We start from the raw sequence: 72,089 nt of genomic DNA on the forward strand, positions 1-72,089 counted from the left end.
GTGGCAGAGCTAAGGTGATGTGATTTTTCAAAAATGGTGGAAAAGTCTTTGTGAAATTGCAAAGAAAATGAAGCAGTATCTTTCTTTGAATTGTGCATAGTTGAATGACAATAAAAATAAATATATATTAAACTTTGAAAAAATATTTTGCATGATCGTATTAAATGACATTAGGCTCTAGGTTCATGTAATTATAAACAGTTTTTTTTTTCACTTTTGTAAGTGCCCAAGGGAGCATTCCAAAATCATGCAAGTTGTGGGACAATGCTTTGTCATTTGGGAATGGCCTACATATTACAAAATTTTAACATATATGCCCTGTGCTTGGCACAATAATGGTCCTCCAGAGATATCCATATCCTGATGCTCAGAACCTCTGAATATGTTACCATATGTGACAGAAGAGACTTTGCAGATATGATTGAATTAGGGATCTTGAGCTGGTGAAATTATCCTGGATTATCAGAGTGAGCCCAGTGCAATCACAAGGGTCCTTATAAGAGGGAGGCAGAAGGGTTAGAGTCAGAGGAGATGTGATGGAAGGAGAGGTCAGAATGATGCAGGGCCATGAGGCAGGGAATGTGGGCAGCCTGTAGAACATGGCAAAGACATAGAAATGGATTCTTCTGTAGAGCCTCCAGAAGGAAGGCAGGCCTTCCTACCTATTCAAGACTTCTGATCTCCAGGACAGTAAGATAATACATTTGTGCTCTTTTAAGCCACTAGGTTTATGGTTATTTTTTACAACAGCAGTAGGAGACTAATACATGTTTCAACCACTAAATGTCAGTATAGCCTTCCAGTCAACATGACAACACAAAGGAAATCACATATTTCTAAAGTGTGCACTGTGGAGATACACTGCTCTGGTCTTTGCCTTCTTGTAAATCCCTACTGCTGCTGCCTCAGGTCACCCTGATCAGCTCCCATCTGGGCTAATGTAGATTTCTAGCATTTCCCGCTTCTTCACATCTTCATACTTGTAATCCAGCCTCCCTACTCTGGATTAACAGTATATTTTCTCTCAAATCGAAATCTGATTCTGTTACTCCTTTGCCTAAGCATTCTCATGGCCTCCAAAATATCTATGGGATAAAGTTCAAGCATGATAATTTCTTTGACAAACTCTCCATGATCTGGTTCTTGATTATCTTTCCAGATATCCCCCTTATCACACTTTTAACCCTTCTCACATCCTGTAGCCCAATCTGTCATCCCCAGAACACGGGAGAGTATTTTCTAGTCTCTGTCTCTTTGCTTATTAAGCTTTTCCTACTGTCTGAAATGCCTTGCTCCCTTCTCCTCAACCCCATTCCCTTAAAAAAAAAATATTTTCTCCCCCTGTTTTCAAGACTCAGATTGTTTTCAAGATTTTAGCTCAATGAAACTTTGTTATTCCTCCAGTTAGAACTGATCATGTTTTTTAGGAGCCCATTTCAGCCTGTATATACTTCTGTTATAAAATATACACCATCACCCTGACTTGTTTGCACTTCTTGTTCCTATTTCTAGACCATGAGTGCCTAAGCAGCAGGAATGGTATTTTACTAGTCTTTGTGTTCCAAGCAACTAATAAATTATCTCAGAGGGTAGTAGTGCCTAATAAAGATTTGATGAATGAATTAAATTAATCACTGCTCATCTGAGCCCATATGATGACATTTGATTGAGAACTGATATTTAAATTATTATCAAGTTAAGGTTTCTTTTCTTCAAAGCACCACCTAACATACCCTTGTAGAATCAAATTGAGCCATTTAAGTTATGTCGTCTTCATAGGGACAGTGAACCTATTCTTTAACAAGTTTCTTGATGAGTACTTTGTGAAAATGCAAAAAAAATAATATTCTCGTGTCAAAATGAATTATATAGATCACCTTCTATTACTCCACTGGACTTAACACAGAAGAAAATTTCGTTAGTCTATATAAGATGTATTATGGTGTTCCCAAAGCCATGATAATTTTTATTATCCCATAAAGGTCTAATAAAGTATTCATGGGGTTAATTGTACACTGTTGGAAACCTGTCATCTTTACCACGTTTAATGATACTTTTTAAATCATCATGCATAATTTGTGAATTAAAAAATATATTTTTAGGTGTCAAAGCAATAAGAAAACATTTATGTCAAGTGAGTAACTATGTAAACCTTTACATTTGTCATTCATACAATTACAGAATATTTAATGGACTGGAAACATTCTTTAGAGCTCTCTTCATAAATAGGCATGGTGGTAAATTTCTAATGGTGTCTGTATTCTTTTTTTTTAAGATCTGTTATTTATTTTATTTTATATTTTTATTTTTTTAACATCTTTATTGGAGTATAATTGCTTTACAATGGTGTGTTAGTTTCTGCTGTACAACAAGGTGAATCAGCTATATGTATACATATATCCCCATATCCCCTCCCTCTTGCGTCTCCCTCCCACCCTCCCTATCCCACCCCTCTAGGTGGTCACAAAGCACCGAGCTGATCTCCCTGTGCTATGCAGCTGCTTCCCACTAGCTAGCTATTTTACATTTGGTAGTGTATATATGTCAATGCCACTCTCTCACTTTGTCCCAGCTTACCCTTCCCTCTCCCCATATCCTCAAGTCCATTCTCTAGTAGGTCTGTGTCTTTATTCCTGTCTTACCCCTAGGTTCTTCATGACATTTTTTTTCTTAAATTCCATATATATGTGTTAGCATACGGTATTTGTCTTTCTCTTTCTGACTTACTTCACTCTGTATGACAGACTCTAGGTCCATCCACCTCACTACAAATAACGCAATTTTGTTTCTTTTTATGGCTGAGTAATATTCCATTGTGTATATGTGACACATCTTCTTTATCCATTCATCTGTCGATGGACACTTAGGTTGCTTCCATGTCCTGGCTATTGAAAATAGTGCAGCAATAAACACTGCGGTACATGACTCTTTTTGAATTATGGTTTTCTCAGGGTATATGCCCAGTCTTGGGCTTGCTGGGTCATAAGGTAGTTCTAATTTTAATTTTTTAAGGAACCTCCATACTGTTCTCCATAGTGGCTGTATCAATTTACATTCCCACCAACAGTGCAAGAGGGTTCCCTTTTCTCCACACCCTCTCCAGCATTTACTGTTTGTACATTTTTTGATGATGGCCATTCTCACCGGTATGAGGTAATACCTCATTGTAGTTTTGATTTTCATTTCTCTAATCATTAGTGATGTTGAGTATCCTTTTATGTGTTTGTTGGCAATCTGTATATCTTCTTTGGAGAAATGTCTTTTTAGGTCTTCTGCCCATTTTTGGATTGGGTTGCTTGATTTTTTTTGATATTGAGCTGCATGAGCTGCTTGTATATTTTGGAGATTAATCCTTTGTCACTTGCTTCATTTGTAAATATTTTCTCCATTCTGAGGGTTGTCTTTTCGTCCTCTTTATAGTCCCCTTGGCTGTGCAAAAGCTTTTAAGTTTCATTAGGTCCCATTTGTTTATTTTTGTTTTTATTTCCATTTCTCTAGGAGGTGGGTCAAAAAGGATATTGCTGTGATTTATGTCAAAGGGTGTTCTTCCTAAATTTTCCTCTAAGAGTTTTATAGTGTCTGGCTTTACATTAATCCATTTTGAGTTTATTTTTGGGTATGGTGTTACGAAGTGTTCTAATTTCATTCTTTTACATGTAGCTGTCCAGTTTTCCCAGCACCACTTATTGAAGAGACTGTCTTTTCTCCATTTTATATTCTTGCCTCCTTATCAAAGATAAGGTGACCATACATGTGTGGGTTCATCTCTGTGCTTTCTATCCAGTTTCACTCATCTATATTTGTTTTTGAGCCAGCACCACACTGTCTTGATTACTGTACCTTTGTAGTATAGTCTGAAGTCAAGGAGCCTGATTCCTCCAGCTCTGGTTTTCTTTCTCAAGATTGCTTTGGCTATTTGGGGTCTTTGTGTTTCCATACAAATTGTGAAATTTTTTGTTCTAGTTCTGTGAAAAATGCCATTGGTAGTTTGATAGGGATTACATTGAATATGTAGATTGCTTGGGGTAGTATAGTCATTTTCACAGTGTTGATTCTTCCAATCCAAATACATGGTATATCTCTCCATCTGTTTGTATCATCTTTAATTTCTTTCATCAGTGTCTTATAGTTTTCTGCATACAGGTCTTTCGTCTCCTTAGGTAGCTTTATTCCTAGGTATTTTATTCTTTTTGTTGCAGTGGTAAATGGGATTGTTTCCTTAATGTCTCTTTCAGATTTTTCATCATTAGTGTATAGGAATGCAACAGATTTCTGTGCATTAATTTTGTTTCTTGCTACTTTACTAAATTCATTGATTATCTCTAGTAGTTTTCTGGTAGCATCTTTGGGATTTGTATGTATAATAGTATCATGCCATCTGCAAACAGTGACAGTTTTACTTCTTCTTTTCCAATTTGGATTCCTTTTATTTCTTTTTCTTCTCTGATTGCTGTGGCTAAAACTTCCAAAGCTATGTTGAATAACAGTGATGAGAGTCGGCAAGCTTGTCTTGTTCTGGATCTTAGTGGAAATGGTTTCAGATTTTCACCGTTGAAATGATGTTGGCTGTGGGTTTGTCACATATGGACGTTATTATGTTGCGGTAATTTCCCTTTATGCCTACTTACTGGAGGGTTTTTATCACAAATGGGTGTTGAATTTTGTCGAAAGCTTTTTCTGCATCTATTGAGATGATCATATGGTTTTTGTCCTTCAGTTTGTTAATATGGTTTATCACATTGATTAATTTGTGTATATTGAAGAGTCATTACATTCCTGGGATAAACCCCACTTGATCATGGTGTATGATCCCTTTAATGTGCTGTTAGATTCGGTTTGCTAGTATTTTGTTGAGGGTTTTTGCATCTATATTCATCAGTTATACTGGCCTGTAGTTTTCTTTTTTTATGACATCTTTGGTTTTGGTATCAGGGTGATGGTGGCCTCTAGAATGAGTTTGGAATTGTTCCTCCCTCTGCTATATTTTCGAAGAGTTTGAGAAGGATATGTGTTACCTCTTCTCTAAATGTTTGATAGAATTCGCCTGTGAAGCCATCTGGTCCTGGGCTTTTGTTTGTTGGAAGATTTTTAATCACAGTCTCAATTTCAGTGCTTGTGATTGGTCTGTTCATATTTTCTATTTCGTCCTGGTTCAGTCTTGGAAGGTTGAACTTTTCTAAGATTTGTCCATTTCTTCCAGGTTGTCCATTTTATTGGCATATAGTTGCTTGTAGTAATCTCTCATGTTCCTTCGTATTTCTGCAGTGTCAGTTGTTACTTCTCCCTTTTCATTTCTATTGATTTGAGTCTTCCCCCTGTTTTTCTTGTTGAGTCTGTCTAATGCTGTATCAATTTTGTTTATCTTCTCAAAGAACCAGCTTTTAGTTTTATTGATCTCTGCTATGGTTTCCTTCCTTTCTTTTTCATTTATTTCTGATCTGATCTTTATGATTTCTTTCCTTCTGCTAACTCTGGGGATTTTTTGTTCTTCTTTCTCTAATTGTTTTGGGTGTAAGGTTAGGTTGTTCCTTTGAGATTCTTCTTGCTTCTTGAGATAGGATTGTATTGCTATAAACTTCCCTCTTAGAACTGCTTTTGCTGCATCCCATAGGTTTTGGGTCATCGTGTTTTCATTGTCATTTGTTTCTAGGTATAATTTGATTTCCTCTTTGATTTGTTCAGTGATCTCATGGTTATTTAGTAGTGTGTTGCTTAGCCTCCATGCATTTGTATTTTTTACAGATTTTTTCCTGTAATTGATAGCTAGTCTCATAGCGTTGTGGTCTGAAAAGATACTTTATATGATTTCAGTATTCTTAAATTTACCAAGACTCGATTTGTGACCCAAGATATGAGCTATCCTGGAGAATGTTCCATGAGCACTTGAGAAGAAAGTGTATTCTGTTGTTTTTGCATGGAATGCCCTATAAATATCAGTTAAGTCCATCTTGTTTAATGTATCATTTAAAGCTTGTGTTTCCTTATTTATTTTCATTTTGGATGATCTGTCCTTTGGTGAAAGTGGAGTGTTAAAGTCCCCTAGTATGATTGTGTTACTGTCGATTTCCCCTTTTATGGCTGTTAGCATTTGCCTTATGTATTGAGGTGTTCCTATGTTGGGTGCTTAAATATTTACAATTGTTATATCTTCTTCTTGGATTGATCCCTTGATCATTATGTAGTGTCCTTCTTTGTCTCTTGTAATAGTCTTTATTTTAAAGTCTATTTTGTCTGATATGAGAATTGCTACTCCAGCTTTCTTTTGATTTCCATTTGCATGGAATATCTTTTTCCATCCCCTCACTTTCAATCTGTATGTGTCCCTAGGTCTGAAGTACATATGCTCTTGTAGACAGCATACATATGGGTCTTGTTTTTGTATCTTGTTTTGTATCTGTGTCTTTTGGTTGAAGCATTTAATCCATTTACATTTAAGGTAACTATTGATATGTATGTTCCTATTACCATTTTCTTAATTGTTTTGGGTTTGTTACTGTAGGTGTTTTCCTTCTCTTGTGTCCCCTGCCTAGAGAAGTTCCTTTAGCATTTGTTGTAAAGCTGGTTTGGTGGTGCTGAATTCTCTTAACTTTTGCTTGTCTCTAAAGGTTTTAATTTCTCCATAGAATCTGAATGAGATCCTTGCTGGGTAGAGTAATGTTGGTTGTTGGTTTTTCCCTTTCATCCCTTTAAATATGTCCTATCACTCCCTTTTGGTTTGCAGAGTTTCTGCTGAAAGATCAGCTGTTAACCTTATGGGGATTCCCTTGTATGTTATTCGTTGCTTTTCCCTTGCTGCTTTTAATATTTTTTTGTATTTAATTTTTGACAGTTTGATTAATATGTGTCTTGGCATGATTCTCCTTGGATTTATCCTGTATGGGACTCTCTGTGCTTCCTGGACTTGATTGACTATTTCCTTTCTCATGTTAGGGAAGTTTTCAACTATAATCTCTTCAAGTATTTTCTCAGACCCTGTTTCTCTTCTTCTTCTGGGACCCTTAAAATTTGAATGTTGGTGCCTTGAATGTTGTCCCAGAGGGCTCTGAGACTGTCCTCAATTCTTTTCATTCTTTTTTCTTTATTCTTCTCTGAAGTAGTTATTTCCACTGTTTTATCTTCCAGGTCACTTATCCGTTCTTCTGCCTGTTATTCTGCTATTGATTCCTTGTAGGGAATTTTTAATTTCATTTATTGTGTTGTTCATCATTGTTTGTTTGCTCTTTTGTTCTTCTAAGTCCTTGTTAAATGTTTCTTGTATTTTCTCCATTCTATTTCCAAGATTTAGGATCATCTTTACTATCATTATTCTGAATTCTTTTTCAGGTAGACTGCCTATTTCCTCTTCATTTGTATGGTCTGGTGGGTTTTACCTTGCTCCTTCATCTGCTGTGTGTTTTTCTGTCTTCTCATTTTGCTTAACTTACTGTGTTTGGGGTCTCCTTTTGGCAGGCTGCAGGTTCCTAATTCCTGTTATTTTTGGTGTCTGCCCCCAGTGGCTAAGGTTGGTTGTGCCTGTGTTCTGGTGGATGAGGCTGGATCTTGTCTTTCTGGTGGGCTGGTCCACGTCTGGTGGTGTGTTTTTGGGGGTGTCTGCGGACTTATTATGATTTTCGGCAGCCTCTGTGCTAATGGATGGGGTTGTGTTCCTGTCTTGCTAGTTGTTTGGCATGGGGTGTCCAGCACTGTAGCTTGCTGGTTGTTGAGTAGAGCTGGGTCTTGGCATTGAGATGGAGAGCTCTGGGAGATTTTCACCGTTTGATATTACGTGGAGCTGGGAGGCGTCTTGTGGACCAGTGTACTGAACTTGGCTCTCCCACCTCAGAGGCACAACCCTGACACCTGGGTGGAGCACCAAGACCCTGTCATCCACACGGCTCAGAATACAAGGGAGAAAAAAAGAAAGGATGAAGGAAAAAAATAAGATAGAATAAGATAAAAAAATAAGATAGAATAAAGTTATTGAAAAGATAATAATTATTAATTATAAAAATTATTAAAAATTAAAAAAATTTTAAGTAATAAAAAAAGAAAGAAAGAAGAGAGCAACCAAAACAACAAACAAATCCACCAATGATAACAAGTGCTAATATCTATACTTAAAAAAACCCAATAATACAAAAAATGGACACAGAACCCTAGGACAGATGGTAAAAGCAAAGCTATACAGACAAAATCACACAGAGAAGCGTACACATTCACAAAAAGAGAAAATGGAGAAAATATATATATATCGTTGGTCCCAAAGTCCACCGCCTCAGTTTGGGATGATTTCCTTGTCTATTCAGGTATTCCACAGATGCAGCGTATATCAAGTTGATTGTGGAGATTTAATCTGCTGCTTCTGAAGCTGCTGGGAGATATTTCCCTTTCTCTTCTTTGTTCAGCACAGCTCCCGGGGTTCAGCTTTGGATTTAGCCGCGCCTCTGCGTGTAGGTCGCCTGAGGGCGTGTGTTTTTTGCTCAGACAGGGCGGGGTTAAAGGAGCCGCTGATTCGGGGGCTCTGGCTCACTCAGGCCGGGGGTGGGGTGGGGTGGGGGGGGGAGGGAGGGGCTCGGAGGGCGTGGCGAGCCTGCGGCGGAAGAGGCCCGTGTGACGTTGTACCAGCCTGAGGCGCGCCGTGTGATTTCCGGGTAAGTTGCCCCCTGGATCACGGGACCCTGGCAGTGGCGGGCTGCACAGGCTCCCGGGAGGGGAGGTGTGGGGAGTGACCTGTGCTCGCACACAGGCTTCTTGGTGGCGGCAGCAGCAACCGCCTTAGCGTCTCATGCCCGTCTCTGGGGTCCGCGCTGATAGCCGCGGCTTGCGCCCATTTCTGGAACTACTTTAAGCGGCGCTCTGAATCCCCTCTCCTCACGCACCAGGAAACAAAGAGGGAAGAAAAAGTCTCTTGCCTCTTCAGCAGCTCCAGACTTTTTCCCGGGCTCCCTCCCGGCTAGCTGTGGCGCACTGACCCCTTCAGGCTGTGTTCACGCCGCCAACCCCAGTCCTCTCCCTGCCCTCTGACCGAAGCCGGAGCCTCAACTCCCAGCCCCGCTCGCCCCGGCGGGTGAGCACACGAGCCTCTCGGGCTGGTGAGTGCCTGTCAGCACCCATCCTCTGTGTGGGAATCTCTGAGCTTTGCCCTCCGCACCCCTGTTGCTGTGCTCTCCTCCGCGGCTCCGAAGCTCCCCCGCTCCGCCACCCGCAGCCTCCGCCCGCGAAGGGGCTTCTAGTGTGTGAAAACCTTTCCTCCTTCACGGCTCCCTCCCACTGGTGCAGGTACCGTCCCTATTTTTTGTCTCTGTTTATTCTTTTTTCTTTTGCTCTACCCAGGTACGTGGGGGGTTTCTTGCCTTTGGGGAGGTCTGAGGTCTTCTGCCAGCGTTCAGTAGTTGGTGTTCTGTAGGAGTTGTTCCACGTGTAGATGTATTTCTGATGTTATTTGTGGGGAGGAAGGTGATCTCCGCGTCTTACTCTTCCGCCATCTTAAAGGTCCTTCTTGTGTCTGTATTCTTATATTTTGACAAAAGAACTTAATGGCCTGGGCTCTTAACCTCACTTTATCTCCAACTTGCTGTATGACCTGAAGGGAAATTATTTACCTATGCTAAGCCTCCCTTTCTTTAACTCTAAAATGGGAATAATAATATTGGTAATCTCAAAGGGTTGTTGTGAATATCAAATGAAAATGCAGGTAAAGCGCATAGCATAATGCCTGGCTCAAACTAAATTCTCTATAAAGATTAGTGTAAGTATCATTATTAGTTCTGGCTCCCTATTGCTTTATTATTTATAAGGTAATGCTCTTCACTTAGGACACAGTCTATGAATACTGCTGACTCCTTGCTACTGTAGGTCATAAAACATAATTAAACTGTAAACCTTCTTCTCAGTGTGATTTACAATGTAACAGAGGGAGATATTACACATCTACAGCTAATTACAAGGAAGAATATTATTAATTGCTTGAGAATGTAAAATGGGTGTATAAAGAAAGGGGAAATGATATTCACCAGCTGGGCTCAGTTATCAAGGTGATGGTGGTGGCAAGAAAAGGCTCTATTTAAGTATTTAAGAATGGGTCTAATTTTACTAAGGTGTTAAAGAGGTATTCCAGGCGAGGAGCAGGAAATGACTAAGAAAAGGGAGAGTGGGAGTACTTAAATGAAATAAATAGCTATAGTTTTAGTCCAAAGTGTCACCCTACTGTTAGTTTTAGCATTTTTGCCACCCTCATCTCTTAAAAAACTCACTGTTAATAGACTTTTTCTTAGCAGACTGCAGTAAACTTTTAAAATGTATTTTCAGGTTTCCATGTGGAAATGTTTGTTTTCATTCACAAAATATTATGACACATACAAAATATAATGCTATAAAAATGAATGATTAGCATATCTGTTGTTTAAAAAGCTAGGTACATGCAGCAGAGTTGAAAGCACATAACAAAGATACTGGAATGAAAAATGAAGTAATTGGCTTTATATAGCTTCTTTATGACCAAGTTGGACAGAATGCCTGCCCAATATGATTGGTTTTGCAGAAATGAAATATTAGCATGTCAGAAAATGGGTTGACACCATGAGGACAATCCTTTAGTCCAGTCTGTGACAAAGGCTAGGAACTCTACCATGGTGAAAATATTAAGGAGTCATCTTAGGTTGGGAAACTATGGACCAAAAAAAAAGACACCTTCTTGTAGAAGTGGCCCAACAAAAAAGGAAAAAAGAAAGAATATAAGGAAGAGAAGGAGGAGGAAAGACAGTGGTATTTGTCATCCCCTTCCCTGTTCCCATTTTTGTTGCATTATGTTACCATGGTAACCTGAAAAAGAAAATTCATCTCCAAACTGACATATACTAATAAGGTATAATATCATATATTTAATATATGTTTGTATTATGACTAATAACAGTAATAATAGTTATCGATTGATGAGTGTATGACAGATACTGTATTAGATATTTGTATACATGGTGTACACTGCTGTGTAGATTTTTTAAAAATATCCATTCCGTAGGTAAGGAAGTTGAGACAACAAATAAACGACAGAATCAGAATTTGAGTCTTACTCTGTATGGCAAGAAGACATTCAGCCATTTCACTATTCTACACTGTGGGGTCTAACATGGTGCTTGGCTTATATATTGAAGAGTGAATGAATATTCTATGAAAACATTTACTGATCTTTGCAACCTTCTCCTAAGCATTGTGACAGAGTCTGACCAGGCTGAGATTTGATCCTGTTTGCAAGCTAACAAATGGCAAATAGGCTTGCCATTTGTTTCTGGTTACTGACAGAAGATACAGGCTCCGGGGTCAGAGACTAAGGGCCTTTTTACTCATGGCAATAGCAGTTCTCCAAACCGCAGTTCCCTCAGTGTGGTATGAAGAAGGCCAGATGATACCTGTTTGCACAGTGAGTTCCATTACAGGAGGGGAACCCTGTATTGAGGGGAACCCTGTATTAATGGAAACCAAATATTTTATGCTGAACAATAAGCATGCCTGCCCATTGTTCTGGAGGGAGACACTTTTTTATCTTCTAAGGATGTTGCCTGTACAGACATCTTTAAAAAGATAGTCTGAGAAAAAGTACCTCTGCTCACAAGATTTACAGAAATGTGAGAGACCTGTGGAGAATGTCTCCCAGCACCTTTCATTTGCATAAATGCATTCTTAGGAACAGGGCCTCAACCCATCCCATCTTCTCCCCTAATTCCCTATCCTCATACTTTTTGGCTTAGATTCCAGTTTGCTTCCTTATGGGAAACTCTAGCTGCAATACAGGCATACTGACATTCACCAGCCTGAAACTGAAAGGAAACCCTGTAGGTACTGTGCAAAGGGAATGTGGCCATTTCTGAAAAGGTGGTCTCACCTGCCCTCTAGAGTGTAGTGCTAAATCAAACCAATTATGTGAGTTCCCATACACATTCCTCTCTTTGTAAATGGGAAGTAAGTGCAAAATAACGGATGGGTCGTCCAGCTCCTGTGGAAATTAGAGCAGCTTTCCCAGGAGCCTGCAGTGCTTACAGCCTCCATGCATGTGATTGGAATCATTCTCCTTCAGTAGAATTACCTCTGTTTCTTTACAGTAAACTTCCATTCCCTTAAGCAGTCTCTTAAAGTGTCCTCCTTTGTGACTCTGAGGAATGTGACTGACAGGATAGCACTGTATTTATCTTCCTAATTTTAAAAGCATTTAATTACTAATAATTACTGCCAATGTGATTTTTTTCCCCTAGTGCACATTAAAAACTTTGAATCCCATTTTCTGTAATCATTTAAATCAATCTGTTAGGACAGAGTAATTAATTATCTATAATTTCTGAAAATAGAAATGCTGAAATTATTGAAACAGAAATCTAGTGGAGAATAAAACTGAAATGAATAGGATTGTGTGAGAAAGAGGGGTGCAGCAAAATGTAAATTTCCTTAAAAGTTGAAAGAGCTGTTTAGTACTATAATTGAGTTGAAAAATACACTAGTTGAATCAGTATTTCACATCATGTTTCCTAAAGCACTTTTTTTTGTCCTGAAACTTAAGAATATTGCTTGTGAAGTATTATTACTCATAATGGGTTTAATATACAACTGTGAACCACCAGAAGGGAGCAATTGAGAAACTGTGGGGTTTTTTTCCACTTCCGTTCCTTTCAGGATTAATTGAGTTTAGATAGCCTGTGTTTTTAACTTGTGAAACCAGTCCATCCTCTTTTGAATTTCTTTACAAAACTTCTTCTTTGACATGATGACAAAGCAAAATAGGCCATGTGTATATGCATTTTCCAGTGCAGTCATGTAAAGGGCGTGGGTTTTGGACTCAACCACACTTAAATTTGATAAGCTCTGCCTATATTAACTATATGATATATATTTGTGTTTGCCTGTATTGAAGAAGGTTAAACGTATTTGGCTTCCTTGTTTATTTATATAACTAATTCTGTACATTAACTGTTAAGGTAATGATTTAATAGTTGTAAGGATTAAATAAACAAGCACTGTTTATATAATGCGATCATAAATCAACCTTACTTCCTAGTTTTGTTTTAAGAGTATGGAGCTCTTGTTCCTCAGGGTCTCCATGAAATGTAATATATATCTTGTGACCCTTTGGATCACCTTCAGAAGGTAAAAGGCCTTCCTCTCAGTAATTAATGTGTCCAATAATAATCTAAAACTCTGAATTTATTTTAAAGTAGTGGCTTTCTTCTCCATATCTCCTCTATCTCCTAGTGTGTCCCAGTGGCAAGCTGGAAGTTGTGGTTTGTTTTCTTCTTTCTTTCTCTGCCATGCACTTGTATATATATTTTCAACATCTTGCTAACTTGGTTTTGGATCCTCATGATTAGAGAGTTCAGGGAGGGAAAAGAGGAAAGGGGAGCAGTAGATGTTTACATCACTGGTATTGTGGTGATGGTCCACAGACTCCTTCAGAGATGGCACTTACCTGCCCCTTAGTGAAAACTTTCACCTGTGGTTTACATCACTGGGCAAAATAGCTCAATTTTAGCTTATTCCAGTCTCCTCCCCCAGCCTCAAGGCATTCAGTGGGTCTTCTCAAGTCTTCCTGCTGAGGTCTGTAGCCTTCCCAGATATTCCTCTTGGTCAGCACCTAAGATGAACCTACACCACATCTTTATCACACACAGCCCACCTCTTTTCCATTCGTGTTCCAATAAAATTTGGGATCGGTGCAGTGCAGCAGTCAACTATCTTTAACTTGGCTATGTATGTCCCCAGCTGGCCAGTCTACTCAGTTGTCAATCAGACAACAGTATTCTTTTTTTTTTTTTTTTTGGTCCACAAACTGTAGGGTGAAGGTTTTCTGTTGATTCAGGGTGAAGAGGAAAACATTTTCAGCCCCTCAACAGTGGCATGACTCCAAGGCATACAGACAGTTGGTTCCAAAAGCTTTCTTCAGCTTTTTATGTGTTCACTCCCTCACATGTGTGAGTAGTTAAGAGACATAGCAGTTGGAATATGTTTTGTTCTTCAACTGAAACTTAAAATTTAAATCTTATTATAGATTTTTAGCCGGCCCTAGGGTGCCAGCTTGCCACGTGAGGGGGTAGGGAGTGCGGAGTGGGCGGGGCCGGAGTTGCCATCTTGGACTCGGCTCCACTCAATCTGGTGACCGGCGACGCTGGGCTGGGCTCAGCACAGGGGGTCGGGCAGCACAAAGAAGTTAAGTATTTGACCAAGTTCACACGAAGATTTGAACCCAGGTAGTCTTACTTCAGAGCCTATGTTCTTATCCGTGCCCATTGCCAGCCTCATGGTCCTTTGTACCGAGAGAGTCATGCTTTATCCCTAGAACTCCTCTACTGGCAGTTTTGTACAGGTTGGAGGAAGTGATGAGCTCAGACAGCAGTCAGGCCCAAGAAGGAGGATATTACTCAGTGTCCATTCAGTTGCTGTGCCTGTTACAGCTTAGTCTGTGGCTTGCCTGTTTACTCTCTTGATGAGCGGTTTAAGCCGTGTGGCTGACAGGGTCTTGGTGCTCTGGCCGGGTGTCAAGCCTGAGCCGCTGAGGTGGGAAAGCCGAGTTCAGGACATTGGTCCACCAGAGACCTCCCAGCCCCACGTAATATCAAACAGTGAAAGATCAGAAAGAGAAATTAAGGAAACAATCCCGTTCACTATTACAACAAAAAGAATAAAATACCTAGGAATAAACCTACCTAAGGAGACAAAAGACCTGTATGCAGAAAACTATAAGACACTGATGAAAGAAATTAAAGATGATACCAACAGATGGAGAGATATACCATGTTCTTGGATTGGAAGGATCAATATTGTGAAAATGACTATACTAACTACCCAAAAGAATCTACAGATTCAATGTAATCCCTATCAAATTATCAATGGCATTTTTTATGGAACTAGAACAAATCATCTTAAAATTTGTAGGGAGACACAAAAGACCCCGAATAGTCAAAGCAGTCTTGAGGGAGAAAAACGGAACTGGAGGAATCAGACTCCCTGACTTGAGACTATACCCACTGTAATTACTCTGGCATGAAGGAAGGCTAGGAGAAGCTGAAATTGGAAACAGAGATTGATAAAGAAGTCCTTAAATATTGCGGGTCAAGAATGGAGAAGATGAATTAAATTCAACAAAGAAGTTGGAGGCAGATTCAATGTACTCAGTAACGAGTTGGATGTAACAAATGAGAGAGAAAGAGAGGAGTTTAGAATAATGTATAGGATATTAGAATAGTTTACTAGTTGGGTTATGGTGCCATTGGTTAATGGAAGTAGGAGAATTAGGATAATAATGGGGAATAAAAGAGAAGTAACAGATAACATATTCACTTTGGGACATACTGAGTTTAAGGTGCCTGCAGTACCTCCAGGTAGAGAAGTTCAGTAGGAAGTTGAATGTAGGAATTTGGAGTTTAGGAGTTAAATGTCAATTGTAGTTATAGATTTGGGAATGATCAAGATGTATTACTTGGTTGAAACTTAAACATACAGAACACATAATATGATAAAAAGGGTTGAGGGCAGAAGCCCAGGGCCAGTAAATCCTGGGGGTCTGTAAAATATAACAGAGTTCCAAGTAAGTGAAGTAAGAGATAGAGAAGGAGTAATGAAAAAAGTAGGATTGAAGAAAGTGAAAAAAGTGCCATAATGAAATCCATGGGAAGAGAATTTCACAACTTATTGAATGGAGAGTGGTAGGAGATGATTTGATAGCCCTTGAGGTTCTATTGTTTTTTCCTCATGAAATGTTAATAATGCAAATCTGTTGAACCGTAAGAGTAACCTAACAGAAATGGGTATTTAACATATTTCTTCTGTATAAAGCAGATTAGATGAATGAAATCTGTAATCAAATAATATTTTGAGTGTTAATATTTTAATTTTTTAATGGTAAAGGATTTAAGGATTTTAGAACTGAGACATCACAGACAGTGCATTTGTTTGGTTTATTGTATCAAAGGGTATAAAGCAGAAATTTTAAAGGTTAAAAAAGAGATTTTTTGATAAATATTCATTACAGGTCAAATTATTGTAATATATCAAGAAAATTTTGCTATGTACATTAAACCAAAATACATTGTAGGAATACTGTTTTTATTTTAGTCTCTCTAGAAGTAAATAATGATGTCCAAAAGATGACAGTATATTTCTCTGAGATAAAAATAATCTAGCTGGAATGTAAAACGTTCCATTTGTAAAACACAGTAATGATTATGCTTCTACCCTTTTGGCTCTTGTGGTACAATGTTTTGGTCTGTGATTTGGATAAAGATAGAAGGCTTGTTTATCAAATTTATGGATTGTGCAAAGTTAAGTAACAGAATAAAGATTTATAAAATACCCTCAGACTAAAAGGAAGTGCCAGTGTAAGAAGATGAAAATTAATAAGGGTACACAAAGAGTTCTCTACTTGGGCCACAGTAATGAGCTGCACAAGTAAAGAATAAGGAAGGTACAGCTGGGTTCAGCAAACAAGATGTTACGGGGTTTATGCACCAGTAAGCTCAGTGTAAGTCGACCATTTGATGTGACTGTTAAAAAGGCAATGACAGTTTTTGGCCACTTTAATATAAATATATTACCTGGGTCAGTATTTTCAGAGCGTGGCCGATGGCATCAGAATCACCTGTAAGGTTTTTTTTTTTTTAATTTGGGCAACTCAGTTTGTCTTTTTGTGTTTTTTTAATTAATTAATTAATTAATTTATTGGCTGTGTTGGGTATTCATTTCTGTGCGAGGGCTTTCTCTAGTTGTGGCAAGCGGGGGCCACTCTTCGTCGCGGTGTGTGGGCCTCTCACTATCGCGGCCTCTCTTGTTGCGGAGCACAGGCTCCAGACGCGCAGGCTCAGTAGTTGTGGCTCGCGGGCCTAGTTGCTCCGCGGCATGTGGGATCTTCCCAGACCAGGGATAGAACCCACGTCCCCTGCATTGGCAGGCGGATTCTTAACCACTGCGCCACCAGGGAAGCGCCACCTGTAAGGTTTTTAAAGTGTACATGCCAGGACCCAACAAGTTATTCACTGAAACGGAACCTCTAAGGTTGGGGCCCAAAAATCTGCATTAAAAAAAAAAATCCCTATGCAGTTCTTATGTAAATTAAATTTTAACCATTGAAATAGACTAAGGGCAATTATAATACTATTCTGTTTTATACTGTTTTATCACTCCAGGATAATTGTGTTCTATTCTTGTTCTTATACTTTAAGAGAGATGTGGAATGTAGGCTGCATTCAGGAAAAAAGCAACTATTAGGAAAATGGGGAACTAAATCATGTCCATGAGGAATGTATGGAGAGAACATTTTTACTTAGACTAGAGAAGACTCAGAGGGCCTTCATAGATTTGTTATGTAATTGAACAATTAAGTAAATTACAGTTATTTATTTGGCTGTTATTCATGAATATGCAATAAATATTGATTAGCAGTTAACAAATTGTTGTGAAGATCAAATAGCAACATGGGAAAATGTTTGTAAAATATAATATGAAGATTACGGTATAAAAGTGTACAAATACTTTTATTATCAATGTCGAAAGCCAGGATGCACCTTAAAAAGTACCAGAAGAAAATGCACCGCAGTGTTGAGTGGTTTTGTTTGGATAATATTAGTATAATCGCTTTTTTTTTTTTGCAAATTATCCTCTTTTTCTGAATATTCTCTCAGTTAAATTACTTTTCAACATTAATTAAAAAATGGGAAATTACCCATTACCTCAAAGAATAAAGTATACTCCAAATGATAAACAATATTATGATCTTCCCTAAAATAGGCAGATACAAGGAATGAATATATGAAAGGAAGTGGAAGTGAGTTCAGACTAGATTTAGGGGAAATTATTTCTGGATCTCAACAGACTGTCATAAAATTCAATTGTTAAATCGTATGTTCCAAGTTCTGCTTTTAAAACATTGCTGAAGCAAGTGCAGTTTACACTTTTTCATTCCATTTCCTTTCATTAAGCACCTACTGTTTGCTCAGGATGTGCGTACAGCTTCTTGCTGTAATAATGTAAGTTTAAAAGCCTCTGCATTAAAGAAATAATGTTCTAAGTTTTAAGTTGTATGTTTAGACTATAGAACTGAGATTAAAATGCTTGTTTAAAAGAAACCAGACTGTAACAATTGAAGAGCAACTCTGTTTTATAATAAAGAAAACATTCCCTGAAAATTGTACTGCTTTACATTGCCTGGATGTTATCATTGCCATTGTGTTCCTTGGCAGAGCCATTCAGAGGCAGTATTTGGCTAAAACTATCAACTTGAGGGTGCGGTGGTTCTCTTACTCTGGCGGGTCCCCCACTTGATTGCATTTAGTATCTCATCCTCTGACTAGGGGCTTAGCACTTTCCACTCAGAAAAATGATGCAGCAATAAATTTCGACTCTATGGAATGATCACTCTTCCTAATAATACATTATTTGGCATCTTTGAATATATTACTATTGCAAATGGTTCATCTGAAATTTTAACAGGTTATTTTTCTCAATTCAAAATCATACTGAAAAAAAAATCATATTGAAAAGTGGAGAGAAGGCTGCCACAGTTGAACATTTATGGGTACTCTGGTGAAGCACCACTTTTTTCCCAATAAAATAATGTTTTACCATAAATTCAATATGTGTTGAGAGTGACAGTTTTATAGTGTATATGAGCAGGATATAATATCTAGAGCTGTAATAATGATTTTCTCTACTGTAAAAGCCATTAAGCTCATATTAATACTTACATATTCATACTATTAAGCTCATATTAATTTTAATATACAATGAGAGTTATGCTGGTTTTATCATATACTACATGTGGATTTTTCATTCATTCTCTTACCGAGTTTATGATGTATGGTATTTGATTAAGAGCAATAAAAACAAGGAAAAAGAAAGGTAATATCCCTTTCTATCTGATAGTTTTCATTTGCTAGAGTCTATAATTGTGTCTTGAATCCTGTTTCATTTCACAATATGGAATATTATGTTATTTACAAACTTTATATCTTATCTACTACTTTACAAATATAGTTCACCATATTTTTGACTTAGTATGCTTTTCAATAATTTTTTTTGTCTTTTATTTTCCATTTGCCTCTTTTGGAATTGAATTTTTTTAATTTCTAAAATAAAATTTATTTTGATAACTATATTTTTCACTGTAGCCAGTTCTGTACATTTTGGAGAATTATAACAATTTTTATAGTCATTGTTGTAACACTTTTGTAAAAATATAACATCTGTAATTTATCTTAAGACAATTTGTTATCCATCTATAAGAATTTGTATTCTTAAAAGTCATAATATAAAGAATCCCTTCCAGAGAGACCTCCATTTCAGTAACATACTTAAGAAAAAAATTGTGCATATGCAGATGACACAGAACCATTGTCAAGCTAGCACTTTTATTTTTCTTTCTTTATTGGGCATAGTTATAGGCAGTTAAATTTGCATCAAACTATTTTGACTTTAGTTATAGTCATTACAATTTCTTTTTCATTAAGTTTCTAGGATTTAATGTGATTATTTAAATTCCCCTACTCCTGTAAAAGAAACATTTTTCACGGAACACTTGTTAAAAACAGCAAAACAGGGCTTCCCTGGTGGCGCAGTGGTTGAGAGTCCGCCTGCCAATGCAGGGGACACGGGTTCGTGCCCCGGTCCGGGAAAATCCCACTTGCCGCGGAGCCCCTGGGCCCGTGAGCCATGGCCACTGAGCCTCCGTGTCCGGAGCCTGTGCTCCGCAACGGGAGAGGCCACAACAGTGAGAGGCCTGCGTACTGCAAAAAAAAAAAAAAACAAAAAAAAACAAAAAAAAAACAGCAAAACAGTAGATTTCTTCTACTGAAGTAGGAGAGAGACACTTCAGTTTAAAGTGGAGTTCACCTCCACTGAAACAAAAGTATGGAGCCTTTTTGGAGAGCAGAGTGCTTAGTCCATGTGATTAGGCCACCTCTTTTTGCTAGTTGGCCCCTTAGGCTCCTACCCTCCCACAGAGACGGGCAGACAGGGACCCTATCGTTCTTGATGATTGCATTTCAAGGATATGGCTCACAGGCCCTTGAGAAAGACATTCTTGGGTTGTAGAAGATACATCTCAGAGACAGAGAAAGGATTTACAACTGGAAGTTTTCTAAAGTAAATGCTCTAAGAAAAGGGAGGTTGGTGGCCTACAGTCAGGTTTTGGTTGGAACAAACAGTACATTCTTTTGGCAGTGTTGAGCTTCCTCAGGGAGGAACTTAAGGGAGTGTGGTCAACATCTTAGGGATGTGGCCTTGACCTGTTAGAAATTATACTAATGCTCGCTTGATTCTCTTAGAGTGGAGGGTGGATAAAATCATTTGTGCTGAAATTTGCAGTTTTTATAGGCTAAAGTTAAGGTGTAATTGAAAGGATTACTCAGAGGAACTTGAGTGAAGTTTGGTCAAGTGGAGAGTCTTTGTCACCCTTCCCCTGATCTTGGGAAAATTGTCTACAAGTATTGGGTTATACTTGTGAGCATAAATTTTGTAAATGCTTTACTTTCCCAAACTTACAGTTGCAATTCAAACATCTGAATTAGAGAGATAAGAATTTAGACCAAAATGTTTGGTTTTATTCTGTGAGATTTTCCCCAAATGTATGCAGTTGCAATGCAAGTCTGGTCATAAATACTGATGTTACTTATAGCATTTTCAACTTCATTCTGCATGATAGATGCAATGGATTCTAGATCCATACTACGTGGTCTCAACAACTGACTCTCTCTCTTACCAGCTATATGTCTTGTCAAGTTCAGTAAATTGTTTAAACTTTAGTTTCCTCATCTGTCCGATGGGCACTATAATAAATAATAGCTATTGCATGAGGTTACTGTGAAGATTAAATGATACAGGTGCTTGGCACTATACCTGGCAAGAAGTAAGGACTCAATAAACATGAATTTCTATGAATTTTATTAGATATCATTAGTATTGAATACGTACAAGTGGAGATAGAAATTGATCCATATCATTAGCTTATTTGAAAATTGGTGGCAATAAGAGATTTCAAATTTTTATTTTTCATTTTTCACTATCATTTGCTCTGTATACTTGCTATTCTTAGCTCATTTTCCTTTCTTTGTTATTTCCTCTGTGTAAAGGAGAATTATTTGAAAATGTGTCCTATTTAAAAGCCAAGCAAGCATTCGTCAGTTAAATATGAATTCTGTTGTTTTCAACAACAGGTGAAAATCTTCTTCATTCTGATTTCTATCATGAGAGGCTTGAAAAAACATATGTTTAGGGGCATTTGCTGTGAGTGAAAATTCTACCTAATATCCTCCCAAGCCCTTGCTCGACTTCCAGGGTTACATTTAGTTTTTTGCTAACAAGGACAATGCCAAGAAATATAGTTAAATCACCTGAGAGAGTAGACCTTTGAAAATATATAATCTGCACATGGACTCACGTTTATTTTAAATGATGATTGAACAGAGTTTAAGAAAGCAAATACATTTGGCAGTGTTAATCTTGGGCTCAAAGCAGCTGGGTTGCATACAGTTCCAAACGCTTTGTCAAGTGCTGTTAGATTTGCATTTAATACCCAACTATAATGATTTTATTCCCTTTTTAGAGGAATAATGATGGTAGTAATTATATTTCCTCTGAGTAAAATATACTTGGACATAATTTTGCATGGATTATCTTCTTGTATTGTGACAAAAGTCTTGTTATATAAATAGAATGTATTTTCTCCCTGAAGGAAACAATACTATGTACATATATGTGTATGTAGTTGTACCCTGTTTTATTACCAAACAAATGGGTCTGTTCCTTCAAGGATACATATATGTGGTAAAAACTTTAAAAAATATATGTGAAAATGGAAAGGAATAATTATTAGAAAAATAAGATAAAGTAATGGTGAATTATACACAAAGTAGAAGCCATAAGCCCTGTCAACTTTATTACAGTTGGCCAATATGCGTTTAAACTAATAGACACATAAATTTTATCTATGGATCAGAAACTTTCTTATCTAAAACATTTTTCCAAATTCAGATGTCATCTAAACTGAGAAAATTCCTTGTGTTTCCCACCTCTCATCAGTGGGCTGGAAATGTATTTTTATGGAGTTTTGCTTGGTTTCAGGTTTGAAAGAGGGAATGGTACTACATGGCTAAATTTCAAAATTTTGTTCTGATAGTAGAAATTTTAATGTATTCTGCATTTTCTAAAATCCAAGAAATAAGAGATGGCATAAACCATTTTCTGGAATAAATTTAAAATTACAGAGATTGTTCTCAAGTCACCAAAAATAAGATAAAATTAAATTTAAATGATTGAGTTTAAAGTATCTGCAAAAAGAACAAACTTGCTTTTCATTTTGCCATATCCTGGGTCATGAAGGCAGAATAAATGTGCCCTTCAGGATCTCAACTCTTTGTAAACTCTGCTGTTAGTCAGAAATCTAAATTTTGACCTGTTTGTCTGCTTTCTAACTCAATTAAAGTAGAAAGAGCAATGCTCATTTTTTATTTTCTTGCACTGTATAGTGTTCCACTACATTTGGCTAATGCTTTGTTGAGAAATGCCCCTTAATGTTTCAGTGGATAATTTTGTTACCCTAATATCTTTCTTGTGATTTCTAGTCTGGTTTCTCAAGAGAACCTTTCTACCCATACTGATCTAACCTGGGATATCTTGGAAGAATATGTGTAGTTGTCTAAGGAAGTATGCTTTAATCATATTTGTCTCTATTTTACCACTTTGGTTTCAATCTAGAAACCATGGATATATGAAGGAAACAATTCGTTGTCAAAAAGAATAGTGAAATGTAGCATATTATGTTACAAATGAGGGGACATGTTAATATTAAAGCGAAACTTCCAGTTAATACATGAGCAATCTAATTTTTTTAAAACAATTAAAACAACTTAAGAATGTGAAACTTGGGTGTAGTAAATACATACACATTCATAAATATTTATCTAGCTGGCTATTTTCAACTGATTTTTAAATCACATTTGTTCCCTTTGGAAATGTAAGAGACATTTGCTGGCCTTTCAGTGGACTATTAAGGTTTGTATTGGTTTACATCTGGTACAAAATAAATATATATATAACATAAGCAATAGGGATATGTTATGCAAGGTTACACAGGGTATGAACAGAATCATGAAAATAAGATTCATGCTAGAAATCTTTTGCCTCGATTCTGGTTTGCCAGTGGCATAAACACAGTAAACAGGGTAATGGAGAGGTTCCCAAATCTCTCATGAAATAACATCTCTCTGAACTGGTGATGAGTCTTCCAGCAATCTCGGTCAATATAATACCTTTAACCTCAAAACCCAAAATGAATTTGGCAACAAGGAACAAAGCCATAGGAAAGAGTACTGAGCATAAAGAGCAAGAACCTATTGACTTGTGATCATTTTCAGCTAGTTGGAGATTTTTAAATCTTGGCTAATCTTTCTCCATTAGTACTTCCCAAGTACAGGAGGAACACATTACAAGCTCCAAGCAAGTGGGGTGTAAGAGGTGGAGTGAAGTGTTCAGAGTAGTCATATCACATTAGATATCCAGATATTTTCTGGCTTACTTTCTGCTTTAGGACAAAGAAGTCATCATCATTCCTTCATTTTACAATGAAGAACGTTGAGGCCCAGAAGTGTTAAATAATTTAAGAAGGTTATATAGTAAGAAATAAATGCAACTGCAAGTAGAGCCTGATTCTCCTACCTTCTAATCAGGAGTCTTTCCCAGACACCATGTTATAGCACTGCCTAAAATCTATTTATTTTTGTGCTTTTTCATTGGTTCGATGCAAGGTACAGTGGGTTGAGGTAACCATACTATCCATGACACGTGATCTGTGTTAGTCTCTTTAATGTCTCTATGTGTGACTGCACATATATATTCCCTTTTATCTCCATACCCACATTCCATTCTCCCTTTCTACTGAGTACAATTTTTGTGTTTAAGGTGTATCCTTTTATCTGAATGGTGTCCTTTCAAAATGTGAATTGTTTTCTGTTTGTGAATTATCATTTCCATAAAATACATGCTGTTATTATTTCATTGTTTATCCTTTTTTCACTAAGCACTATTATTTGTTAGAATCTTTCATGTTACTGGGTATACTTCTATTCTACAACTTCTAGCATTAGGGTGTATACATAATGAACCCTTATGATAATTAGGAACAGCTAATTTCCCAGCTCTCCATGTCCTTGCCAGGCAACCCTTTGGCTAGGTGCTCTTGTACAGGTACAAGTTATACATCTGTGCACATGTTCAACAAGGGCCATAATTTTGTATCCAGAACATTTTACCTTTCTCTTTCTCATTGATGGATATCCTGTTTACTTCCAACTCCCACCATTACAAATAACATTGTACTGAATAACCTGATATATATCTCTGATGGACCTGTGTGAAAATTTCCCTGGGATAAATGCCAATTGTAGAATTGCTGTCAAAGGGTATGTATATACTTAATTTGACTAAGTAATAACAGATGGCTAGGCGGATTGCTGCTACCATTTACACTACCACCAGCAGAGCACCAAGGCTCCTTTATCACCATATCCATGTGATTTCTCTTATATTTCATGTATTCTTGCCTTGTCTCCCCAGCTATACTGAAGTAAAGGACCAAGTGTCATACTTTTAAAATGGCCCAAATTAGAAATCCTAGGAATTATTTTAACTAGCAGTGATTATACTTTAATCCTACAGGTAAAAATCAATCAACGTTCAGACTGGTTCCAATTAATTGGATGTCTTGTTAGATACACTTGGTGTTTAGTTCATGTCTTTAGAGTTAAGCAATGTTCTGCATCAGACCCAAATTAAGCTTGTTATAGTTTGGTTTGATTTTATCTCTGGTTTATTTCTTTATTCCATCCAACTAAATATGATTTAATTTTACCCATTATTTGCTTTTGTTACTAAGACAGTGAAAATGGTAAAAATAAATATGATGTTTCTAAATCTGTCCAGTATGAATGCCATGGAGCATGAGGATTTACTGTTGCAATTTGGGAAGTTACTGTAGTAGAAATAGTGAGGCTCTTCTTAAAATATTTGTTGTCACTCTGAGCTCAGAGGTCTGATTTTTATGGTAAAGAGATACTGTCAATGATCTGATAATATTTTAGATATTTCCTAATGAAGAGAGATTCAAATGTGTGTCATTTAAATGTGTTTTTAGACTTTTTTTAAACATCTTTATTGGAGTGTAATTTCTTTACAATGGTGTGGTAGTTTCTGCTTTTATAATCTGTTTGAACTGTTTTTCTTCAACTCTTGATGGAAGCCAGATATTCGTTGAATGTTTTGCTACATCTCAGCCTTGTACTCGTATGTATGCACACTACTTTATGTCATGTCTTGTCTCATTTTCCTTGTCTAGCTGTTTATATTGACAAAGAATATAATCTAAGAGTGGTAGATTAGTTGTGTTCCATCTCATAATGATTTCTTTATTTTTGATGCTTTGCCAGATATGCTCACACAGACACACCAGTCCTAAGTGAAATATTCTGTCACATTCTTCTCTTTTAAAAATATATATATATATATATATATATAAAAAACTGATTTCAGCTCTTTTGGGAATACATATGGGGACAGGACTGAGGTAAAGATAAAAATTGAGCAAAACAGCGATAAATCATTTGTTCAGAGTGAGCATCTTTTCCCAAATTATTCATTCAGTGCTATTGATGTAAACCTTCCTGTGTTCTAAAGAATCACTGGCATCCTGTTTTCTATGCTGTTGCTTATACTTGGCCATGAGTGTTCTTAAAGAGATGACCATGAAATTTATTAGGCATTCTGGGGCATTTTTTTGCCCTATCAATGATTTTGTTGACAACAGGGTAAAGCAAGACATGCTGGCCCTGTCCTCCGGAAGCATCAATAAGAATGGCTTTTCAGGACATGGAAGCAACCTAAGTGTCCATCGACAGATGAATGGATAAAGAAGATGTGGCACATATATACAATGGAATATTGCTCAGCCATAAAAAGAAATGAAATTGAGTTATTTGTAGTGAGGTGGATGGACCTAGAGATTGTCCTACAGAGTGAAGTAAGTCAGGAAGAGAAAAATAAATACCGTATGCTAACACACATATATGGAATCTAAAAAAAAAGAAAAAAAGGTCTGAAGAACCTAGGGGCAGGACAGGAATAAAGATGCAGACATAGAGAATGGGCTTGAGGACACAGGGAGTGGGAAGGGTGAGCTGGGACGAAGTGAGAGTGGCATGGACTTATATACACTACCAAATGTACAATAGATAGCTAGTGAGAAGCAGCCGCATAGCACAGGGAGATCAGCTCGGTGCTTTGTGACCACCTAGAGGGGTGGGATAGGGAGAGTCGGAGAGAGACGCAAGAGGGAGGAGATATGGGGATATATATATATATAGCTGATTCACTTTGTTATAAAGCAGAAACGAATACACCATTGTAAAGGAATTACACTGTAATAAAAGATGTTAAAAAATAAAATATAAAGTTCCAGTGTAAAAAAAAAAAAAGAATGGCTTTTAAATTCCCTACCACCATGATGACTTAAGGGATCAGAAAGCCTCTATACTTGATGCAGAAACATTGGAAAGCATCTGAAAAGTGGCCAAGGTGGTGAGGAAAACCAGTTAACCAGAAGGAGTAAAGCCTATATGATGCTGAACCTGGTAGTAAAATGATTCAAAGGTAGGGAGAAGGCGAAGTAGAGATGGAATTCCTAATCTAGCTGAGACTTGATCTCAACATGCAAAAATTGAGAATTTTGATATGAAATTTGAGAAGGAATAAATCATTACAGTAGTGATGGGCATTGTTACCTTCCTGGTTTCTCTGACCTCTATATATATTGGCAGCTTTGGGCTTAATCCTTCATGCCTTTGGTCTCTCTGCTCTTCTTTATGCTGACATCCTTGTATTCTTAGAAAATTTCCATGACTTTAAATAAAATAGCTATATGCCGATGACCCCAAAATTTATATCTATAGCCCAAACCCTTCTTCTCAATTCCAGACTTGGATATCTAACTTCCTACTCAGCATCTCTAAGTGGAAGTCAGTGGACATCTCCACATGTCCAAGCCTGAACTCCTGCTCTCCTCCAGCCCCAAATCAGTGACTTGTAATTCGTAATAGATAGCAACTTCATCCTAAGCTTGCTCAGGCCAATTGGTGTGATCTTGACTTTTCGCCTCTTTTTATACCCCAGCTCTAGTCAGTCAGCCCCAACATTAAAATATACCCAGAATTAGACCACTTCTAATCTCCATTACTAATCTTCATTGTTACCATTATCTCTGTTTCAACTGATGTACTGGCCTCCCAAGATGTCTGAAAATTTGTGCTCCCTATCCATGCCTTACACTGTCTAGTCTCCATATATTAGCTAGAATGCTCTTAAAGCAGAACCCAAAATGTGTCATTGTTGGCTCCTATTTCACTCAGAGGAAAATTTATTGAGACATCGACATTGCTTATTCTCTCTTCTCTGGAAACTCTTCTCCCAAATAGCCCAAAGTTAACTACTTCACCTTAAGTCTTTGCTTGAATGTCTCCTTCTCAGTGGGGGTCCATTTAAAACTCAAGCAGCCCTTCTCCCTACTGTCACCAAAGCACGTACCCAGACCTGCTATAATTTTCTTTGGTCCCTGTCATTTGTCGTCCTCAAATATACTCTGCACATGATTTCTTTTATTTTTTTTATTTTTATTTTTATTCTTGCGTTACGCGGGCCTCTCACTGTTGTGGCCTCTCCCGTTGTGGAGCACAGGCTCTGGACACGCAGGCTCAGCGGCCATGGATCACCAGCCTAGCCGCTCCGCGGCATGTGGGATCTTCCCGGACCGGGGCACGAACCCGTGTCCTCTGCATCGGCAGGCGGACTCTCACCCACTGCGCCACCAGGGAAGCCCGATTTCTTTTAATATTTATATTACATTCCTCCAACAGGAATAGAAACTCCATAAGGACAGAGATCTTTGTCATTTTTGCTTATAGATAATTCCGAAGTACCTGAAACAGTATCTACTAGATGCCGAATGAATATTTGTGGAATGAACAGATAAAGTGAAAAGCCTAGTGACGTTTGAGTAAATGAATTGGCTTCTCCACACCTCAAGTTGCACACACTGAACAGATTAAATAAAATGGTCTCTACAAGTCAACCCAGTGCAAGTGTATGCATCTTGTGTGGATCAAGATGAAGAAATGAAAAAATAAGAAAAAAAAACCATGAGACAGAATACATTTGACCGCAGTTTGATAATTCATTGTCTTAAAAAATTATCACTAGGGAATTTCCTGGTGGTCCAGTGGTTAGGACTTGTCGCTTCCACTGCAGGGGCCTGGGGTTCAATCCCTGGTCAGGGAACTAAGATCCCACAAGTTGTGGGCATGGCCCAAAAAAAAAAAAATTATTAATATCAATATGTGTAATAATTTTATTTTGGTAAAATTTTAAGGGCTTACCTGTCTGGGATGCAAAATGAAGTATTTATAAATGACCTGATAGGAGATACAAGATTTTCTTTAAAATACTCCAGCAAAAAAAAATAAGTAAAAGGAATACATCAGAAAAATTGGGAAATTACTGAAAATTATTGATGTGAAATGATAGGCACATGGGGCTTATTATACTACTCTCTCTTATAAAAATTTTAAGTGTGTGGTTTCTGAAATCCTTCCCTACTCAAAATATCTTTCATTGGAGCCAGAATATTATAAGTAGATCATTTGATTCACCAGTATTAAGAGGCTCACTGGTGTCCCCAAGACAAATAAAGATCATTCCTCAATATAACTAAAATATAAAGGAGGGCTTCCCTGGTGGCCTAGTGGTTAGGAATCCACCTGCCAATGTGGGGGACACGGGTTTGAGCCCCGGTCCGGGAAGATCCCACATGCCGCGGAACACCTGAGCCCCTGTGCCACAGCTACTAAGCCTGCGCTCTGGAGCCCGCGAGCCACAGCTACTGAAGCCCGCGTGCCTGGAGCCTGTGCTCCGCAACAGGAGGGGCCACCGCAGTGAGAAGCCTGCGCAGCTCGACGAAGAGTAGCCCCCACTCGCCGCAACTAGAGAAAGCCCATGTGCAGCAACAAAGACCCAACTCAGCCAAAAAATAAATAAGTAAATAAATAAATTTATAAAAATAGACATAAAGCCATAAAGACAGAAAATACAATATAACCTCATTTATAAACCAAACTTTCAACTATAAAAAATATTCAAAATGTGATTCTATCTACAGAATTTTAACCCAATTTCCATTTATTGTGAATAATTAATGCAAGTAAATGGGTAAATTATGTCTGCACATTTAGTAATTGTACAAATGAGTATCCTGCAATTCCATTAGCAGAATGGAGCATACATTTTTTTCTAAATACTTAATCTATTTATAGCAATAATTATATAAGTTGAGCAATAAACTAACTTTTAAACTGTGTATTATGTGTATCATTGCAAATATAAATACTGAAGACTGTCAAGATTTTTTAAAAGGAGGATTATTGTTTATCTTCTGTATGCATGTATAGGTCCTAGATATAAACTGTGTAATAAATAATGTATAGATACATAATCGTGTATTCAAGCAATGAAGCACCATTAGATGAATAAGTTCTGAATCATGAGTCATTGTGTTGATAAAACATAGAGGAGAAAGAGATGAGATCATGGATATAACTTTTTTGACAATGGTCTCATGCCATACAATATTGAGAAGCAGAACGTTGTAAATAAGTCAGGTGAAGAAAAAATATTTGGGATTTGGCACAAATATTTGGATTTTTAATCTTTGAAAATCTAGGGAAAATGATAAGGAAAAGACACAGTTAATTGACTAATTTAACCATGATTCCATGAAGCTGCTTCCTTTTGATATGCGAAAATATCCTGATATGGAGCAGCAAAATTAGTTCAGAAAAAATCAGAGATGGTGAACACCTTCTTGAGTTTTATATTGTCACTTTTGTTTCATGGTCTCAAGCTTTTTTGTGGTTGCTGTGTTTTTACTTATATTTTATAAACTTTGATTTTTCTAAATAATCTCCTGAAGTTTTTGAAGCTTGGTCTTGTTCATCACCCCCACCCCTACGCCCTGGGCCACACTAAATGCAATCTTCTGGTCCCTCCTTTCATCTCAAAGATGGATTAAACCCCACATTCTCACCTGAGCTCAACTAGAAATGATCACTTCTCCCTTAAACACAAATTCTCTCAACCAATACTTTGTGCTTGTTTCTTTGCATTTTCTAAATCCGTGGTTTTCAAACTTTTTTTTGATACCTTGACACCTTAACTGGCCTGCTGCCTATGTACATGCTGCCCCCTGGACTTGTGCAGTGCTTAACCTGCACATCCGTACACAACTCAAACACAAGTTCCCGGAGCCTGCACTTAGTTTTACTCCCTTCTCAGGGAAGAACCCTAACCTCCTAGAGGATGGCAAGGAGTAACAAGGCTCCATAGGAGATGACTAAGCAAGTACGAGGCTGCCTTGTCACAATCCCATAGGTGCTGAAAGTAGACAGTAAGATTCCATGTGTTAGAGCATGACTGTTTCATATTCACAGTATAGCAAACAGCAGGAGCATCAGCATGGTAGTACGAGTTTCTCTACCCCAAGTACCGTGAAGTGACACAGTATGCTGAGATGACGACTACGCACACAGCGGATTGCACCATTGCTGAAGAAACCAGGGCCAAGGGCTCAGCACCTTTGTTGCAAACAACTAACAAGATAGTACCCCCAGCCTTCACCCCACCCCAAGCCCTGAGGATCAAGCAGTCTCATGGTAGTCATGCTTTGGTAACTTTCACCTGATTAATTGCCACACAGGGGATGTTATGGCTTGCATTTTGGCACACTCAAGAAAAAGGATGTGCGTGCATGGGTGTTGCCCATGACAGTCTGCTCTTCCCAGAAAACTTGAAATGTGGAATGGTATTGATTAATTCATCCCATTTTGATAAAGTTCTGGTTAAGGCCAAATAAACTGATTTCATGACCTACTCACAGTTTGAAAATCACTGCCTTATGTACCTAGTAAATGCCTTGCAATTCTGATTAAACAAACCATTATTAAATGCCAAATATTTGCCGGATGGTGTGTTCCATGCTCAATATACGATGTGTTATAGCAGTGGGATTATAGGCTTTCGATCAATAGTTTAGTAGTAGTGTAAGTTCCCATTTTGCTACATATTTAGCCATTGTTTAGTACTCCATTTTTTTTTATTGCCTTACTTTTGTGAAGCTAAAACATGATATTCTAGGTAAGCGCCTTGTAAAATGCCTGGTAGGTGCCAGGCATTAGTCTTAAATGATCTGACTTCCGTGGATTTGTTTGCAGTGAAAAATTATATGTGAGTTAAAGAAGGAAATATTGAAAAGCTACTCTAAGAAACTGCATGAAAATTGAAATTATTGACTGAACTCTTGAACTTGGAAAACACAAATCAAGTGTACCCAGAATTTACTTATTTTTTCACACACACACACACACTTGTACTATGCACTAGCCAGTTAATGGAATGTAAAATAGACTTGAAGCACAGTGAAGCAAAAAACCAAAGGAAACCAAAACTCAGAGATTTAAAAATAAGTAAATTTGTGTTATTAATAGTACGTACTTTTCACTAATTTTCTACTTAAAATCTTTAAAGACAATCAAATAGCATACTTGCTTTTCTTTGTACAGAAATGAATCTCATTTGTCTCCTCTACCATTTAAGCACCATGACAATTTGAAATAAATATAGTTTATAGTGTAGGGTCATGCTGGATGGTACATGAAACTACTGTCCAGTAAAAGTTCTTTGGTGTGGCACATTTTCATGTGAATATCAATCTGGCTATAACACATCTGGCTAAAATTTTTTATTTTGTAATGTTTGGCTTAACTAATACACTATCTTTGTTATCTCTTTTAAATGTTTATGCTAGCTTGTTTTTGTAGCCTTTGGAAAAATATGGAAGGCTAATATATAAAAAAATAGCTATTTTCTCATATCTCCTAGGTAAGGCATATCCAAAGCATTATAAACTAAAACCCTTCTTTATATTAAATCTTGTTGAGAAGTACTTAAAGCATCCTGTGTTTACACTATTTGGGGGTTACTGTGCAACTGGAGATGAGCAATTAAGTCCTGTTGCTCTATTCAGTATGTCTGTGGTCTTAACTTTTAAAAACCCAGAAACATAAACCTAATATATTGACCCCTTCCTAAAGATAAAATGAAGATCATTATGAAAATTGTGGAGGCAAAAAGTTTTCATTATTAAAAGAAAGCATTAACCACTTAACCACTGCACTGGTGGTGCAGTGGTTAAGAATCCGCCTGCCAATGCAGGGGACACGGGTTCGAGCCCTGGACCAGGAAGATCCCACATGCCGCAGAGCAACTAAGCACTTGCGCCACAACTACTGAGCCTGCACTCTAAAGCCCGCGAGCCAGAACTACTGAGCCCACGTGCCACAACTACTGAAGCCTGCGTGCCTAGAGCCCATGCTCGGCAACGAGAAGCCACCACCATGAGAAGCCCGTGCACCACAACAAAGAGTAGACCCCCCTCGCCGCAACTAGAGAAAGCCTGTGCGCAGCAATGAAGACCCAAAGCAGCCAAAAAATAAACAAGTAAAAAATATTGTACAACTGTATATTCACTTGGGTTATTCATCTTTATTCAGGAAGCAGTGCTGATGTCAAACAAGGCAAAGAATATTGAAGAATATTAAGGAAAAATATGATTCAGCATTAGTAGTCATGTCAATGGCATCAAACTATAAAATTTTAATATTCCTACACTTTAGTCACTTAAAAATAAAATCATTTAATGACAAAAGTACATATTTTAGCAATCTGGGATTTCATATGGAAGAAATATTGATTTGATACTCCATCTGTATGTCACCTCACATACTTCTAATATTTCTGAGTAGACATGAAATCATTTTGAACCTATTAAAATGGACACGGGTGACAAACAGTTGATTATATGAAATGCAGTCTTTGAGTCAACCTGTGACAATTTATAATTGCCTGTGTGTGACACATTTTTAATAGAAACTAAGTCCTATAGCATATTACGGTCAAAACCTATATTAGAAATAATTTAGTCCATACCCCTTGATTAACAGATTTAAAAAACTGGGAAATAGGGACTTCCCTGGTAGTCCGGTGATTTAGACGCTGTGCTCCCAATGCAGGGGGCATGGGTTCAATCCCTGGTCGGGGAACTATTAATAAGATCCCACATGCTGAGATCCCGCCTGCTGTACAGCACAGCCAAAATTAAAATTTTTTTTAAAAAGTGGGAAATAAGTGAAATGGCTGAAGTCTTCCAACTAGCTGTTGAGAAAGCAAAGACTTAAATGTAGATAAAGCATGTATTCCACTATACAAAGAAACATCCTTTAAATCATTGTTATGTTTATTCATTCATATGAATATTCTACAAATATTTTCAAATACCTACATTGTGCCACGCCCTGTGCTAGGATAAAAATAGAAAAGACAGTGGTCTGCTTCTTAGATTGTGGTTTAGCAAGGGAGAGAGCTAATAATAGGAGAAAGAAGAAGACAGCATTACTATGGTAGAATGTGGTAATAATGGTTGTGCTACAAGTCATCAAAGGGTACTGGGATTTTGCCTAGTACCTTTGACTGGTGGACAGGGTGCAGGTATCACTTGAATTGCAACCTTTCTTGACTGTTGTCTCTTAAATGATCTTTACACTTTCAGTTTGACCTTCCTCCAGATCTGTCCTCCACACTGCTGCTTGGGTGGAATTTCTGAAATCTGATCAGAACACTTGCCTACATAAGAACCTTTGATAGTTGAAGCAAAGTAATCTTTAGAAAATAAGAGGGAATGTGGCAGTGTAGGAGGCCTATGGGAAAAGTGAAAGTTGACAATAGTGACTGAGATGATAGGGAGATGGGACCTTCTGGACTGCTGGTCAATCAGGAATAAGATATAGTTAGGGTTAAGGATTCTTTCATTTCTCTTATCCTTTAGGGGCAAATCTGTTTTTGCTTGAAAACTTGAAGGTGTTTTAATATAATAAATTGCTTACTACTATCTGCTACTAGGTTTCTAGAGATTAAATGATTAAATTGGGTGTAAAAAAAGGGTCTTCATATTATTAAAAACTCATTTTGACCAGTTCAGTATTAACAGCATAAAAGGAAAACTGAGGTAGTTCAATGGAAAATTGAAAAGAAAGGACTATTTTGATTCCTGGTAGTTTCTTTTTCTTCTTTAGTTATGTGTGAAGGGAGTTTGAAACAACATACTTTTAAAAGACACTATAGTTTATTTGATGATGGCTTTAATCTTTTATAAGTTGACAACTAAGTTAATTGAAAAGTATGTTTGAAACTCACCTCACAAACTGCTCACATGGTTGAAAAGTAAGCACTATTAGATCTTAAAGACAGTTATTTTTGTCATTTGATGTATCTTACTATTCACGTTATTCCACTGGAATTTGATACAGTAATTCTCTACAATTAAAAATCTGCATGAAGTACAAGATATTTACACGTCCGACATATCCACATAGCCTAAAAATTGCGTAAAATGTTAGTAAATTTTTGGAGACTCTTTACCTTATCTTCTAAAAGGTGACAGGTGCAGTTCAAATTGAATACAGGATAGAAATTGAATAATCAGATTATAATTTTGAATAATGCTGAATCATTTCTGATACAGAACTTTTCAAACATGTCTTCATTACGGTAATGAGTGTGCTACTCTTGGTTGCACCAGGGAATCTGGGAACTGATTGTGGCTATGTGGAAATTGTAAATGTCAGATCTCAGTTTAATTGTGGTGGAAATATGTGGTAGCTCATTCTGAGTATTAAACAGCTGTGCAAATATTGGCAGAGCAGAAAATCTAACATAATAGAAGTAATACTTAGATATTCTGAGATTCTTGTCTTTTAAAAATAGCATGAATTAAAATCCTCTGTAGGAAAAATAAAGGTTAAAATGCAGTGTATATATCAGGGTTTCTCAACCCTGCTGCACATTAGAATCACTTAGGGAGCTTTTATAATCAACACACATTGGGCCCCACTGGCAGGTATTCTGCATCAGTTGGTCTGGGATGATGCTTCGGCATTAGTACTGGTTTTAGAATAAGGTCTGCATCTAATTCTGCTGCATCTAATTCTACTCGGATTGAGAATCACTGGTTGACATAGATGAACATGAAGTTTCATATATTTCAGTTATAAAAATTAAGGTAGCAAATTTATCCTGTCTCATCAGAATTTTTTTTCTACAACCGTCATGCAGTGATGTGTTAATAGTTAACAAAAATTTAGTTGGCTACTGCAGTTTCATGATTAAACTGGCCAAACAAATCTTCCAAAGATAAATGAAATGACGCCCAAAACAGACAGAAATGTATATCACTCTGTCTTTTGTGATTTCACATTTGCTTAACTAGGACTAGTAATGCTCAGTAGAACAAATCATCCTGACAGTGCATTTTTATACACCTGTGAAGGTCTCATAAATAAGACATGGCTGAAATTATATCAGAGAAACATTTATCTTGAAAACTCTAAAATCCCTAAATCAAGGGATTATATATTACATATATTATAGCCATTATGCCAAAAGAGTAATAGATACAATACACACATACACATATGCCATGCTTCTTAAGCTATCTGAACTATAAAATATTAACAAAAGCTGCACATGTATATATATATATTCACCAAATATATGTATAAGCAAAACAACACTTGTCTTAAATAGTCTCCTGCCATTTTCATATAGCTCTATTACTTATCATTTTCACTTGGTACAAGAAAACTAGACCTATTTCCAATAGAGAATTCACCTGCAAGGGTTCATTTTTGCCACTATTAAGGATGCATGAAAGAATGTGTCACCCAAACACACACCCACAAAAATAGTACTCATTTTGAGGTCACAAGACTTAATTCAAATCGTATGTCTGCCTACATTTTGTAAGCCTTAACAATTTCATTAATAAAATTGTGATACTGTTAAATGCCTCAATGAATTCTTGGGAGGATTCAAGATGGTAAGAACAATGAAGGTAGTAGTTATGACTGTTTTGTTCCCTGATCCCAAGCCTCTAGAACAATGCTTGGTGCCTAACAGTGTTCCATGAATGAAGGAAATATGAGTACACACAGTTGGCTGCCTGGCATCTAGCAGATACAGGGTTGTGCACCGCTAGTGTTGTGGTCTTCCATAATGGTGTGAAGGATTGGTTCACACGTGTCTTCTTGAAAACATTCACTTTTTTTTTTAACTGAAAATAAGCAATGTAAATAAAACCCAGACTATTTCAGAATATACTCAAAAAGAACACTCAGGTAAAGACAGAACAAGATGATCAGGTAATTGAAATAGAAATGGTTTTTACTATAATGTTGTTGAACTAGCTGGTGCTTATCTAACATTTGCATGTTGTTTTTTATTTGTGCCTGTGCTCCAGTAAGTACCAGTAAGGAGTGATCAATGTTACAGTCTAGAGCAGCACTTCTCAACCATTATTGGACACTGGGAATACTTGGGGATCTTGTTAAAATGGGTTGTCTGGTTAGGGGACAAGGCCAAGAATCTTATTTTTTAAATGCACCTGACCAGTTTAATAGTCAAGGAAGACTTTATTCAAGACTATTCCAATAGGGGAGAGAAGTTGAACTCAACTCCACTGAAACAAAAGGTGAGAGAATTCTTATCGGCTGGGGTAAACTAATGGAAACGTACTGGAGGACACTGAGGGAGGGAAGCTGGAGACAGGAGCCCTATCTGTTTGATAATTACATTTCCAAGGGATGGCTCCCAGGTCCTTGAGAAAGTCATTTCTGGGTTGTAGAAGATTTACATCTCAAAGAGACAGAGAAACGATTTACAGTTGCAAGTTTTCTAAAGTAAATACCCTAAGAAAAGAGAGGTTAGTATCCTACAGTCAGGAAGGAACCTGTCTCGAGTTTAGTCAAGTTGAGGGGACCACTAAGGCAGTCTTGTTCAGTCTGCCTTTCTAATAAGCTCCCAGGTCGTGTCAATGCTGCTGGTCTGCAAACTGCACTGAGTAGCACATGAGTGCACTCTTGCATTGATACGTAGGAGATATTCAATTCTGATGAACCATGTTAACATATTTTTTTTTAGCTTCAAGAGTATGTATAGAAGTGTGAATTTGAAATGGTCAATACCATTGTCCTTCTAGGTGGCCTATTAAAAATGCCTGAGAGTCTCTCCTCACAAGATGAAAGTTGGAATAAGGCAGGTTCCAGGGTCCAGAACACATTTGACATTGACCTCATTTCAGTAAGAGTAAAAGAGTGTTACAGTGAAGTTCCAGTGGTATATTTTAATTACTTTCTCTAAACCCCTAGAAAATAGGTCACATCATCCATTTTTAACAGATGAAAAAAAAAAAACTGTAGTCATTTTTGGTCAGTGAAAGTGCAAAAAGTACAATTCAATTCTGCAAATAGTTATTACCTGATAAAGTCAACCTCTTAAGTAATCAGCTAAACTAGAGTAGATACGCCAAAACTGTAGAAAATCATTAAAGACAGAATAATAAAATACCGTGGGGACTTTTTAAAACATTGAATTCTCCCAAGGACATTATTATAAACGAATTTTCCTAATTGCGTAAGAATGGAGGGTTTTTTGAAAAATGTGAGTCAAAAGACTTTTAAGACATTTGAGTAACCTGTTTGGACACTGGCTTTAATTCTACTAAATTTGATGTGGTAATTTAAAGTGTTCCTCTTAGAATTATCAACATTCTAAAATGCAGTTCATTAACATGTTTTATACAGAAAATAGTGAAGTCCGAAATGTACTCAAAAAACAAGATTTAAATTGCTAATACTAAAAGTGTATAGTGATAACCCAATCCAAAGGTCAGAAAAAAAACAATTAAAATTGAAGAAAATAAATCAGTGAATTAATAGGATTAAGAACGCTTTGCCTTCTTTTCATAAAAAGCTAAAAAGCCAAAAATGTGATTTTTAAAAGACTAGCTTTACATGAATGGAGTTTTTAATTCATTGAAAGCCTAATCCAAGTATTAGGATTCAAACAAAAAGTCCCTAACATTTTAATTTGCACTCATGAGAGGTTCAGTCAGACTAAGACATTTAATTTGGCAGCCTCCTTTTTAACAGATAGAGGTACCTCTTCAGTTTGCCTCGGTTAATGAAATGGATGAATTCCAATGATTTGGGATGCAAGGTAATAATCGATCAAGTGAATTCTATTTTCCATTGATTTTCATTGTAAAATTGTAGATTTTCTTTTCCATACAGCAAACATCACTCTCTGGAATAAACTAAGTTGAAAATTGAAAAAGAATTATGATGCAGAACATCTCTAAGACTGTCATACATTTGCGGCAATTTGCATCACTGCCCCCTAATCTCTTAGTTTTCTACCTCTGCTTGCTTCCTGGACAGAACCATTTCCTATAATAATAGCTAACACCCACAAAGTGTTTTCTGTCTGCCCCATAGTGTTCTAGAACCTTTACATCTATTCATCTTCAGAATTACCCTGTTAAATGGGTACCATTGGGATCATCAACATCCACATTAGAAAACTGAGGCCAAACTATGGCCAAGGACACATAAGTAGTATCAGAATTTAGGCTTAAACCAGGTAGTCTGACTCCAGAACCTTCATTTTAAAAAATGTATATGTCTTGTGTTTTTATAGGTAACACAAATACTGAAAATATTTGTAAAACAAATTTATAGTTAATGAATGTCTAATTAGTTACTAATGAAAGCAAACACCCTTATTACTATCCTCAAGGTCAGGAGGTAGACTCTTGCCAACCACTCCTGAAGCCTTCCATGTGCCTCCTCCTAACCAGTGCCCCCACACACAAATGTACAAGTGTAAACACAATAATGACTTTTCCAGAATTGCATCCTTGCTTTTCTTCTTAGTTTTATCACCCAAATATACATCCCTGAACACTGTAGTTGTCTTGTCTAATATTTAAAATATTTTAAGTCTCTTTCAATCTATAGGTTTCCCCCTTGTATTAGAGTTCTCCAGAGAAAGAGAACCAATAGGCTGTATATAGAGAGAGACAGATATAGATATATAATAGGAGATTTACTATAGCAATAGGCTCACGAGGTAATGGAGGCCAAGAAGTCTGACAATCTGCTGTCCTCAAGCTGGAGAACCAGGAAAGCCGGTGGTGTATTCACTTGGAGTCTGAAGGCCTGAGAGCCAGGAGCTCCAGTGTCCAAGGGCAGGAAAAGATGGATCACCCAGTTCAAGAAGAGACTGGGAATTGGCCCTTCTTCTGCCTTTTCGTGAAATTTGGGTCCTCAGTGGATTGGATGATGCCCTTCTCACCCCCATTAGTGAAGGTAGATATTCTTTAGTCAGTCTGCTGATTGAAATGTTAATCTCTTCCAGAAACACCCTCCCAAACCTACCCAGAAATAATGTTTTACTAACTATCTGGGCATCCCTCAGTCTAGTCAAGTTGACACACAAAATTAATCATCATACCTCTCTATCATTTTTAAGGGGTTGATTTGTTGAAGATGCTGTATTGTTTGTTCTATAAAGTTTTCCATGGTCTGGCTTTTGCTACCTGTGCTTTTGTGATATAGTTTAATTTGTTCCACTGTCCTCTGTATTTCCTGTCTACACTCAATTTCAAGCTCTTCTTACCTGCCCGGCTCCCGTGGCACTCTGGTTCACTCTAGAGGTTGGTGACAGCTAACAGGGTTCAGCTGCAATCACTCGCTCTCCAGTAGGAGCTATGAGCCCACATGTATTTGGCTCTGGGCATTGATTCCTAAATGGCCATCCAAGGTCAAGTTCCAGGGATGACAGATATATGAGTTCAGGGTAGAATGAGAAAAATAAGAAGCACTTTTTTCTTCAAATTAAATTTATTCTTTAAAAAAAAGTACCCTTTATTGTGAAATTTCAATTGTCCTGTTTTATTGTTATCCTTTTCCCTTTGTTGTTGTTTCTTTATATTTTTATTTTGATGAAATAAAAACACATGTCAGTCTTCGTTCTTTTTCATTATGCTGTTTACAAAATTCGAAAATTTTGGAAATACTACTTTAGCCTAACTGTCCTGCCGAAAATTACGGTTTTAATTTTCATAAAAGAAATGATTGCTCTGAACCAATGCTGTTTGATAAAAAGTTGAAAAAAATTCTCTCTAAAGTCAGTCTTGAAAAAAGGTACCTGTGATTTGTCTAAGCTTTTGAATAAAACTCAAATTCAATCTCAAATGTAGTTCACCACTTAAACTGCTGTACCCTTTATGGAAAAGAAAAAAGCACCATTCCTTTTTTTATACAGGAAACTTAGAAGTTTATCTCATGGAGGGAAAGGTGGCTAGGTAATTCTCCTATGGACATTTCTGGATCTGTTCCTCAGTCAAATTGCTTCCATTCACACTGCCTGCTGTCTTGAAAGTCCATGCCTTGCCTGCAATGCCAGCATCAATTCTTAGCACAGAAATAGCTTTGCTTGTTGAGGAAGATGTTCTGAATTACAGAAATTATTTTAAAAATTAGCCACTTCTGCCTGTGCTCTCAGCAAACATATTAGAGTGATCTGGGCTATTTTATATTTGTGGAAGAAAGGCAATCCAAACTCCCTTTTTTTCCTGACTTAGCTTATTACATCTTCAGTACTTGCAAACTGTGTGGTACACAATCAGTCACAGTATACTGCTATTTATTGAGTGTCCATGGCCACTGGCTGACATGGCATTGAATATAATGTGGCATTGTTGCTCCAGGTCTTTTTGCCCTCGTGCTAAATGACTCAACCCATCAGAAGAAATTTATAATGGCCGTACAGTTCACCTATTTAGTCCTTATGAGATTGATTTGTTATGAAGTTACTTGCTGTAATGTCTTTGAGAGGGTAGGCCTTCATTTCAAAGCGAGACAGCCTCATCCAGGGATTTCAAAGCATGTCTGTATACAGTAAGTCTGTTTTAAGGAAATGGGATGAAGCCAGCTGTTAAAAATGAGAAAATATGTGTGAAAGGGTTTAGAACTGTGTTCTATAGAGGTACTAAATTAGGAGCTTCAGAGCATATGGAAGGTTAATATTACTTGAAAGTTTCCTTTGAATCCTGTGGAAAAATTAACACTCTTAATTAGATAATATGACTTCAGCATTCCCAGGCCGTCTGCTCCCCATAATATCAAACCTTCTTTCAAGCCCATTCCCTTTACTGTGGTCCCTTTAGGTACTCTATCATTATGTTCCTTTTAAAATATATGTATATGTATATGTATATCTATGTCTAGTTATCTTTTAGACAGGCAGGGATTTTTGTCAGCCTACTTCACCTCTACACCTTCCTACAATCCTTTCCACCACTGGAAACTTGAAAAACTACATCCCATTCTCTTCTGGATCTCCAGGCCTGCCAAAATTTCTTTCCTAGTCTGTCAGACGATCACGAGCTAATCTGATGAATAGATTCTTACTAAACTGTTAATGAGAAGTGACTGACCAGTAGGCAAGGCCATTCTTCAACCACTCAGGCTCTAATTGTAATTTAGCAGTCATCCTCCATAGGCAATGCTGGTGACTGGAATTTAGAGTTTAGAATTTTCTGGGATGACAGCCTGGCGGCTGATGGGCCCCGAGGAGGCTGATGACTGATACATGAGACCTTTGGTAGCAGAAGGAATTTGAAAGCCTCTAACTCACGGCAGTCTGAAATAGACATAGGCAAAGCCTTGTAAAGTCCCAGTGACATTTTTAAGAGATCTGCTGTAAATAATCTAGTATTACCAGTTCACTCTGTCCTGTGTTTATCAGAAAAAAATAGAATCTGCTGCTGCAAGGTATTAGAAATACTGGCATCTTAAGCAAAAGACTTGAATTTTGCTGCCTGGCTTCTTCCCTTTGGCTTCTACTTTGCAGATGGAATGGTTGAGAAGGAGGATGGAGCAGTTGAAGGCGTAGCTGCTCTGTGCAGTTGCTTTTGTTTATTTTCTAACTGACCTGGCACAGTGTAGGCGGAGGCGATGCATGTTTCCTGACATTGGGCCAGTGATGTATGGCCTGACCTTCAAAATGAGGAACAAGATCTCTGTGGGTGAGACTATAGCCGTGCAAATGCTTTTATCCCCTGTTGCTCGGCAGTTTGCAACCAGTTCCGACAAAAAGTACCCACCCCACTGAGTTTGCTGAAGCTTGTATATTGGTTTTAGTTTGAACATTTTGGCAAATTAAGGACTGAGTGAAACCATAAAATTGATTTTATTTACAACAAAGCCTTGTGGTGTCTGTCAGTTGCTTTCATATCTCTTTCCTTCAGTGTTTGAGGTGGTTTCTGTAGGTGGTTTATCTAACTTTATAATGAATCTGCATCTGTTTCAGTTAAAGGATAATATTTCCCCTGGGTGTCCTTTTAATCGATATTGCGCATGGTCTGCCTCCTTTCTAGTCTTTGTTTCATGTAGATCCAGTGGATGCCTTTCTTCCATCTTTCTCATTCAATATCAAGAGCCACTGACAACTTCTTTGTGATGAACAGATTACATGTCTGTTATCTGTTCTGAACTGTTAAGTCTTCTGTTTAAATTTCATCCTCTAACATTGCAAAGAAAGGATGATATAGCAACACGGTTTTTATAATGTGATAGCCAATATATGTGATACCTTTAAAATATTTGAATACATTTTCTTTCTGAAAGTACTATTATCATACTTGGAGCACCTTTTAGGGACACAAAAGAGTACCCTCACTTCCGAATAAACAGGAATTATGGGAGGAGGAATGGCCTGCATGTCAGAGAATTTGGAGTCTAGTCCCAACTTTGCCAATAACTTGTATATTTTACAGCAATATGCTTAACTTATTTGTGACCACAGTTCTTTATATATAAAATGAGGTGCTTTTCCTGGCTCAGTGGTTCTCAACCCTGGTTGTACATTAAAATCTCTGGGGGAGCTTTTTGAAATATACCAATAACCAGCCCCCATCATAGATCAATTAAAAAAGGAAACTCTGGAGGTGAGACTTGGGCGCTGGCAGATTTTTAAAGCTCCCCAAGTTATTATAATGTGCAGCCAGGGTTACGAACCAATGTATTACGTGATTTCTAAAGTCCTTTACAGTTCTAAGATTGTATGATTCTAATCTCTTCACAAATCTCTTGGTTATTGTTTTTTATATCTTGAGAGTTAAAATAAAAGTATTAATTGAATTAGACAAGCATATTAAATCAGTACATGTAGTCCACACAGGAATAAGCAAAACCAAACGTGTCTTAAAAAGTATATTTTTTACACTGTCATTCTGGAACTTTGTACATAAATTTGCTAACAGTACAGAATACTGGTTCTTCCTCACCCCAGGTGATTCTGATCCAGTAGATATGATACAGATACCCAAACTTCACATTGTCAGTAAGCACCCCGAGTGTCTCCCCCACGTGAATCTATTGATCTCATGTTTAGAAATACTGTCTTACACACTATAGTCATTTTCTAACTCTGCTAAATAATGAAGGTGTACAAGACATTCCCTCTCTGGTTTACCGTCAGCTGGTTCAAGTTTCTATTTGGTGCAATAGTGCTGGTATGGATGGCGCTGGAAGCAGTTGTTAAGATTCGGCATAGTATATATATATTTTTTTTGGCATAGTATATTTTGAGTGAATTTTGAGTTTTCCTTTGAACAAGATTAAAAGTTAGAATTGTAAGGGAGCCATCTAGTGGTTAAGCGTATAGACCTGTGGCATCTTGTCCTAAGATCTTTGCCTTATGGGTTTTATCAGAATATAGATTTAAATATGTGTGCAATTAAGTATAAATTGTAATGGATTTTTAATTTTATATTTTTACTTTTTTGTTTCAAAAAATAATTTCTCATCATTTTATAAATAACATTCTATATTTTATGTAGTTCTACTCCTTTTATGAAACATGGATATAGAGATGAATAAGAAGTGATTTTTTCATGAAATAAAACACATTCTATTTGTAAGGACATAAAAATATGCAAGTAACTAAAGCGTAGTTTTATAATTCCCACTAAATGTTCCTTGGATTTGAATGTAAGAGGGATTTTAGGACTTAAAAATAGTTTATGCAATTAGGGAATGCAGACATAGTGTGAAGGATTCACAGTCTAAGATACATTACCATTTTTTTATACTCTGAAGTTTTTAACAGTCCGTAACACACGCATTGGGCTGATTAGGGCCTTGCCAAAAAAATAGACATCATGCTACTTACCAAATCATTTACAGCCACCAGGTATTCATTCATCAAACAAATATCCTCCTGGTTTTGTGCATGTTGCTTTTATAATGCAGTCATGATGAGTTTGACATTTGAGTGACAGTGTTTGTCTTTTACACATAAAGAGAAAAACAAGTTTATAGAAGAACAAGATGCCCAAGGCATTCATTTTTCTAAGCCCACATTTTAATTTCAGGGTATTTTCACAGGAAGCATTTTTAAAAGTTTACCATTTTAAATTAAATTGAAAATATTCGATCACAGCTTACATTGTATCAAGTTCTTATGCTGGGTCATATCTCCCTCTCTGGTATTCAGACTCCTGGGAGCTCATGCATTTATAGCTGACTCTGCTCTTCAGGTAATGTCCAGGTTTCCTCCCCCTGTGCTGCTTTTTTCCCCTCCCCTCTTCAGGATGCAGGCTTCCAAATGCCTCCTGGACATCACTTCCTGATATTCTTCCAGCACCTCAACATCCCCACATCAAATTAGTAAACTTGGGACTACAGCTCTTTAATTGTACATTTCAATTAAAAGTTTCTAAAGTCCACAAGAAGAAAAGATTCCAGTCCTCTTTAGTCTTTCTTTCTTTCTTTCTCATGCTCTTCCCACTTTTCTCCTGTTATATTCGAAAATATATCTCGCATCATTCATTTGGGATACACTGCAAAATGGGGATTATGAAGTCTGATCCTGTGGAAGGCATGTAGCCTCTGAGAGGACCCCCCAGGTTCCCACTCCCCCCTGGTGTACCTGCCCTGTATAATCCCCTCCTCTGTAGCATCAGAGAGACTGTGAATATGATGGATGCCACTACCCTGACTCAGTTACATTCTACAGGCAAAAGTGAAGGGGATTTTGCATATGTAGTTAAGGTGGCGAGTCAGTTAATTTTGAGCTAATCAAAATGGAGATTATGCTGAGTGGGCCTGACTTAATCAGTAGAATAGCCTTAAAATGGGTATTGAGCCCTTCCCCAAGAGAAAGATTCTCTGCTGGAAATGAAGTACTTCTTGATGAACTAAGCAGCCAGGCCAGTGGTAAGGAACTTCAAGTGGCCTCTAGGAGCTGAGAGTGCTCTCAAGAAGAGTAGAGACCTACAACCACAGGGAACCAAATGTGTTCCTTTAACCCATTTGTCTACTCCTATGTCATTAAAACCTTCTAAATATTACTATAGCTTTATTGTTGCCCATCACCACATAAGTTTGGGTGAGGACCCAAGCTCCATAAAAGAATGCAGTCCAGCCAATACCTTGATGTGGCCTTGTTGGACCCAGAGCAAGGGGCCCAGTTAAACCATGCCTGGACTTCTGAACCACAGAAACTGTGAGATAATAAATTATATGTTGTTTTAGGCCAGGAAATGTTTGGTTCTTCACTCTGCAGTGACTAATATATTATCTTGTGCTTTGGATCTTTGCAGTAACCTTCGAACTAATCTCTCTTATCTATCTCCATGAAATCCTACATACTACAGCCAGAGTCATCTTCCTTAAAAATGTAAGCTCAGTGAGGTACGGGGGTTTGTCTTGTTCATAGCTGTATCTCTAGAAGAAAACTAGAATATTGTATGTATCTTAGAAGAATACTTTATCTTAGAATAATGCTAAGACATTGTATGCAGGTTACAAATATTGAGTGATGGAGTGAATGAATAAATATCATCTATCCACCTTTACACACACCGAAACCATCGCTGGTCCCCCATTATGTACAGAGAGACATCCTTCTGATATAAGAAGCCTGCATAATAAAGTGCTTAAGTATATGGATTCTAGAGTTAAAGACCTTGCGTTCAGATTAATACTCTAATACTCTCCAGCTCTAATACTTCCTAGCTTTGTGACTTTTTGGAAATTGCATGACCACACTAAACCTCAGTTATCTCATTTGTAAAACATGATAAATAATAATTATTACCACTCATGATGGTTTTGAAGATTAAATAAGACAGTGCATTTAATATATTTTCACAGTGCCTGGCCTACGCAATAGATCAATAAATGTTGGTTATAACAGCTAAGTCCCTCTACTATCTGTATTTCTCCTGTCGTCCAGCCATATGGAGTAGGCACCCATGTGTCTCCTGCCTTTGCAGCATGATGGAGAGTAAAATGCATCGATACTGGTACAGTTTCAGGCTCTGAACTGGCTGTATGACCTTGAGCAAGATTCTTCACAGCCCTTAGTTTGTCTCTCTGTGGAATGGAGCTAATTGCAACATATAGCTCAAGAATTTGTCTTAACTCTGTCTCTACACAAAGCAGTCACATTGAACAACAGCTAAAACTGGCCAATGAGACCGTCTACTATAAGGATGATACGATGGATGTTTTTTCTCAACATGTTGAAGAACCACAGAAAACATTTTCTCATTTTATTGGAAGTAGTTGTGTTCCTTTGAGTCCACGTATTGTTGTTTTCATCTGACCAGGCTTTCATCTTTCAGTTGGCTGCTAACTGAAAAAAATCTGTACTCGCTTTAGTGGAAACCTTGCTCTGTATCCTTCTATTTCCCTTTTTCTTCCCCTTACCAATCTCTAATTTATGTTTTCTTGCTATATTTAGGTAATTTACCTTAAATTCTTGAAAAAGTAAAAATAAATATATAAATATCTTCCAGGGTTGTTATATATGTAACAAGCACTATTCAAGTGCCATTTTTAGAAGTGTAGGCATAAGTGTTTTACTGGTGAGAATTAATAGATAATATCAGAAAACCTGATACAGGGAAACAGATAAGAAAGCAACTTCAGAAATCCTGTCAAATGAGTCCCATTTCTTGCCATTGAATAGATCATGGATGCAATTCATAAAAATGCAAATACAGTAATTATTATATCACTCCTTTGGTTAAAAGATCTTGAGCTGTAGCATAAGGAAGTACATGTGCTAGGCAGCCTATGATTTAATGAACTGATGTTATTATTGAAACTGGTACTCTCTCCCCTCACAGAGGTATGGCTGAATCTATGGGTTAGCCAGCCACTTTTCCACCAGATTCTGTTTGAAAGTCAATTTGTGAATCATCCCGGTTGCCTCGTTGAACGTAATGTTGAGCAGCAAGATTTCTGTGCTCTATTGATGTGTTTAAGCAGCACTAAACAACCACACACATCAATGGAAATGCTGGTCAGATCATCTCTCTATCATTCTCCAGCAAAAACAGTTGACTGAGAACTTCCTGGTTTTTCAGTTGTTTGCGTCACTATATTCTAATAAACATGCTTCTCTGTGGAGATAGACTAATGCTTCATCATGGAAAAATAATTGGAAGGTTTGACTGAAATAAAACTACGTTTGTGGATGCAGTCTCTCTTTCAAGATATTTAAATACTACTTCAGTTTGCAGGCTTAAAAGGAAATAACTTTCCTGTGACTTTATTGAGCAGAGATACGGTAGTCACGCTGTACGTTGGATTGGGGAGATTGACCATGCTCTGAGATCATTAACAAGAGGATTGAGCTCTATTCTGGTTAGCTTAGAATGGCTGTAATTTGTGCTAGCCATCACTGACTTGCACCAAAAAGATAAACTATAGGTACAAGCAGCAAATCTCAAGGCCTCTTATGATTCTTATCCTATTCCTCCTGTTTCTTAAATTTTTTTTCCCATTTTGAGGTCACAACGGTAACACCTCATATACCCAACATTAGAAATAAGGACATCTGTATTGCATTGATATTGTTAAATTGGTATTCAGTAAAAGAAAACCATCCCTTGCAGTAATGGGTGAGAACTTGCCTTTCACCCAGAGCCAAGTTCATTAGAAATTCATGCTCACAGCCCAGAGAAAAACAGAGATTTTATGCGATTTCAACAAGTAATATATCTGCATGATGGGTTGTTCCAAGAAACTGAGCAAATGAAAATGTCAGTTTGCAGAAACTGTCAAAACCAGCATAACCTAATTTAGAATTGCTGCTTATCTAATAAACTACCAGTAGCCCTACCAGATAGAGTTCTGTCAGTCTTGCAGAAAAAGTACTCATTTCTCTTGCACCTAAGTTAGGTTTATAGACACCCTAGGCTCTGCTAATGGGAAAAGAGCATGAACTAATTAGATACGGCACCCAATCATTAAACAGCAGCAAGCATAGGTATAGTGTTCTTAGCTATGAAATGCCAGAATCCTTGATCTGGGTATGCTTGGGTATGTCAGAGTGGGAGCCAGATTTGTATGCAGTTACAAAAGTGTGCAGTGTTCCATGATTTGCATATGGCACATCCTGAAAAAAATACAAATTGATAAGTAATTTTATTAATGTAATGTTAACTGTGTGAGTTTGAGTTGCAAACATTTTCAGTATGTAACTTGTAGAAGCACTGACAGGTAATTATTTGGATATCTTCATGTTTGCATCTAAGGGACTCGAATACTACTACTTTGCATAATCACCACGCCTTTACCAACATCATCTCTGACTTCATGATTTGTGGCTGTTAGTTATCGTGAAACAAATGTTAGACTGGCAGTGGGTAACACTGCTGCAGTAGCGTATACACATTCAGTGGATTCTAAACCAGTAGTAGAGAAACTCTGAAGAGGGTGGAGCAGGAGATGACAAGAGTGCGGAGGTAGGAGGGGTGTGTGGTGAGGTATTAGTAAAGAAGAAAATATTCATGCACTTTGTGATTGCATAAAATAATTTGATTGCAAGTTTCAAAGACAGACTGAAAAAGAATGTAATCAATTCTCTGCATGTTGGCACAATAGAAATTTATGGGGAGACTGGAGGAAATGATAGGAGAACAGCTGAATGAACTCAATAGCTATGATGTGGAGCCTTCCTTATTGTTGAGAATGGAAAAGAATGCAGAAGCACAGTGCAACAGATTTGGCAGCAAGCTGTGTTTTCTCAGTACAGTAGATCCCTATCGCTCATGAGTATTAGAGAAAGATCTACACACCTGCTTCTGTTATTCTCAAGCCGAATGATGATTACACAGTTTATAAATAGCCTTTCCTTCCTCTCTGCTAATGTTTCCTTATATGTCGGAGAAGGTAGATTATCTAGCTATCTAAATATCACCTGGAATTGTTATACCATGCAGCATGTGTTCAAGAAAATGGAGCAGGACTATCCTGGTGGTGCAGTGGTTAAGAATCCACCTGCCAATGCAGGGGACACAGGTTCAGTCCCTAGTCTGGGAAGATCCCACATGCTGCGGAGCAGCTAAGCCCGTGTGCCATAACTACTGAGGCTGCACTCTTGAGCCAGTGGGCCACAACTACTGAGCCCACATGCCACAACTACTGAAGCCCGAGCACCTAGAGCCTGTGCTCCGCAACAAGAGAAGCCACTGCGATGAGAAGCCCGCGCACCACAACGAAGAGTAGCCGCCGCTCACCGCAACTAGAGAAAGCCCGTGCGCAGGAACAAAGATCCAATGCAGCCATACATAGATACATACATAGATACATGCATACATACATATAAAAATTTTAAAATACTTATAAAAACCAAAAGAAACTGGAGCAGATGATTTTGGTTCAAAGTTTTAGATAATACGATATTTTCAACATCTTTAATCATATTCTTCACAGTTTCTATCTGTTCTTCCCTCACCATCTATTAAAAACGATCACTGTGGCCTTAGAGGCCTATTACCTGGAGTCATTTTGACACATTGTTGTCATTGCTTGCCATTGTTTGCCGTCCTCCTTGCAATTTCACAAACTACACAATTTGTGTAATTTCTGTTCATATACCATTTCTTAAGGCCGTCTTTGCTTTACTGTTTACTCAATCACTTGTGAATTTGGGAGTTAACCTTCTTGGCCTACATGACAACAGCCTCTCCTTATCTCCTAATTGTCTCCATTTCTTTCTAGCCGTTAGAGATCACCAAGACTCAGTTTGGTCATCCATTGGGTTTGGGAGGGTAGAAGCATCATTTTATAGATATCTTCAGTGACTCACATTTGTTCACCAAGAACCTACAGTCACGTACAGTCATCAACTGTAGAGGATGGATGTGGGTATGTGGAATTTGAAGACCAGAATGTCACTGAGGTCAGAGGCAGATGTGGCTGTCTTCAGTAATAGAGTTTTATTAGAACATGGCCTAGAACTTCATTTTTGAAACAAAAATGTGTGTAATCCCCTTCTTCCTTATCAATGACCTCTTAATATCTACTGAATTAGTACTGCAAGTTATGATTTAAAGAGGATTTTTAAAAATCTGAATTTAAACACTTTCATATTTCTCTATATTTTACAAAGAGATAAAATTTTGAATTTTATCATTCAAAAAGATAACAGCCTTTAAAATTAAAATTTATATACCATATATGCCTAGTAATCTAGGAAAATGGAAGTATTGATAGGAAAACTCTTTTCGTGGTCTGTGTTAAAATTGTATAGTCTTACTCATTTATAGTAATCTATTTAGAATTTTTCTTTTATAGTCTAATCTCTGTTGCAGAAGGTGGGATAGTTATTTTCCTTCTCATTAGTCCTGCTTTTTTATGTGGTAGAGAATTATTATAACTAAATTACATTACTTTTTAAAAATCAGTTTTTTTTTACATAAAGACCTTGAATATCACACCACATTCAATTTCCAGTTTTAAATGGTAATTTTTAAAAAAATGAGTAGTGTGCATTAGATCTCCTTTGCAGCTGAAACAAATTTTCAAAAGCTTAATGGCTTACAACAACACAATTTTATTGCCTTCCACTTCTGGAGTTAGAAATTTGACACAGGTCTTACTGGTCAAGTTGTCAGCAGAGCTATAGGAAAGAATCCATTTGCTTGCCTTTTCCAACTTCTAGAGGTGGTACACATTCGATGGCCCATGCTTCTCTTTCACCATCTTAAAGGCCAGCAATGTCTCATTTTTCTGACCATTCCTCAGTGGGCGTATCTCCCTCTCTGATTCTGTTCTTCTTCCTCCCTCCTCCACTTTAAGGGCCCTTATGATTACATTGGACTACCTGGATAATACAGGGTACTCTTCCTATTTTAAGGTCAGCTGATTAGCAATATTAATTCCATCTGATACCTTAATGCCCCTTTGCCATGTTATCCTACCAATTCACAGGTTCCTGGGATTAGGATGTTGGACGGCTTGGGGGGCGAGGGAGGGGCTTTATTCTGCCTACCACATAGTGGTACGTATGTAAATATACCTGTGTATGTTATGTAAACATATATGTATGTTATGTAACTATATTTTTTTCCAAAGTCTGCTTGTTAAAACAAACATCAGTAGAATAGATTAAATATTTTTTAGTTTGTTATTTTGGCACTAGATTTGTACCTATAGGATGAAACAAAATAAACCCAATGATACAGTGTGTGCTTTGACTCAAGAGACTGAAGTCAGAAAATTGCCAACATTTCCAGACTTTTCCCTATAAGCCATTAACAATTGCTGATGCCTCTGTGATACTGTATTCAACAAATGAAGAAAACATTTTCTTTGTTACTCTGTCAAGTGGAACCATTTTCAGACCCAATTCTAAATTCCTAAATTGAGGGATTAAGAGCAAGCTCTCAGTCACTGTCATCCAGAATTCATTTGGCATTGCTGCTTAGAGTGAGTACCCATGAAACTTTGTGTGCAGTGCAGGAATGTTTTGTGTTTGGGGTTTGGGAGTTGTGATAATTTGGATGATTCCTATGGAAATAGGAACTAGTAGAGTCATAAGGTACATGGCCATATTCTTAAGGTAAGCATACTGTCCGGTGACATCAATTGAGGTAAGAAATTGATTTAGGGAACTCCCTTTTGGGCTGAGCTAAGTAGTTCTTAACACAAAGGCACCATGATAACATGGTAAAAATGGTGGATTAGGATACAGGAGACTTAGTTTCTGGTCCTGGCTCTATCTCTAATTATCCATATCCTTTTGAACAAGTTAAAAGATATCTTTTGGCGTCATTTCTCTCATTTTAAAAATGAGTTGAGGTGGAATTATCACTGAAGTCCTCTATCATTCAAAGCTTCTGTGATGTTGTGTTATAATCCCGGTTTTACATGGCCACCATATGCTTCATATTATCTGTGGTGGCTCATGGAATAAAGGGGGTTGGGCTCAAAAAAAGTAATACAGCACTTAGATGTGATATCACAGAGATATTGCAACTACGAGTATTGGAAACAAAGAGCTCACTGAAATGCTGAGAGCTAAAAAGGGCTCTTTTCGCACGTCTCTGATACTTTACTGTTTCCTGAGTTCAGTTCCAATGGCATTGGTAAATGTGAAGGGGTCTTAAAAAGAAATAGCATAAGGATTTTTTACTATAGCTTTGCCTTATTGTGTATGGAATAGACTTGATGCTAGAAGGTTGATAGCAAAGTGAAATTCTCTGTAGAAGATTTTTATCCCACCTGACTTCTTTTAAAGAATTGAAGTTGCCCTCCTAGGGGAAGACAAATGACCCTACAAGATGCAGTGAAAATAGAGAATGTTATCGTAGTAGAGATAGGAATGGGCCACAAACACAATCTATTCGATGCCCAGATTTAACTGATCAGACATGCAGAGAGGCTCCATGATTCACTCAAGGTCATGAAGCGAGTTAGTTACAGAGTCAGGATTGAGACTGGATCTACTCTTTCCCACATTAGCTATGTTCAACCTTTCATACTTAAATTGCATATGATAATATATACTATTAAATGGGGTTTGGGGGGTTAAACGTTGATAATACTCAACATCAGTCACTAATTTGAATGAGTTAATACTTCAGTGGTGCTTTGTAACTGCCAAGCACTGTTCTAGATGCTTGACTCTTTTGGTTTTATTAACTCATTTCATCATCCCAACAACCCTATGAGACAGTTCTCGTTCTACTCATGTTTTACAGGAGGGGGAGCTATGCCCCAGTTCACACTTTGAATACATGGTAAAGATGGGATTTGAACCCAGTCAGTTTGGCTCAAAACGCTGTGTTCTCAATTATTCTTTAATACCTCAGAACTTAAATGCTTTAAGGGCTTCCCTGGTGGCGCACTGGTTAAGAATCCACCTGCCAATGCAGGGGACACGGGTTCAAGCCCTGGTCCGGGAAGATCCCACATGCCTTGGAGCAACTAAGCCCGTGCGCCACAACTACTGAGCCTGTGCTCTAGAGCCCACGTGCAACAACTACTGAAGCCCGCGTGCCTACAGCCCGTGCTCCACAACAAGAGAAGCCACCACAATGAGAAGCCCGTGCACAGCAAGGAAGAGTAGCCCCCGCTCGCAGCAACTAGAGAAAGCCTGCATGCAGCAATGAAGACCCAACGCAGCCAAAAATGAATTAATTAATTTAAAAAAATAAATTGCTTTAAGAAAAATTAAACTACTTGGTTGGACATGGATTCTTTTATGACTGCAATCAAATAAGGCAAAACAATTTATTACTTGGATCTTTTTTTTTAATTAATTAATTTATTTATTTTTTGGCTGTGTTGGGTCTTCGTTTCTGTGCGAGGGCTTTCTCTAGTTGCGGTGAGCGGGGGCCACTCTTCATCGTGGTGCGCGGGCCTCTCACTGTCGCGGCCTCTTGTTGCGGAGCACAGGCTCCAGATGCGCAGGCTCAGTAGTTGTGGCTCACGGGCCCAGTCGCTCCGCGGCATGTGGGATCTTCCCAGACCACGGCTCGAACCCGTGTCCCCTGCATTGGCAGGCAGATTCTCAACCAGTGCGCCACCAGGGAAGCCCCTATTACTTGGATCTTTATGTATATGATTTTTCTGTCTAATTGAGGCTGTCATTCATTCACATGTAATGATTAAGCATCTGCCATATGTACAGGACTTTACCAAGTGTTCTAGGGGCTACAAGGATAATGTAGTTCAAAATGATAGCATGCGTGGTAAAATAGTATCACTCAAAGTCTAATAAATAGCATTACAACAGTTCTCACATATTACATATTAAATATAGGCCATGCTTTGTCCCGAGTGCCTTGTATATATTTTCTAGTGTAATTTTCCCATCAGCCCCTTAAAACAAGTCATTTTCTCAGTTTTTATCAACGACGAAACTGAGACCTGAATAGGTAAGCAACTTAGCCATGATCACAAAGCAGCAGAATTAGCATCCAAATCTAGATCTGTGTGAGTGATGATCCCATTTTATTTCTACTACTCTGCTCCGAATCTAAGGAAGGAGTGTGCAGTACTGCTGTCCAGGCCCAGCTGGGAAGATGTTATTTCTGAATGCTTGGCTAGAATCCTTCGGGTCATTTTTGCCCAGATATTAGAGGCTCCTGGGGGCTTTCAGCATCTCCTCACACATGGTAGTGAGGAGAAATCATAGCGTTCATCTCCAGGCTTTCTATTTAGGCTCTGCTCACCAATTAAATTTAAGATCAGAGTGTTGCAAAGTATTTAGGAGTCTGAGTGATGGAATGAATAGAAACAGAGATATGCAACTAACTTTCTAAATGGGGATCTTAACTTAAAAAATAATGTTGACTTTTGCCCCTTTCCTGCTGCTCTATTACTTTTTTCACATTACTTCCGTGTTGCTTGTCTTGTCTACCTCTAAAGATCTACTCTTCCTAAGATCTGGAGCCTCCTCTGATTCAGGCTCTCACATAGGAAATGCAATGAGTCTCTCTCCTTTCTCCAAATAATGATGTGGTTGCAGCCTTTTACGCCTATTGAGTGACACTGTTGAAAAGAGGATTGCATCTCTACCATTTAGAGAGTCTTGAATTATGAAACAGTTTTTTTCTCTCTTCCTCCCTTTCTCCTCTTTCTTCTTCACACATGCACGTCAACATTGTGTAATTCCGTGTGTATCCCTGTTATTTATTTGTTTTTCGGTATTATGGTGACTCACAGCTTAGGGGTGTAACTGCATATATATTATATTCAGATGGAGACTTGTTAAGACAAATACAGTCTCCCTGACACTGATGCTTGTAGTCAACACTGGAATAGGAAGTTTAGAGCTGCATTAAAATTTTTGTAATTGGCTGCCATAGAAACCAATGCAAGAGTGACTTTGTACTGAAATATGACATCTCAGGGATGTGTCTGGTGAATCTTTGATGCACAAAGTGAAATAAATTAGAAAGCCTTTTTTTTTTTGCGGTACGCGGGCCTCTCACTGTTGTGGCCTCTCCCGTTGCGGAGCACAGGCTCCGGACGCACAGGCTCAGTGGCCATGGCTCACGGACCCAACTGCTCTGCGGCATGTGGGATCTTCTCAGACTGGGGCACGAACCCGTGTCCCCTGCATCGGCAGGTGGACTCTCAACCACTGCACCACCAGGGAAGCCCAGAAAGCTATTTTATATAGACCCTTTTAGATCCTCAAAACCTGAGTCTCAAAGCACTTGAACAAAGTAACTATTTAGAAAAAGAAAAGACATTGGTCATTGGCATTCTTAAATTCATTAAAAAGACTTTCTTTAATTGTTAATAGCATTTGATGGGAGAATTACTCTATCCAGAGCATGCAGCTCACCTGAGAAGTGATTTAAGGATTTCATTTTGTGCCTTTTAAAAATTAAGCTTCTCATCTTCCATCCCTAAATCAAAAGTGGCATAAAATTTCAGAGGTCAAGGTTTAATAGTCAGCAAATAAACATTTGCAAAACTGTTAAATGATGATTTTTTTGCATTTACTATGCAATTGCATTCACATTTGCTGTATCAAGGAATATGTTCTTTCATTCACTACATGTATGCAAGCAATAAAAGTGGTGAGTTACCTGCATATTCCAATTACTGAGGTTCCTCTAACCATTCTAACTTCTGTCTTTAATACATGAACCAAACTTGGCATTCTTCAGATACTATAAAAGAACACCTTCACATATATTTTAGCCCCCATAGAATTCTTCAAAGGTGTACTTCCTGTCTTAATATACAGAATATCTCAAATATAAATTTCCTTTACTCTCTTGGTGATTCTTTATGATATCTGTGTGTCTTAGTTATTGTGATCTGCTGGTGCTTTAGTGTAGGTACAAGTACAGAATAAGAATTGTTAAAACCTCTTCCCTTTTTTACGAATGTGACTCGCAAGATGCCTTTAGCAATCAATGCCTGAAGGACAACTGAGCTAAATGCAAGTGGTTAATTAAGCCCCACCTTAGACCCCGCACTTAGCAACACCAAAACTCTATTCCCATATACAGCAGAAATGTCTTATGCCTCCAGGTGCCACATTGATGAGGTACAGGTGACTCTTTCCCCACCCTACTCCCGATAGCTGACCTACCTCTCATCACCACCATGCTGCCTAGCCTCTGAGAGGATTCTCATAACAGCCAGTGGGGCTGCTCTGAATGATTGCCATGGAACTCTTTCCTTTTCCCTAAGTTCCCACCATCCCCTTTTTCTTTCTTGTGCCTTTTGTTGCTACTCCAAATTTTCTGTAAAAAGCTAACTTATGTATAGAGTACCAAGCCCTCAGAATGTATATCCTTTCAAGTGGAAAATCAAATAATCACAGCATGGTGGGCGCTCTTTTTATAGTTTTCTATGTTATTGGTCTGTTGCTTGGATCCACAGAGAATGCTTCATTCTTCCCAAGGAGGAAAGGTTTGCACCTCCTCCTTCTCTAACCACAATTGTTCTGAAGTCTAGAGCTGTTCTCCAAGTTTGAGAGTTCTGAAAGTTTGGCCTTAGGCAGGGAAGAGAGTAATGTGTATGCATATGTGTGTACATATGCACTTACAGTCTTGGCCAGTAGTAGGCATATGCTTAAATTAATTTGACATGCTGTTTATTTTTAACATAAGGTGAAGCACAAAAATGAACCACTGCCTCAAAGATGTTAAAAAAAAATGTTCAGATCAAACGTGAAAGAGCAAATCAACAACCAATGATGTAATCATACCTAAATTAGGTTCATATATTTTGTTTTACCTGGAGCACACAAATTAGCTTTGTAAGTTTGTCAGCCATGCCTAGATATTTACTATAACCTATAATTTTCTAAAATCATATATGACTTTTAAATTCATCAAAACTCTATACCACAAAATGTATTAGATATTGGGGAAAGGGGCTTATAAAACAAAACACACATATTCATTAATTTACTTATTTTAGTCTGATTAGATGCTGAAAAAAGAAAAAAATCAGTAGGATCCCATGAATTTCAAAGACTATTACACAAATGAAACTGCACTCACCTGGCCCCAGGGATACGTCACACAGTTATTAAAGACACTACAGTATCATATTCTAATACACAGAAATAAAGAACGAAGAGAGAAATACAAAACTGCGCCAACAGTGGTGAAACGTAAACACATTAAAAAAAATCAGAAGCTTTGGGAAAACATAAAGTGAATGTCCTTTGTATAGTAAAGGTGTACAATTTAGAATGTCCTCTTTGGAGTCTAATTTAGACATCAGGGTAAGGAGGGGTTATTTGGTGGCAGTAATGACATGAAGAGATTAAAAACAGGACATGTAAGGCCATGTGTGTTTTGGTGTGGCATTTTGAGCAGTTAGTGGAACCACTAGGATTCATGACACTATCTCTAGTTGGGGAAGGTACTTTCATATTGTAGGTAATTTTGTGGAGAGGTAGAGGAATAAGGGTGGGGTCTGAAGAGGTGACATAGTTCTTTCTGGATGCTTCAAATTTGCTATAAATTAACAAAAGCAAAAAGCAAACAAAGAAAGTTGCATGCAACTCATATCTCACAATATAAGTCATATAAAAGGCTCTTACAAATCAGTAAGATCAACAACTCAACACAAAAATGGACATATTATATGAATAAGCAGCTCATAGGAAAGGAAGTCAACTGATTTTGAAATACGTGAAAATATTCGACCTCCTTCATAATAAAAGAAATCTAAAGAAACAACAATTTCACCCATCAGGTTAACAGAGTTAAAAAATGGCAAGAGTGTAGAGAATCAGATGCTCATACATTGCTGATGGGAGTTTAATCGATGCAGCCTATATGCACAGCAATTTAGCAATACCTATCAAGACGAACATGGCACATACTCTTTGACTCAGCAGTTCTCAAATTTATCTTGCAGTTACACTCATCCATGCCATACGTGTGTGCGTGTGTATGTGTGTGTGTACATTCATTATCTTTTGCATTGCATAAGATTTGAAATTACTTAAATGTGCATCAACAGAGGACTGGTCAAGAAAATTGTAGTTCATCCACACAGTGGACACCATTCAGGTATGAAGAAGAAAGAGACAATTTTATATGTGCTCATATGGAAAGATCTCGAAAATGTTAAATGAAAAAATAGAGGGTGCAAAAAAAATGGATATAATATACTACCAGTTGGGGGAAAGAATATGCTCAGGCACACACACACACACACGCACACACGCATGCACTATAATGACCATAGGATATCTCTGGCCTGTTTGTACTTGAAATTGGTTAGGGAAGTTGCCTCCGGAGAGCAAGACTGGTTGGTTGGGGAGACTGGAGTGGGAGGAAGACTAACTTTCCAACTTAGACACTTTCATGCCTTTCACATTTTATATCTTATTGTTTGGCTTTGAACTAAAAATAATTAAAAACCAAAGGGATTAGAGGAAAGTATGGGTTCTAAGACACATTCTATCTGAGAAAAAAAGTGCGCATTTAGCTTGAACTACTTTTGCTATATTAGGAATCTGGTAATAGTGAACACAAATCAGGAGAAAGAAAAATTTTCACAGATATTTTGACATCATACTGAGATCATTTGATAGTTTCTGCCTGGTTAATATATCTTAAGTGATTGTGGAGAGGATGCTGTGACCCAGAAATGCAATCATTCATTATAGTATCTCGCTTACATCCCATTACCACTGACAGCACTCTGTTACCTTTAAATTTTTTTTTGCATCAGAGTCTCAGTTATTTAACTGTTCTCCATTTATTAAGCAATATATGAATCAGACTCACATTCTGTATTCATAACAAGAATCAAAATATGTATTTCTTATAGCAGTTATAGATTACAACAGTGAAAAATGGATTTCAGAGTATGAAGGGTGGAGAACAAGTCAAAATCTAATATGAATGGGAGAGAACGTTTTTGTTATAATTAGAATGCCTTGATGGCCTAATTTTCCTCGTTACTGCTGAATGATATTTTTGAAAAGTATGTATAAGTTAAGGTACCAAATGCAAAACAGTGAAATAAGGAAAAGACATAAGAAATAAAGGAATCCCCATTTATTACCCAATTTACATGAAAATGTTACTTTAATTGGTAGCGTTAAATGCTGTATCGGAAATTTTACACATCGTTTTATATGACATCTCTTTCCTTAAGGTGTTGAAGTGATTATTTTCTTGTAATAATTTAAAAAATCTTGCACAAGTGACATAACTTAGATATGTAGACTCAAGTTGTCCATAAGAATTGCTGATTCAATTTTCTCCTCAATGTACCTCAACCTATAATTTATTAGTGAGAATATGACATTTTCCTCTTCCATTGGACTTCGTTTCGTTACCACACTTGCCACTTTCATTCACCATGCTGCTTAAGGAACAGATGTCCTAAAGGGAGGAAAAAGAAAACCACAACTGAGAAATCAAAACAACAACAAAAATTTAGCTAAATAATGAAAGATATTTGGCAAGCATCTTGGTGATGTCCAGGTTAACAAACTTGTTTAAGAGTAGGATGGGCATCATTCAGGGTTTCTCACCTTTTGGAAATACGAAGAAAGCATTAAACCATTAAACTATTAGGCTGTGGCTTGTGGATAAGATTTCAGAGAGCCAGTTTACTGAGTGCTGAGGATGCTATTCTTTTGAGGCCTCTCATTACCTTTTAACATTTGGGATCCAAAGTAGAGAATGATTTCTCCTCAACACCAGAGGCCATTTCATCATCATTTCAGTCTCTTCTGAAGTATTGTTCTCTCATTTCTTCTGCTGCATGATATCTAAAATATTAAGATTTATTTCTCTGCATTGTATCATTAAAAATAAGAATCTTTCCACAAGGAAAAAAAAAGGTGTTCAGCTGAGACCAGGGGCTTCTTTTGATTCTTTTAAGTAAACTCCTGTTTGTGTCGGCAGTGGTACCTTGGCTGCTGTCCAGGAGTTTAATTGGCCCTCGTTTGCCCAATCTCCTATACCAGATAAACTTATTACGGAATCTCAGGACTCCAAAATCCCCCATCAGACAGAACAAGCCTTTTAATGAAAATCCCTCATTTTACCTAGCTTTTGGCTTGGTTTGCGCCACCTAAATCCCTTCTCACTTGTGAGAAATGCATTACTTTTTCTAACAACCATGCTAATTCTAAACCAGGAGACATTTATTTTGGATCATTTCTTTTCTGGAATGATTCAAAGTTCAGGAAAGTAAAATTGGAAAGGAAGTTAAATTAGGCTGAAATAGCAAGGAGACAAAATTAAATTGGATTTTATAACCTCTGTTTTGCAACTAGGTTGATGTTAATTTGTATCTTGAAAGACAAAGCGCTTGAACATTTGCTATTTTTTAATTTACAGTGTTTTCTTCTACACTAATAAATCAGTGTATATAATTCATGTGTCTAGATTCTGTACCTTTTATTCATCCATTTAGTTATTCTTACATTCCACAAATATTTAGTGAGTGTCTTCTAAGTTTAAGGCACTGCTAATAGAGTAGAGCAAAGAAACCAACAAATACAAAAGAAAATCCTAACTCTAATGGAGCTTATCGTTTAGGTAGTGATAATTGTATGAAGAAAAATAATGTATATAAGATAACAGTACAGTGTACATATGGAGATGGGGCAGATAAATTTATATTCCATATAACGTACCTATATCCATATCCATATATATCTACATGGATATAGATTGTATGTTGTATTAGAGGAAGTCACAGATGACACCTGTGATAGGATGACTTTTTTTTTTAACATGCCCACTTTTTTTTAATTGAAGTATAGTTTATTTACAGTGTTGTGTTAATTTCTGCTGCACAGCAAAGTGACCCACCTATACGTATACATACATTCTTTTTCATATTCCTCTCCACCATGGTCCATCACAGGATATTGAACATAGTTTCCTGTAGGAACTTGTTATTTATCCATTCTATATATAATAGTTTGCATCTGCTAATACCAAACTCCCAATCCATCCCTCCCCCATCTACCCTCCCCCTTGGCAGCCACAAGTCTGTTCTCTATGTCTGTGAGTCTGTTTCTGTTTTGTAGATAGGTTCATTTGTGTCATATTTTAGATTCCACATATATGTGGTTTCATATGGTATTTGTCTTTCTCTGTCTGACTTACTTAGTATGATAATCTCTAGTTCCATCCATGTTGCTGCAAATGGCATTATTTCATTCTTTTTTATGGCTGAGGAATATTCCATTGTGTATATGTACCACATCTCCTTTACCCATTCATCTGTTGATGGACATTTAGGTTGTTTCCATGTCTTGGCTATAGTGAATAGTACTGCTATGAACATAGCGGTGCATGTATCTTTTTCAATTATAGTTTTTATCTGGATATATGCCCAGGGGTGGGATTGCTGGATCATATGGTAGCTCTGTTTTTAGTTTTTTTGAGGAACCTCCATACTGTTTTCCATAGTGGCTGTACCAACTTACATTCCCACACCCTCTCCAGCATTTATTATTTGTTATTTTGTAGACTTTTTAATGATGGCCATTCTGACTTGTTTGAGGTGGTACCTCATTGTAGTTTTGATTTTCATTTCTCTAATAATTAGCGACTTTAAGCATATTTTCACGTGCCTGTTAGCCATCTGTATGAGATAGGATGACTTCTAAGAAAATTTTAAAAAGTGAAGAGGTGAGTCATGTAGCCTTATGGAGAGAAGAGAATTATAGGCAGGACACAGCAAATGCAAAGTCCTGTGGTGAAAGCATGTTTTGTGTCTAAGGAACAGCAGAGAGTGATATGGGTTGAGCGGAAATGCTAGAAGATGAAAGAGATGGGGTGGGGGTGGAACAGGTCAAGTAGGTCTTTGGTGACTCTGGAATGATTTGAGAGTGGATTCTTTTAAACAGGTATACATAAAGAAGCATAAATAGTGTACAAGAATATTAATGTGTTTTCTGTAGTTGAGCACCAGATTTCTCTTTGAGTTTCTTAGTAGCCAAGTCATAAAGGGAAATAAAACTTTTTTTTAAATGAATTTCCATACTTGATGCACTTGATGTGTATTTCTATCCAATATTAGACAGGGTTTTAGATGATAAAATCTTACATCATTTAAAAATTATCCAGTGCCATACTGAAGCTTTCATGATTTTGATATGTTTTTATTTCAATCCCAATATTCAAGTTGGAAAATCCAGTGAGTTTATTTTTTCTTTTAATTTTTATTTACTTATTTATTTATGGCTGTGTTGGGTCTTTTTTTTAAATTTAAGTATTTTTTATACAGCAGGTTCTTATTAGTCATCCATTTTATACACATCAGTGTATACATGTCAATCCCAGTCTCCCAATTCATGACACATCTTTATTGGAGTATAATCGCTTTACAATTGTGTGCTAGTTTCTGCTTTATAACAAAGTGGATTTGGGGGATTTATGTATAGGTATAGCTGATTCACTTTGTTAAAAACCAGTGAGTTTTTAAAATAGAAATAATATTAAATTATTCATGTGCCAAGAAGAAACTTATTTCATTGTGTGTATTGATTATCTCCTTATATTCACTACCTCTTTTGTAAGTCATTTTGGAGACCCTTACTTTGAGATGAATGCAATTTTTTACGGATCTAGTAAATACTTTCTTATGTCCTGTAACATTTCAGGTTAAAATGCCCTGTAATCAACAGAAATGTACTATATTTTATAGTCCAAAATCATAATTTAAGTAATTAAAAAACAATGACCATCATTATCCATCATCCAAGAGAGCTTACTTCTCTGAAAAGCAACAAGAAAGTGAACTAACATGTCTAAGACGGTTATGAATTATCTAATGTTTATAAAAGTGGATAAACCCAATTATAGAAATATAGAAAAGTGTGAATTATATGAAGAGATAGATAAGAGGAAAATATTGCCCTTATGATTAAAAACAGTCATGTTAGCTAATGAGGTAGTGAGATTTCAAAAATTTTCTGGGTATTCTAAAATAGATAGTGATCTAAGCAAGCAGATTGTAAATAGTCTAAAGTAATGCAGTAGTAACAGAAACATACTGCGTGGAAAGAGTTAAGATATGGGTGACAAAAGACAGGAGACAGATTAAAGCAAAAGAAGGTACAAGCATGAGAGTGAAAGCTAGTTGTCTATGGAAACTTGTTAAGGAAGCCCAGAATAACTAATGGTAAGAAGATAATAATAATAGCAGCTAATACATATGGTGTTTACTGTGTGGCAGGAACCAGTACAGGCATTTTATGCAAACTCCTCATTCAATCAGGACCACAACCCCATGAGACTGGTATTATTATTTTCATTTTACACATGAGGAAACTGAGAGCAACAAGAGGATTGACTGGATCTTAATACTCAAAGACAACAGAATCTATGGTGTTACATAATTGAAGTTTTTGGTAAAATTGGAGATCATCACTCATCATTTGGGCACATCATTTCATATCACTTACAGTAGTTGGATTCAGTCAGGAGATCAGGAAAGGGATGATTTAAAAATCCAGATGAGTACAACTAGGACCTTTATCAGGGATTAGAAGTGAAACTATGGATTTGGGGTGGGAGGTAAATTATTTAGGAAACCTGAAAAATGGAAGGTAAATGGGTGAAAAGAACCTATTGATTCTATGATATCAATGAAAATCATAGTAATGTTTTGATATAAGGCAGTTGGGCTTGTATTTAGTGAACAGTTTAAAAGGTAGGATGATAAAAATCTCACCTAATGGGAAAATGCAGTTGACCCTTGAACAGTGGGAGGTAGGGGGTTAGGGGCACCAGCCCTCTGAGCACAGTCAAAAATTGCATATAAGTTATAGTTGGCCTTCCATATCCGAGGTTCCACATCCCGGGATTCAACCAACATGGGTTGCATAGTACTGTAGTATTTACTATTTAAAAAATTCTGCATGTAAATGTACCTGCACAGTTCAGACCTATGTTATTCAAGGGTCAACTGTATCATTGTGCTTAGGCTGGATATAAAAGGCTAGAAACAGGGAGACAGACCTATGAGTATTTCTCTAGAGTTTACCATGAGCCCAGAGACACTGTAGGAAAGGAAATTCAATAACTAAAGAACCAAAAACTTAAATGAATCTGAATAAAGAATAGCTGCTTACGTTGGATATATTTCCTGGGAAAAGATACAGGAGTCCTCTCTTAAGCCTCTCTTAAACCAGTAAATAGAACAAATGCCACCACCATCTTTCAAAATTTAATCTTTTCAAGCAACAATTTCAAGTTTACAATTTATGTTTGTGGATGTGATATTCTACTAAGAGACATCTTATATGAAACAATTATCACGTACATTGCAAAATGGAATATACATGTACAGGTGTTTTGGTGCCTGTGTATGTGTGTGTGCGTGTGTGTGTGTGTGTGTGTGAGAGAGAGAGAGAGAGAGAGAGAGAGATAGGGAGAGAGAGGGAGAGAGAGAGGGAGAGAGAAAGAAAGAGCGAGAGCACACGTTTTAAGTGTTTTAGAACTATAGGAGAGTTATGAGATATTAATGGAAAAAGGAAATGTTTCAGTTCTAGGTGTATGCATTTATACGCATTAGTATGATGAGGCTGGGGACAAGTCAAAACACTTGAATGGAAGACAGAAAATCATATATAAGACAGATGAAATATTCCAGAGTCACCTTGAAATAAATGTAAGATTGATGTTGGTAGTTCGACAGTGACAGGAGTCAAGAGCTTATGCTGCTGTGAAACCACAAAAGATGCAACTGATATTTTAATTGAAAATATCATGTCTGAGGGAAAAGCCTGAAACTAGGAGTTGTTCTTAAAAATTAAAGTGTATCTGTTGATATATGTCCAACTTGGCTGCTTTTCAGTTTTTACCCTCATACTGAGAATAATAATAAAGGTATTATAATTTCCTAGTTCAATCTATCTTTAATTTTATTTCTTAAAATGGATGTCAGCTTTTTAAAAGCAAGACTCTAATGCCCTCTGAGATTATGTCATTAGATAAAAAATTATCGGAGGTGCTTTTATTGTTAGAACACTGCTTTTCTTAAGAAGTGAAGTTAATAACCTTTTGAGTTTTCAATAACTAAGATATTTGTGTGTGTGTTTGTGTATTAAGGAACACTCATAATGTTTGCTCTTCTAAGGCTGTTTTCTTCAGTTCCAGTTTTCTTAGTTGGGAGCAGAATTCTATATTTCCCTTGTTGTTTAGGAGGAGAAATGCAATTATTTTGAATATTTTTTCTCCTTCTTCTTCCTGACCCATTTGATCACCTAACTGAATCATCCCTCCTTCCCCTCCTTTCTTCACCAAACTTTTATTAAGCTCCCACAATGTTCAAAAAACAAATTCATCACCTTTGAAGGGTCTCACACGACTCCCAGCCTACCTACTTTCATATCAACCTGCTAAAATTTCTCAAATAATCTTTTAATTATTTTCATGGTCTCTTCTCCTTTAAATGCTTCCTACATTTTACTTTATAGGCCAGCATAATCTTCCTTTAAAAATGTATTATTTGATTGGGGCTTCCCTGGTGGTGCAGTGGTTAAGAATCTGCCTGCCATTGCAGGGGACACAGGTTCGATCCCCGGTCCGGGAAGATCCCACATGCCGCAGAACAACTAAGCCCATGCGCCACAACTACTGAGCCTGCGCTCTAGAGCCCGAGAGCCACAATTACTGAGCCCGTGCACCTAGAGCCCGTGCTCGACAAGAGAAGCCACCGCAATGAGAAGCCCTCGCACTGTAACAAAGAGTAGCCCCCCCCCCCGCTCACCGTAACCAGAGAAAGCCCATGTGCAGCAATGAAGACCCAATGCACCCAAAAATAAATAAATTTATTAAAATATATATATTATTTGATTAACTAATGAATTAATTTATTCTTTCCCCCTTTTCACAAATGATTTCTGGCTGCTTAAATTAAAACCGCATGTGATTAAATAGTAAACAACAATAATATCAAGGGCAAAATGATGCAAATAAATCAACTAAAAGGGACAACCATTTTGTTGTGAGTGCTTTTCTAAATATTATTTTAAGGTTTCTAGTAGTGAATATAAAGGGCAATACACAGCCTCCTATGTAAGACTCAGCATCAGAGAGGAAGGTATGTCAGTTGCTGATTTCACTAAATTCCACCCAACCCTTTCATTCTAAAGCCTCAGTTTTTCCATCTGTACAATGGAGATAATGCTGACATTGTAGCACTATGATAAGTAATCTGATAGTTTGGTCTCCAGCACTTCTGCATGCTGAACACTCAGCCATTTATCCAGCGCTAACCTCTCTTCGATGGCACTCAGTTCCATAAGGCCTTGTTTGTATAGATGATGATGATGGTGGTGGTGGTGGTGATGTGTTAATGGTGATAATAGTTAACATTTATTGGCAACTTTTATAATATGCTAGATATTATGCTAAGTATCTGCCTAGTTTAATGCCTTTAATCCTGAAAACAACCCTGTGAGATGGGTACTTTTTCAATTCCCTTTTTGAGACCTTAGAGAGGTTGAATGACTTCATGTCCACACATGTAAAATGAATCTGCTCTATGTTTATATATGGGGTATGTTGTCCTCATAATGATAGGTATGGGGGAATTGCCCTGTTTCCTTACCTCCTCCCACTAGTATAAGTTATTAATTGAATGAAATGTGAGAATAGTAAATTCAGAAGATACAAAGTTACACGTTTGCAACATATGAAATCTGAACTGCTTACAGAAATACTTTGAACAAAATAGAAAGCAAAACACCTTTTTAAAAAATTTCCCTCCTTTTAGGACAACAAGCATAGCATGTTTCGGAAAGTTTTGGCCATTTATCTAGTTATATTGTTAGTATCAGTGTATTCAGAAGTTACTTTTTTTTAGCAAAGTCTGCCCCAGTGCACTACATCAATTGAGTGCACAGAAAGATATTAGCACTGATAAGAAATATTAGTAAAACTGAGTTTATTAGCCTGTACATTGAGGTTGCTGCATCTATTTACATCTCTCTGTTCTGTACAAAAACAGCATCTTAAATGATGCAGATAAGTAATAGTGACATTTTATCTCCCTTTCTAAAGTTGAATTCCAGAAGGTAGGGATCCTTCCATGCTTACATTACCATGACAAACTGAAAGAGATAAATCCCTAATGGATGGGACGAGATATGGGAGTTAGGGGATTAATGCTTAGATGCTTCTTCCAATTTATTTCTCCTATTATATGTGTTAAAAATACATACCATATGTCATGCAGCATGTTTTAATCCCATCAAAATTTCTCACATGATTCCTCAGGGGATGCGTTTTTTGCTGCCAAGTTTTCACTGCTAGAACGCTGACTTACTATTCCTTTGCAGAGAGCTTCATGGTTTATTTTATAACATGTTGTTATAACTTCTCCAGCTGTAATTTTTATAAGGAAAATTAGTCCTGGGGGAATTTATTTTGAGGGCAGTATGCTTAATGGTGACGGAAAAAGATAGAAATATTTCCAGAAAGCAGTGTATTCTTCAGTTGTTTTAATAGAACAGAAATTCCTTTGACAGCACTTGTGAAAGCCTTTATTATACTCAGCATTTAAATTCAGTCCTTGAACTGGGGTCTTCCCAGATCATTTGAGGGTCAATTTTGGAATAGTTCTTGTGTCCTATGTCACTTGTCAATGAGAGCACTTTATGCAGAAGAGCAAATTTAGGGGAAAATTTCTCTTTTAGTAATATTAAGTACACGTGACTTACGGCAAGTGACAGAAAAACTGCATGTAACTTCCTTAAGAATTTTTCTTGTGTGACATTTTTATTTTAAAAAAACATTTTTATTCAAAAATGAATGCTGTTAGGTAAAGAAAGACAGCTTGAACTAATTTTGAAGTCAAAAAGAAAAGAAGGTTAAAACTTTACCCCAAGAATTGAGATCGCATTACCTTCATGTTCCCCTGTGTGGTGCTTTAGTTTTAAATCCCAATAATGCCCTTGAAGTTTTAATTCATTTTACAGAACATTGTTCAGTAAACTCACATAGGCTGGGGTCCACTCTGACCCCCTGATATTTGATTTTTTACTAATTAGGCATCACTATAAGCTTTACTTGACTTAAGTAATCAAATAAAACAAAGCCAAAGTTATTTCTTTTTAAAAATTAAGTTGTTCCTACATCTATGTACCCTGTTTCCAATCAAGTACACTAATTGTAATAACATTCCCCCACAGAGAAGCTATTAGCATTTATGGGCTATTTTAAGAAGAGATAATAAACACATGTGGGCATAATTCCAGAGGTGCTCTTTGGGTTTCCTTCCTATTATAAGATATAGCATAAGTAGATGTCAGGTTTGCAAATGGTCTATTTTTAGTAAACTATGCTGGTCATGATACCGATGCCATCTTAAAGTTCTTCCATGAGGCTTAATAAATGCAGGAATGCAAACACAGGAGTTACTTGATGTCATAACACCATTTGCAATATACTGATGGTAAATATAAAATAATTTGCTTCTCCCCTTCTCCATCCTCCATCCCATAAGTTTACACATATCAGACCTCAGCTTCTCTTTGTCAGACTCAAATTGGATTTCCTTTGCTGTCAGCTCTAGGCTCAGACTTCTATGACCCTAATTTGGCAGCTCTTCAAAGGGCTTGTGGTGTAAGCCTTTTCTATTTCTAACAAAAAGCAGAGCTCATATCCACCTTCTAGTAGTGAATTCTATTTGAAGTTTCGTTTTCCCAAATGATACCATACTTTCTGAGCTCATTTAAAAAATGATTTCTACTGTTTCTGTACTGAATAATCAGTAAATTTTTAGTGAAAATGAATTGGTTTGAATAAAAAGTGTTCATTAACATTTTTCATACCCTGACTTTATCATCAAATTTTGGGCAGAAACAGTATAAAACATTTGATATACTATAGAATAAATGTTTCTTTAGGCCACAGTTATTTATAACTTAGGTTTAATTCTTCTCTTAGGTATTTCGTATATATTCTTATTGGCACAGATTTTAACAGAGAGTTTGAAGTTCTTAAGACATAATTCCTGAGACCTAGACTTTATTGCTTAGGGGGAGATTTGTAATTATTACAACAACTTTCCTTATTTTTTACTCTTTGTCCCAATTCATTCTACTTGGGATTTAAATTCGGGGGTAATTTATTTTACCATATGTTAGAGGAAACAGAAATGAAGAACACATGGTCAAAACTGGCATAAGGTTTCAAGAGTTAACTGAGGATAAAAGTCGAATTTGGCAGACTTCAGTGGCGTAGATAAGAGTGAGTGAACAATATCCTAACCTAATTTACTAGAGTGTAGGTAAGAAAACAGAGTGGGAGGATGACGAGGTTTCCAGTCCAGTTGTGTAGTGTTTAGTCCTTCATCCTTTTGCTACATGCCAAGAAATAGACATTAAATTAAGAATGAAGACTTCTTGATTTTTCAAACTGCCTGTCCGTTGAAAGTACAATTACCCTTTGACTTAACAGGATTGCCACTAGAAGATGATAGCCTGGAGGAAGACCAAAAAATGTACTGAAATGGATAGTGTGCACTCCAAAGAGAATGCCCTGCAAGAGGATATGTATGTGTGTGTGTGTGTGTGTGTGTGTGTGTGCGTGTGTACACACACATACATATAAGCACAATCACAGAATTAAAAGATTTTAGCAAAGATGAAAAACATCACCCTTAATGTCCCATCATCCTAGTTTATGTATGTATGTCTTCATATCTGTGTGTGTATGGTACTACAACTACCATTCTTACTCCGTGTACACAGCTAATTTTTGTAGTTGGAATACAGCAGTATAAATAGGTAAAATATATACTTAATAAATATAATATGTAAATGAATCTGTATTTCATTAAAGTACCCCCAATTTTTTTCCAACTCGAAATGGGCCTTCCTAAGTATGGTTTTAAAGGCTGTAGATGCATGTCACTCCATGATTCCCCACGATTGCCTTTCAGATTGCTTTGACATTTTAACTACAACCGTCTGTGTGCAGATAGCATTTTCAGTGTTTGAATTATTTATTGGGGACAAATTGTAGGCCAAAAGATAACCTTCCAGCCTGTTTAAAAATGCTTTTTTCTAACTTTCCAGAAGAGGTGCAACCAATTGCGTGTCCTAGGCTAAATTCTTGATCTTCCTTGAAGACATGTCCTTCCTTCAGACCTCCTCAACTCAGTAAATGGTGCCATTACCCACCCTGTTGTTCAGATTAAAAACCTGGTTTACAACTTTCTCCCTCTTCCACACCCCCATTTTCTTCCCTTTTAGCATAATTAAGTTTTGTCTCTTCTGCTTCATTGGCAGTGACTTCCACTGCACTTAGAATAAAACCCACATTTTAAAATATGATCTAAATACTGCCCACTTCTCTGTAACTCTCTAACTCTCAGCCCTGCTGAGCAAGCAAACTCCCTAATATATGATGTTTCATCTGTTTGGAAGGCTCTTCTCCCTGCACTTTCCATGTCTGGTTTCTTCTTATCCTTTGGGGGTAAATTTTAACGTTCCAGTTTTAGAGAGGTCTTCCCCAGCTCCCCAATCTAAAGTACCTGTTCTTTCCCCACATAGTACTGTTCCTTTCTTTGGTGCCCTTTTTGCAGTGTATAATATGACTAAATATGCATTTGTTGGTTAACTTGATAAATCTCTCTCTTCACAACTAAATATAACTCCAGGAAGGTCGCTATTTTGTCTGTTTTGCTTATCACTGTATATATGCCCTTCTAAACATACTGCCCGGCACGTTGAATTATAGAAATTCAGACTGTCTGGGTTTGTGTCCTGGCTCTGACATGTATTAACTGCTGTCCTTGGATACAAGTGTAAAATGGGCATAACAATAATAATACCTAACATACAGGATTTTCTAAGGATTACATTAAATTATTCATATATAGTTATTATCCTACTGTTTGTCACAGTATAGGTTTTCAGTACATATTAGTTACTATTGTTGTTGTTCTAATGGGTATTTATTAAATATTTGTTGAGTGAAAGAATGAATTTGTTTTGTGATATAAATAAGTAGGTAATTATCTCCTCAGTATATGAATGTGCCATTTTTTATCTCTGTTTCACTGAGTGTCCTTTTTTAAGTTACTAATAGGCAAAAACATCACCACCACCATCATCATTATTATCATCATCTTGGTTTTAACTTATTATTGATTATTAGAGGTAGAACCTTTTCCCATCTGCATGAGTTTCTAGAAAACAATCCATGTTCCGTTTCCCTTCATTAACATTTAAATTGTGGAGTTACCTGTTTCCAAATCTGTTCAATGCAATGTCCAACAGGTTCAATAGTTAAAGCAGTCAGAAATATAACCCAGATTCACTTTTCTCCAAAAATAACTACACTACATAGAGTCCAAGTCTTATGTTAATGTAAATCAAATATCAGTTACCAAAAGATTGAATGGCTATTAAGAGAATCTTTTGCTGATGAATAATTTATTATCAATTTGGAAATTTTAATATCTCTACCAGGTGCTTAGGTAAGATTAGAGGTCAGTGACCTTTCCTCTGTTATCAGTGGTCCCAAAATATTCTGTTCATATCATATCACCATTAGTAGTTATTCATATTATATTACAGTTATTCATTTATGTGTTGGTCCCTCCCATTAAAGAATGAGCAGCTCATTGAGGACAGAAATTATATTTTATTCTTTATGCATATGGAAGGAGGCATTGAATATCATACAGTTGTTATGAATGTTATTAGCTGTCTTATTTTCCCCCAAATAAAGTAATTTTAGTAAACATAGACTGGGAAAGCATCCGTAGCAAACCAGTCAATACTCAGTTACCATGAAGAGGATGAAG

Source organism: Orcinus orca, chromosome X, assembly GCF_937001465.1.
Source record: "Orcinus orca chromosome X, mOrcOrc1.1, whole genome shotgun sequence".
Taxonomy (NCBI): Eukaryota; Metazoa; Chordata; class Mammalia; order Artiodactyla; family Delphinidae; genus Orcinus; species Orcinus orca.